At 40.2% G+C, this 72,089-nt stretch overlaps 1 protein-coding gene across 1 annotated transcript; it reads left to right on the top strand.

Moving 5' to 3' along the window:
- Positions 1–28,821: 28,821 nt before the first annotated feature.
- Positions 28,822–60,919, top strand: LRRN1 (leucine rich repeat neuronal 1). Its single transcript, XM_032784183.2, has 2 exons — positions 28,822–28,964; positions 57,920–60,919. The coding sequence occupies exon 2, from the start codon at positions 58,153–58,155 to the stop codon at positions 60,301–60,303; it is 2,151 nt and encodes a 716-aa protein (XP_032640074.1). The 5' UTR covers positions 28,822–28,964; positions 57,920–58,152; the 3' UTR covers positions 60,304–60,919.
- The last annotated feature ends 11,170 nt before the right edge of the window (positions 60,920–72,089 follow it).

Here is a 72,089-nt window from a genome sequence, read left to right as displayed (position 1 = left end):
CTATAGACAAGTTGTCTTCTGCTGCTTGACTGTGTGACTGCTTTGTATTATTGACACACTTACTACAGCCACACAACAAAGATCAGTTACTCCAGCTCTAAAATGAAGTTTCAGCCTTGGGCCTGATTTGACACTGCCTATACCTTGTGTGCAGCCATTTACACCCATGCAAAAATCAATATAAAGAGGGTTTAAAATGTATCAAATCCAAATTCTCCATCTTTCACTTTCCATTTTAAACATGTGTTGCATAGGTGTTAATGGCTACCTCAGGCAAAAGGCTGGGGAGAACCAAGCCCACAGAATCAGGACTAGTCTCCACATCTCTTTAGCTCCAGAGGCCAGTAAATCTTTCAGTGGTCAGAGGCAATCAAAAGCTAATTTCAGCCACTTAGGTCTCTAGGCTTTCTCTATACCCCAGTGAGTAAATTCATCAGGAAAAAAAAACACTCTAAAGGCATCATACATTTCCATCCTAAGGAGTGAAAAATGTTTAATGTTCTCCGCAGTGAAATACTGCTGGAGAAAGGAGGGACTGAGGGAAAAACACTGCCAATCCAACACCTTTGGGACAGGCTAGACTCTTAGGAAGGGTTTTGCTTATTGTACCTGAATTAGGCCTGCCAGAGCTGATTTTTGTTTGTTTTGTTAGTTTGGTTTGATTTTTTTGAAGTTTTAATTATTTTTCTAAAAATAATATATAGCATGTAAGAGACCATGAATAGTTAAGCTCCCTTTAAAAATATATATAAACAGATATATGACCAAGTCACCACAATGTTGTGTTTTCAATTGAAACAACACGAACGGCACAATGAAAAATACTGTCCTGACTTCAACCCTTAACTCCGCTGGCTGGATTTCAACCAGTGACCTACATCTGGAAGGCACTATGCTATTATGAATCCCCTGAGCCATCCACTCACTCTCTCTAGCCTCAGCTTTATTGTTTTAAGCAAGTTAAGCTCTAAGCAGGTGATTTTTCTCAAGCACTCCCTTCTTAAAGAGCAGTCCAGTTGAGGAGAGAGTAAGGATTCTTTTCTCTCTCATGTAATTTACATGGAAAAAGTAATTAAGCCATTTCACTATGGAATATATCCGAATAGCACCCCTATTTATGAATATGAACAGATTTTTAAAAGCAAAATATTCCCTCTTTTGTCATTGAACTAAAATGTAAACATATCTCTACTGCACATATGGCCAAGCTTCATATCCCAAGAGGTCTATGCATAATCTATTTAGTTTCCCCTATCAAGGCTTCAATGTGTCCTTTGTTCCCTGTTATCTTCTACATTATTTCAGCATACACTGTTAAAAAAGCAAACAAGGTAAAATGAGCTTCTGAAGGCAAAGAATTTGGGCCAATTCTGGCCTCATACACCTTGGAGGACTGTTTATGTTTTCATTCATTCCTTAAGACGACATTTCAAGCTTTGTTACAAATTAATTTATTACAAACTAAAGTCATCATTTAAAGAAGCAGGAAACAATAGTGGATTAAAATTGCACAATCTGTACAATTCTTGGTACTTAACTAATTTTGATGGGAATGATTTCAAATTTGGAAGCTTCAGAACAGATAACAGGTTTCTGGCACAATGTTTAAATACCATAATAAATTATATTGATATTAGTGAAATGTATTTAACTGTAGATTTGATTGGACATTCAGAAGGATAGAGCTTGTGGCAAGATATGTCTGGATGTGTAAAGTTATCATCTGATTGATGTATTAAATCCCTGTACTAAATAGAAACTAAGTATGTCTATACAATACAACATATTGTCTCTCTACCAACTGTGTGTGCTAGGGAAAGAGACAAGGTTATTTTCCAATTAATTTCAAATCCAGATGAACGTGATGGGATAAGTATTACTATTCTTGGTGTTCTGTAGCTTTGGAAAGGTTCACGGTACTTTGAACATGGTTCTGTTACATATTCTGAGGTACTAGTTCTCCTAGGCAATGAAGTTAGCCCTGAGAGAGGGACAGAGTGGAGATAAATGAGAAAGAGAGGTCATGAAAACTGGAGACAGGCCTAGAAATAGAGAGGAGGGCCTTAGAGTCTATGAATCCACAGAAGCAAAGCAAACCCAAAGAAAGCAGGCCCGAGGAAGCAGAGAATGAATCAATATACTGACAATTTATACTGCGTTGAGGATTGTATTAGAACATGGTTCAGAGTAGCCTGTGTAAATGGGTGTCAGGAGTAAGAGCGTGGAGCTGCACCTGCTCAATACTCCCAACAGCCAGTCAGCCGGGCTACTTGATGGATCACCCAGCCTGCCTGGCTGAGGAAGCCAGCGGGCCGGTTCTGAAAGCCCAGGAGCAGCTTGCTGGTTGTTCAGTATGCACATCCACAGATTCTCTGCCTCCATGTGCTTGTCTCGCCCCAAGTCCTGCTCTTGCTCTACTGTTCCAACCTGGACCCTGCCCAGCTTTGTTCTGATCCTCTCCCAACCTTGCATCCACATTAGAACCAGCCCTGCTCCTGATAATCCAGTTCTGACCATTGGCCCTGGTTCTGACCCTGTCTCACTCCTTGGCTCTGGCATTTGGATGCCAACCACTAGGCCTAACTGTCTATGACCCAGTCCCCTGACAATAAATCATAGACTTATGTTATAGCAGACACTTGTTACAGGATTAGGCACTCCATCATGGCAATGGGTGGGGTATAGGAACATGAATAGAAGAGAATAATTGGGTAATGGTTAAAACACAGTTTTAAATCCTACAGGCCCTGTGGAAAGAAATGTAATTTTCACAGGATCTCGCTGTTAGTCAATGGCAAATACCTGCAGCAAGGGTGGCAGTTCATCCAATGCACACAGCTGAAGTAAGTAAGATTTGTGCCTTAGTGTGGTCCCTGGTGCAATAACAGTTATTGTGTGCAGATGGGCTCAGCTAATGGCAGACATAGACAAAGCAGTGGAAAGGAGGAGAAAGGTTAAGGGTGGTTCCAGAGACAAGGCATCTGTGTAAATCTACATGGCAATTCTCAGCTTGCAGCATGAAGCCTTAGTTGAAAAAAACCCTGTATCCACATGATAAAATCCATACTGAATAATTCAACCGTAATTGTTCAGTCATTGTAAACGGCTTCACTCAAGACCAGCAAAAGCAATTAGGGCCAGACTATGGCTGGGAGCCGAGGCTGCACTAGAGGGGAGAGGGCAAGGAATCCACACTCCATACAGGGACAGGCCTCATCTGCAGCTCTTGTTTGCCCTGGAGGCCACCTCCACAGGAGTGAGGAGATAGATAGAAGAGGTAGCCAGCTGTGAAAGGAAGGCCACATCGCTTCCTCTTGCATGGTGCACCAGCAGGTGCACTCCTGTACATATCAGGGAGCACGAGGAGGCAGACACAAACCATATCCATCTGTCAGATAGTGCAACTCCACACTTCCCCCAACACAGGGCTCTGCCTAAACAGCATTAATAAGCCCTAAGAACCTGATCCAGCAAAGTACAGGTATTTTAAGCATGGATTGGAGGTTTAATTTGCACCCTGGCCTGTTCCACTCTTATATTTTATCTTAACCAAGGAAATCTTTCCTGAGCTGTATATATGCAATTATGTGCCTCCACTATTCAAATACATTCACAGGAGGGGATTACGGAAACTTTTTTAAAAAAATAATCATGGGATTGAAAATATCATTCTTGGTTTTCCTTTAACTAAATTGCTGCCTGGTACATTTTTTTTATGACTAAGTGAGGAGCTCTTCAATAAAAGCAATTTAAGATGGAAATGCTGACTGACCCATTATCATTATGGCAAGACCAGCTCCACTGTAACACACCAAAATATTTTCATGTTTATCTTTTAAAGTGATCAGTGACACTGACAGGTGTACTCTGAAAGGCAATACAGGGTAGGCGTTGTCTGAATCGCATAGAGACATGTCCGCTATCTGAATCTGAATAATACATGACAGACATTGTGGTTACCTTGGTGGATACTGTGAATCTACACATTGCAAAAGCATTTTATCTGCAGGTGACTACTGGCTAGCTTTAAGTCATCCCTTCCAGTAATTCAGCCCTTATCTCAATTTTGCAGACCCCAGACTATCCCTTTCCTCCCCACGTCCCCATCACCACATTCTGAAATCACAGCAGAAGCAAATATTTCTGCAACCTGAACCAAGCCAGAGCTTAAGCCCTCAAGGGCACAAAGAGAACAGTTGCAGACAAATGTTTATCTTGATTTGCACACACCACACTGCCGAGGCTTTTTAATCAGAGACCATAATTGCTCTTCTTTGTTTGGGAAACTCACAGGGATCAAATATCAGTCAAACTAGGAGAGGAAATTATGAGTGGGAAATGACAAAAAGATAAAAAAGCCAACCCCTGCAAAGCTGCAGTCGCTGCTACATATTAACTAAATTCTCAGTGTCGGTGTGGTGGTTCAGAATATTAGCAAGATAGCACTCTGACCTCTCCGTATAGTTGAAGTCCCCACATCCTCCTTGCTGAGTAAAGAAAACTGAACAATCTTATGGAAGAGGATTACTGATACCTTTTGATTTGCAATACTTTATTGTACCCCAACCTCCACAACTCAAGTCAGTTTGCTCACCCGCTGTCCAGAGGTGCTGCAGGAGGAAGAATTCAATCTTGGACTATGGATAATTCCCAAATCCCAGTGTGCCATTTTTGGTTACCCTTATTCCAAAGAGGAAAATATTAGCCTGTAAGTAGCATTACTCTCAATCGAACGTTGAACACTGAGTCTGGGGAGTACCAAGATGGTTTTAGAAGAGAGCATTTCTACAAACGGCAGGCAACTCTGTTTAATTTGCTGTTTGCTGCCATTTTTCAGAGTACAGACTGCAGATAAACGATTTTTCCCCCCAACAATTGACAATGGAGTATAAAGTGACACAAAGGCATACACAGTGGTGCTGTAAGTTCAAAAGCAATAAAGGAATGTTCACCTTCCTTTTCACTGACATCCTAGCCCACTGGCAGTGCCCTCACTACTGCCACATGAATGGCTTGAAAATATAATTTCAGTTACCTGCCAAATTCCAGCTGAAAACATTGTTTCAGATGTAAATGAAGATGGATACTAATGTGCAAATCTAGAAAAATCCAGTTCTGGTGTAAATTTCTTTGAAACTGGTACATTTATGTGCCCAGCTTCCAAACTATCTTTGCTTCTGATTCAAACTTCAATCAGCAAGGAAATTCAGAATTCAATCAGACAGTCTTTCCTTAATTCTCCCGGTCATGTCAGTCTGCATGGAGCTGATATGATGTTAGTGTGGACTGGATTTCTGCATTTAAACCATTACTGCAAATAGGTCTTTCAGAGGAGAGTTAAAAAAAGATCCTTTTTATAGGTAGTCTTTAAAGAACACATAGATACTTTTCATAAGAGTACAGATGTTAAAGCCAGTATCCTACAGCCTAATCCCAACTAATTACATGCTGACTTTATGCATTCTCCTTGCAGCTTCAGATGCATGTGATTACATATTCTGTCCTAAAGATGTTGTTCAGTGTTGCGGGGTGCTGTTAATCACAGGCTGCGTTCTATCCCAGATATGGCTCTCTGTTAACGCGTAGCAATCCCTTATCTATCTTGGAAAGATGTTCATAAGTATAGTCAAGGAATTATACTTATAGTACTATCACTTTAAACATTTAAATTTCATTGAAGGTTCTCAATGCAGATTAAATTAATGATGCATTAGAAATACAAATTCTTAATTATCATCATTGCTAGTAGAAGCAGCTATCCAAGGGTTAAAAATTCAGCCATTTTACATTTAAATTCAGTGGCCTGCATCACAGAATTACTTAAATTAGCAATGGGAAAGCCCTAGCAGCAAAGAGTTCTGTGGCACCTTATAGACTAACAGATGTATTGGAGCATGAGCTTTTGTGAGTGAATACCCACTTCGTCGTCCACACCCTTGATATAATAAGTTAGAACAAACATTTTTGAGTACTTTGTGTAGTTTAGTTTTATATGTTGCAAGCAATGGGGTCTGCACAACTACCACTGGCAGATTACTCTGCAGTCTAACAGAAATTGCACCCACAGGAAGGGAGAATGGGCGTCCTCTGGCCTTCTGAAATTGCATCACATCACATTGAACGACAGCATTCTCCTGATGTAGGCCCCTGATTTTGTAAGGTACTTAAACATGTGTGAGTAGGCCCAATGGTATCAATGAGATGATTCCTGTGCCTAAAGTTAAGCACATGCTGGGTCCAGGCTATAGCAAGGAAACTCCACATAAGTTCCTGTGGCAAGCCCCTACTTTTGTCAGATCTATAACACTTTTTGGTTCTCACTGCTGTGTTGTCTGGGGTGTTTTTGTCCATCATATTATACTGCATGCAGCCATTTCTGTTCCAAAAAGCAATGTTCATCATTTAGATAGTGCAGCAAGTAATTTATTTGATGAATTTGACCATTCTTCCTTTTTATGAATTTACTGTGAAAAGTTTACAATTTTCTTGAGTTTATTTGCAATTACTTGACAAATCTAACGGCTGTGAACAACACTTGCTAGATAGCCCAGTCATAAACAGTTCATTAGAAGTGTTCATTTTGAAAAATTAGAAATTTGAGCTGCTTTTATTACTTTTCATCAAACACTTGGCACTGTGTCTATTCCCTGATTGGATGAGCATAACTCTTAGAATCTGGTTTTTGCTAGGAATCCTCATGTTTATACATGTTGAAACTTTCCTTTCGGCAATATTTCCATTTCTCAAAATTCATCACTTCCATGACCCTTCCTACCAATAAATCAGTTCCCTAGAATACCTATGGAAAGCAGACACAAAATGGGGGAGAACACGAATGAAGGGAATTAGGCTGGGATTTTCAAAGCTGGGGCCCTAACTCCCTTAGATTCCTTCCCTTTGAAAATTCCAGCCTTACATTTTAGTGCTCTTTTCTCGCTCCATAAGCAAATTAATAGTTGTGTATGAAGAGTGTCATATTTATTGTATGCTATATATTTGGATCCATGCATCTCTGCTGTACTGTATCAAAATCTAAAATACGTTTAATTACACTTTTCGGTGCAAAGACTAATTTCCTGCATGTTTGTACCATAGCTAGCATAAATGGGGCCCTAACTTGGTTGAGGCCTCTAGGTGCTACCCACGTAAGTGTTCAATAGTCATAATTAGCTCAACAAAAGCAACCTAGCAGAAATGTGGTATTCTTCCATATAATTTACTATTTTCTGTAGTATCTTGAGCTGTCTTTGGTGAGTTCACAAGGTGTGTCCTATCTTCAGAAAGAGTAAAACTCATGACTCGCATGTCTTTTTATATTTGGTCACACCTGTTGACATTTCTGTCCAAGAAAAGATTATCTAATAGCAAAGGAGAGAAACATGGAGTCCTTAGCATCTGAAGAAAAAAAGACAAGGCAAGATGTATTGCAGCAGATGTCTCACTACTCCATCAAGATGTGGACAATCAAAGTATATACAATACATCGGTACAGCCTACATATTCTATATGTACTGCAGCCAAGCTCACGGTAGACTTTATCCTCAAACTAGCTAGAGAGCAAAGTGGAGAGTCAAACAGAGCCCAAGAGAGAAGTGGCTGTCCTTCCAAAGGTGGAGAGTCCGCTGAAGGGATGTGACTCTGTGTGGTTAAGGTTCTTTTATTTGGGACAACAGAGAAAAATGAACATTTGCAAGAGTTACATCTGCCCAAAAAGCATCCCTGATATATGGGCATGACAACAGAGAATATAGATTGGACTCCTACCCACTCAGCCAGAAAAAGAAATACCAGAGATCCAGAAATAACATCAGAAAGCTCATGTGCCATGTTCACAGTTAGTAGCTGTAAGCATGTAGCATGTTCATCATCTGCCTTCATTTTTTGCAAGCTCCTTTTTTGCCAATACTAATGTGGCCCTATGAGTGGGCCAACAGCAGGGGATACATATTAGCAGCACATAACTTGGGTGGGAGATACAACTTTATTAGCAGTGCTAATCAAGATAGCATTAAAACAAGTCCAACCCATCATCCTTTTATAAATAAGTTCACTTTTGTCAGATTCTTACACTTGTTCTCAGGTGCAAATTTAATGAAATAGCCAAATGAATGTAGTTCTTAGGTACCAGATGCAGTATGATAATACATAACAGTATGTCCAGCTTCCCCACATCAGCCACTTTTTGTAGAAATATCTCCAAAAGTACCTTTGAACTGGTGATGATCCCCTTCCCCTGTCCAATGGCTGGAATGTGTTTCAAAGGAACATACAGGAAGTTCACTAAAGGTGGCTAGTGACACGCTTCTAGGAGATAGTAAAAGTAACATTGGTATGTAACTTCCTAGACAGGAGGGTGTTTGTGGGTGTTCAACGTGAGAGGGAGAAAGAACAGCTGTAAACTCCTCAGAACCACTGTCAACAGAAATCCAGATCATTATTCTGACCTCTTTGGTACCAAGGAAACAGGACAGGTATACAGTGAAACAGGACCTGTGGTTGCAATACACAGGTTTACTGCAGTTTTCAGTGCTTTCTTTATTGTTAGTTCTCCTCTTCTGAGATCATACACCTTGGTTCAGATCAGAAACTGCTACTGCACAAATAGCTAGACATATTATTCAGGTTTTTCTCCATCTTCAGAAACATCAAGTATTGGCCACTGCTGGAGGTAGGGCATCAGGCTTGAGATACCAATGGTCTGATCCTGTAAAATAAATCTTAATTTATAGAAAAAAAATGAACATGGGATTATTAAGCTACATTTAACTGATTCTAGTTTCCCTTATGGTTGTACAAAACTTGGATGCATAAATGAGAGCTTTCTTCTTGAGCAGGGACATAGGAGTAGATTGAATGAATTTGCTTATTAAGCAGAAGCTTTATTTTGTAAATGTGATCCTGCATTTACCTAAGCACACTACAGCAAAATTCAAACAAAGAGCAGGCAAATTTTCTATGAGTCATGCTTTACAATAAAAAACTGCTCAATGTTATTCCCAATAACTACTACCTCAATATTTCAAGCAGAGTGAATGGTAAATACTATGTATAGCTTACTAGCTTCTTAAGTGAACAGCATCAATATATATCCTATAGTAAAACCATGTAAAGATTTCTGAGGTTGTACATCCTCTTGCAAAGTTTACAATCATCCTCTTACATTAAAAAATAATGAGCTTATTCTCATTTGTAATTCTTAAGAGCACAGAATCCCATGGTCACTCAATAATATGAATGCACATCTCATAAATAGTAAATGAAAATGGAGCTCTCCTACCTTCATAGAAAGCTTCATGAAAGCTGTCTGGTACCCCAGGGAAGCGTATTTCTTTCAGGAAGCATTCATTTCAGGAGTTCTGGAAATCCTACCAGTCTAAAGGTATTTGAGGGAGAAGGGAGGGTTGATATGGACACTTACACTGTTTGTTTCACTTCTCCCTTCTAGATACATCAGTTGCACTGAAGCTATAATTGTTTTCGCAATGGAAGAATGCCAGTGCTCCTAGTAAGATTAAGATCAGTCATTTTTATGGGTAAGCAGCACAAATGGTCTATTTCACCAAGAGTAGCTTTGGGAAGCAATCACAGTTAAGCATAATATAGCAGTTATTGAGGTGTGTGCTTAAAGGCATCCATGATTACAGGAATGAGAATTAAAGTCCATAGCTTTGTCAAAAATGTGGACTTCCATATTTTCCCCATTTTTAATATCCTTGTTCATTTTTCTTTCATAATAAAAACTCCATAGTGCACACAGACCCTCATTATGGATGGGTGTGTTCTGCCAGTTTTAATCCTAGTATGAGGTTAGTGTGATAATGTGCCCAAGACATCAAGATTAGATTTATTTGATTAAATACATTTAAAAAACATTAAGTGAAAGTAATAGGTATGAAACCAATTAAAGTCTAAAGAAATGTAGGTCCGATAGAAGTTATTCATAAAAGCATCTTATGATTCCCTAGGAGGGATATAATTTTCTGTTAAGTGGCTAAAAAAACACTATAGAAAAGTTACAATCTTTGCTTATTCTACAAAACTCACTTTGTAACCATATCCAAAACCCATGTATGGGTCATAGCACAGATTCCAGTGAAGTCAATGGAACCCCCTGCATGCATTTTCAAAGCAATAATACGGCCTTATAATTGTGACTCAGCAACTGACTAGTTTTCTGACAATTTTTCTGACACCATCAATTTAAATACACACACACAGCTATAGTTCTGGATGCATAACAGATTTCTCAGTTTGCTGGCAATTCCAAAAAATTGGAAAAATACGGGTTTCCAGTGGAACCAAAAATGACATTTGTTAAAAAATTTGAAAATGTGAAAGGTGAAAAAAATCACTTGGGGTTGAATGAAATGGAATTTTTTTAAAACAAAATCTAAGTGTATATTTTGATTTTGACTATTTTTTAAACATTTTTTGAATGTTTAAATAAAATGAAAGGACATTTCAAACAAAAATTCATTTAGAACAAAAACATAAAACATTTCATTTTCAAAAAAGTCAAAACAAAATGTTTCAATTGGGGGGAATTTTTTTTAAAGATTATCCCCCCTCCCCCCTCCTGCTCCCTGAGAAGTCAGTGAATTCATCATGAACTAGCTAAACATTTCAACCATACAATCATAGAATATCAGGGTTGGAAGGGACCTCAGGCGGTCATCTAGTCCAACCCCCTGCTCAAAGCAGGACCAACCTCAACTAAATCATCTCAGCCAGGGCTTTGTCAAGCCTGGCTTTAAAAACCTCTAAGGATGGAGATTCCACCACCTCCCTAGGTAACCCATTCCAGTGCTTCGCCACCCTCCTAGTGGAATAGTTTTTCCTAATATCCAACCTAGACTCCCACACTGCAACTTGAGACCATTGCTTCTTGTTCTATCATCTGCCACCACTGAGAACAGCCTAGCTCCATCCTCTTTGGAACCCCCCTTCAGGTAGTTGAAGGCTGCTATCAAATCCCGCTCTCACTCTTCTCTTCTGCAGAGAACACTTTGTAGAGTGTTCTACAATATTTCTACAATATTTACCAAAAATATATCACATTTTGTTTGACTGATGTGATCTTAGGTAATCTTTTTTTTTTAAAGAATAGCAGCTTTTTACAGAATACTTCTATTTAGTAAGATAATGAGGAGAAAACCTCAGAGGTTAGACAAAAAGTCATTTCCTGAGGCAGATGTTTTTTAAGTCGGATGAGAACAGCTTGAAACCCTGTCACTCTCATGAAATTTATATTGAATGTACAGTCAAGAGGAGAAGAAAAATGAACTATTGTTTTAAATTATTATGGCTGAAGGAATACGTATTTTTGTTGTCAGATTCTTCAATTGATACTGCTTTGATGCTCTATATTTCTTTCAGCCCTAGCTTAAAAAACCACACATCCTCTGTTTTTATCTGCCTCGGTTTATATCCCTTTAGCAGGCATTCTGGAGCCATTGTGCTATTCTGTGCACCAGAAGGTTCCACCAGACTTAGTCCAATGGATTTACTGAGCAGCTAGTCCATTGTTCCCAAGATCTGTTATGAACCACACGGCAAGGCTGATCTTGTGAACCTCAGTCTGACATCACTTCCATGGAAATCAATGTGAGTTTACCATTTCTGGTAAGTTACGCAGAACTGAGCCCAGTAGTGGTAGTAATTCACTCCAAGTGCAAGCTGCATTGGGCCAATGTATAGGGCACTGGACAGGGACTTAGAAGTCCTGGGTTCTATTCATGGTTCTGCCATTTTGGCTGCTGGGCTACCACAGGTAAATTGTTTCAAGTGGGATTTTCAAAAGCTCTCAACATTGGGCTAGTTTTGCTGCTGCTGAAGTGAATGCTAAAACTCCAATGCATTTCATTAGAATCTGGATTACTCTCAATGCTTTTGAAAACCCCATCCTTTAATTGTCAGTGCCTTGGTTTCCCTTTATGTAAAATGGAGATAGCGATACTTACCTCCTTTGCAAAGCATTTTGAGATCTGTGGCTGAAATGTGCTATAAAAGAGCTAAATTTTTGGTTTTAAATTTTAATTTATTATGTAAACTATTTTCATATGTTTTATACAAATTATAGGAGGCAAAATTGAGACTGAGTGGTTAGCTGGAGTCCAAGTGAGTAACATTCAATGACAAAGGATCATTCATATGACAGTGGAGAATGGGCTAGATCCTTTAACTATTCATATATAGGTGTTTTAATATTTGTAGGTTTTTTGGAGGGCAGAGTTTTACATTTTTTTTTTAAAGAAGTTGCAGAATTTTTGCAAAGAAGGTGTAAACATATTGGGAGGTTAGCTGGACTCCACTGAAACACATGCTTTCAACCTTAACCTATTAAATCCAGTTTTTTATTTACGAATATACGTTAGTATTCTGAAAATTAACTATTTTATTTAACTCCTGAGTTTTGAAATCAACACAATTTTTTTAATGCTAGGTGACAAATCTTGCAGTCATTACTCAGCCAAATCTCCCATTGAAGTCAATATAACTTCATAACTTCACTTCAAAGTATTCCAATTAAAGAAGTGCATGATGTAAACATTTATAGTGCATTTAAAATAATTACTGTAAATGATCCCCCCTCATAATATCTTATGCACATTAAACCATTTGCCTTTTATTACAGCTCCTGTACAGTATTCATGCCTTACTTCTGTACTTTAAGTAAATACATTCTCACCCTTGTGTTACAAAACAGTCTCCCATAATGTGATGATTAGTCAACTTCCAGGACTCATGGACTCTTTAGTAGTAAGAGGATGTAGCTTAGCTGATTAAATTTGTATTACAGTCAAGAGGAATCCTTTAATGTGAAGATCAAGGAAGCAATCATGCACCTGAAAATTTCTGGATGCCTGCTAGGCACTCTGCTACAAGTCTATTGTCTAAGCCAGTTCTCTCTATTTATGCAGGGAGAAAACTAATACACAAACTAAAATGAAGGGTTTGAGATTAGGTCCCATAGAACACGTAATACTCATCTCATTGTTATACCTAAACATCTCTCTGTGGTACCTGTTTTCATAAACCATTTCAGTGCATTAGCATCCTGGCTAACCTATATTTGATTAGAAGTAAGATTAGCCCTAGTTATCAAATCAGCATGTATAAAAGGTTAGCATGATATGTGTAATTCTCTGTTGGGTATTTATAAGTTATTTTTACAGTATTTATGTAGGACTGACAGAGCTAACATTGGCATATAAAATGTATTTTGAGTATCACACAAACAGCAGGATTTTTGCTTACTTAGCATTACACATTACGCATCTGTCCTACACGATGGCAGCTTTCCCTGCCACTAGATTTTCACAGCAGTAGGAAAATAGCAGAGATAAAGGGATTAAAAAGCGATGATTTTCTGTAAAGCTTTATAGGACACATCTGCTATGATCTCAGCTTACTTGCTCGTCTACACAAGTGAAACACCAGCACAGATAGACTGAAGGATTAAATGCAGACAAGTGTGTAAAATAAGGATTTTTGCTTATTTTACTCTCTGCACCCTTTGGAAGGAGGCTTCAGAAGCTGTTATAATCCTAGACAATATTTCAGTGTGGTGAGTTTTAGATCATAATTTAAAAATCAAGGGACCTACTCAGTGCAATTCAAAGGTCATGCTCAAAGTATAATGCTCAGGAATTGCAAACACTAGTGTCCAGGATTCAAATAGGCAATAACTTGTAACAGATGCCACCGAGGGCTGAATTTGACTCAGTTGCCAAGACAAGCCACATGAATTATAGTTCATTGAATTATTATTTGTATTCAGTCCCTGCCCCAAAGAGATTAGAGTCTAAACAGGGAAGTTGGGAGGAGAAAGGAAGCATTATCCCCATTTTATAGATGGGGAACTGAGAACAGACAGCTTACACAACATGCCCAAAGTCACACAGGAAGTCTGTGGCAAAACTGGACTTGAATCCCAGTCTCCTGAATCACAATTCTATGCCTTAACCACAACATGAACTTTCTTATTAAACGGATGTATATATACACATCTGGAATATTGGGGGGTGAGGGATTGCCAACAGTTACCAAACAGTGATATCTGAGAAGCCGGTTATTGATAGCCTACATACAACATTTCCACTGCGTGATACCTCAGAAAGTGCCAACCACTGCACTTGGACAATCACAAGAAACTGTGACAGTTCTTCTTTGCAAGTGAAAAAAAGTCTCTCCAGTAGAGGTAGAAGCAGCACGTCAGCCGATCTCTTTATGATATAACTGTTAAAACAGATCTTTTATCAAGTACTGTCATTGGCTTTTCACAGAAGTGTATTAGCTAACCTGTATTAAGGTGCTGTTTGTAAATCAAATTTCTTCCAAATGTGGCCAGCACTTTACCGCCAACTTGTATCTCTCTGTTAGTTGTAAGGCACCTGACTCTGTGGTAAACTGAAAGAATGATGAACCCCAGGCAGCATCCCTGGAGGATGCCGTAGCCTTATTGTTAGAAATATTATCATAATCTTTCTCAGATTATTGGGTTAGATCTTGGTAACCCAAATATTTTGTTTGCTTGCTTTTTAAACTATTACTTTCTTTTTAAGAATCTAGAAGCAACTTCCTCCAGGGACACTGCATGGGTTTTCCTTGCACCTAGAGGGCAAGAATGTCTCAGGAGTACGCTTTTCTACCATATATCTCATTAGGACTCACTGATCACAAAGCCCTTCCATTGTCACAGACCAGCTATAGACCCAACCATTCCTTTCTGGTGTAAACTTCACAAGAGCAAGCTACTGAGGAGTCAAAATTTGCATGGATCTCTTCATGGAGTTTCATCCCAGGGTTTGTACTGGAAGAGTGGAGTTGCTTACTACCTGACCCATGGGATCCCGAGGTATCAGTGAGAGACCACAGCCATTTCTGTAGAGAACTTGTGCATCCACATTGGCTGTTTGCCTTCCCCATGTTACCAGGGTCTTCTAGTTACATCTGTCCCAGCCCTCCCCTTAAAGAGACATTTTGCAGAATAGATCAGACAGCCCAGGTGATATTATCTTACTCAGGTAAGCACAACAGGGCCAGAAATAGCGGACCCTCCTTCCCTTTTGACTGCAAAGGTTGAAACTTGAATGCATAGAACTTGAAGGCACAAACTGGCCCTGTGATTGCTATTGCAGCCTGAAACTCCAGGATTTAGATGGCTTAGGCAACATCCGCATAGCCAGGAAATACATTATGTTTGCTCCTATTTCTCTTTATCCTCTTCTTTGCTATTAATTTCAGAGAATGTATAGAACCCAATAATATCATATATAAGCAATCTCTGTTCTCTCGTACTCTCACCTACATGAAGAATATTTTAACATAAACTGACAAGATATGTGATATTTTGATTTATATTTAAATAAAGATTATTCATATTAAAAATAAAAATACATTTATTGCTCCACCTGTCACACATGGATAGAATTACATATATAGAGTATATCAGTGTAATCTATTTATTAGTTATGGGTCCAAAATCCTCCAGGGAATATATCAGATGTACACGAGTACTTCATTTTACTTTTAGATCACCGACACATTGAGAAAAATGCACATTTGCCCACTCATCAAAGGATGGTAAAGTGACCTGATTTATGTTGCCCTTTAAAAGTACATTTAGTGGTTTAACGTAAAAAAAAAAAAGATGCCAGATTGGCACGTGTCAAGTTCTCATCACTGAAGAGGTAGTGCAAAGGCAGCACCAATGCAATCTTCCCCACACAGCCTCCAGATGTGATTCATCCTCTTTGTCTAGGGGCCATCTGTATGATTAAGTGGGTAGTTGGTTCTCCATTTCTATTCAATCCAGTCTCTCTCTGCTGAGACTACTAATTAAAACTAATTGTAATTCTGGTGGGGGGGGTTTTGGGGGGAGGCGATTGTTTTGTTTTGTTTTTTAATTATATGGACACCTGTCTATGTGGAACTGAATGGAAACCACTAATGCTTTTCATATTTGCCACTGAACAGTCAACAGGGAATAAAGACTTTCTGTCATGACCGACTCAGAAAGACATTAAGGTCTTCATATACAATTGCAAAACTCCCAAGCTTTGCAGTCCTTCAAAGTATGTTATTTATTCCACAAGAGCTCTGGAATAAGTTATGCTAAATTAAATAACTTATGAGATACCTTATTCAGACATCAGCATAAGAAATGTTGCACAAGATCATCACAATTTTGGCCAGAACATGTCCCTTTTGGGACCACAGACACAGAAGTCATGTGGATCTACAGAGGCCAGTTCAACAGCTTAGCGTGGAAACGTTCCTGAGTTTGCAGGTTATTTTTATACAAAGATGGTTTTTGAACAAATGTGTTCCAGAAAAATATATTTAAAAATGAAAGAACAGATAATCTGAGCTGGCCAAGATAAGCTCAGTGCAAGACTGGGTGGCCAAAGGAACGACGAGAAAGAAAGTGGTTTGAAGCCAGGTATGCTTTAAATAGATAGATACAGAGCAGAGGATCTTCACTGACTTACTAACTGTGTCATTTTGCATCTTAAGCAGTTCTGAATCCAAACTAAAAGTTATTATTTGTATCATATTAATGCTACAGTTCCCAACTGACACTGGGGCTCTGTGCTTGGTGCAGCACAGATACATCATGAGAGCCCAGCTCTGAACTGCTTACAATCTAAATATACTAGACAGACAAAAGCATGGGCGAAATTATTATCCTTATTTGACAGATGGCAATGGAGCTATAGAAAAATTAAATGGTTTGCCCAAGTTTAAACAGGAAGTCTGAGAATTGAACCCAGCTTTCCGGATTACCAGGGTCACACCTTTACTACAAGGCAATGATTCTTCCTAATAGTGTTTGTTTTGAAAACTGTTGACTGTTTTTAGTAGCCCTGTGACGCAGTAGGAAGTGGGGTGGATAGACCAGGGAATGTCGTTTAGTTTTACTGGGACTGTCTGCATGGGGGGATGAGTGAGCAGGGGATGACTTTAGATGTTCCTGTCATCTAATAAACCTTCTATTTTACTGGCTGGCGCAGAGTCACAGTGAATCGCAGGAAGTGTGGGGTGCAGGGCCCTGACTCCCCCACACTCCGTGACAAGCCCCACTGAAAGAATCAATGTAAACATTTTTTTCTCTTTATCGGTCATTTTAGTGTTTTCTGTTTAGGGAGAAACTCTCCCTTTTACATCCTCTAAACTGCTTGCTCCCTGGCTCAAAATCTGCAATAATTTCTGGACCAAGGAATGTAATCGTCACAGGCTCCTCTATGCATTTAATCCTCCTCTCTATCAAATCACTGGCAAAGCAGTTGGTTTTAATGGCAGTAAGATTGGGCCCGAAGCTCTAAGCTTGATCTCTCACTCGTGTAACTCAGAAGTGACTCACACTCAATTGATTGCTTTGGTGTTATAGATAAAATTGGCGTAAATGAGACTGGAATTGGACCCTCAGTGATTTTATAATATAGATTGTCTGATCAGTTACTAAATATTAGGGCTGTCGATTTATCGCAATTAACTGAAAACAAAATTAACGTGTTAACTTTTTTAACACATTAATTGCATACTTCTGGGTGGGGTGGGTGTGTCCAGTCAGGTCCAGTAACCCAAGCTGCCACCAGAGGACAAGAATAAAAGATGAAGTGGCTCCCATTCCAGATCCGGCAGAAAGGTAGGGATCCTGACCCCACCATGCCCCATTGCCCCCTCTCTGGGGACCGACCATCCCTGCGCCCCCCTGTACCATGCCCCATTGCCTTTGGCTAGCCTCTCACTCTGGGGACCAACCCCTCCTTCTCCGCACCATGTCCCAGTGCCCCTGGCCAGCCCTTTGCTCCAGGGGGTATCCCATAGAACAGTGGTTCTCAAAGCCGGTCCACTGCTTGTTCAGGAAAAGCCCCTGACAGGCTGGGCCGGTTTGTCTACCTGCCGCATCTACAGGTTTGGCTGATCGTGGCTCCCACTGGCTGCAGTTCACTGCTCCAGGCCAAGAGGGGCTGCGGGAAGTGGCCCAGGCCAAGGGATGTGCTGGCCGCTGCTTCCCGCAGGCCCCATTGGCCTGGAGCGGCAAACCGCGACCAGTGGGAGCCGTGAGCGGCCGGACCAGCAGACGCAGCAGGTAAACAAACCAGCCTGGCCCGCCAGAGGCTTTCCCTATACAAGCAGTGGACCGGCTTTAAGAACCACTGCCATAGAGAACAAGGGCCTGGTGAGCTCAAGCCCCCTGCACCAGCCTCTCCTCTCCTGCCACATGCAGCGTCCCTAAGGTAAAATCCACCCTTCCTTGCAAACAAGGGTTCGCTGAGCTGAAGGGAACCCACCTAGGACAGTAAAAGGAGTTTAACAGGAGTTTAACTGCTCTGTTTAACAGTGCGATTAAAACTGTGATTAATTGCAATTAATTTTTTTAATTGCTTGACAGCCCTACTAAACACATTACCACATCCTACTGGATGCAGACCTGGCCACAGAGATCCAAGCTTGCTTGTTATGTATCTAAAAATGGAGTCACACATCCTGAAAAACCTACCATAGGCAACAGCCTGTCTTCTTAGCAACATAGGTCACCACAAGCACATCAGCCTGGTACTCAACTCTCCATATTGAATAGGGTCCAGTTCAAGATCTCTGATCTCATATGCATAACCCTTTGTAGATTGGCCCCAGCTACTGGAGAGATTATTACTTCTTCCGACCCTTCCGTGATTGTTACATCCCCTGGAACACTGGAACCATAGACCAGAAAGGGAGAAGCTAGAGAATCAGGAGCCAGAATTTTCAGATGACATGGATCTGGAGGCAAACTGCAGAACTCACTCCCATAAGAGAGAGAAATAACTTCCAATCTCATCTCTTTCATAGCTAAATGCAAATCTCATCTATTTGATTTAGCTTCCCTTGAATATGTTCTTCATACACATGATGTTGCATGCACACAAACCTATAAGCTAATCAAGGTATTCATCCTACAGGCTGTTAAGAAAAAGAGAGATTATTCCTGTAATTTCCAGTTTTTATTACCTGTGAGCAGGGCCAGTGCTACCATTTAGGCAGCCTAGGCAATCACCTAGGGAGCCAGGATTATTCAGGGGGCGGCATTTTGCCGGGGGGGCAGCAGGCGGCTCCGGTTGACCTGCCGCAGGCATGCCTGCAGAGGGTATGTTGCTACGCGGCTCCGGTGGAGCTGCCGCAGTCATGCCTGCGGCGGTCGGCTGCTCGCACAGCTCTGGTGGATCTCCCGCAGGCATGCCTGCGGCAGCTCCACCGGAGCCACGGACCACTGGACCCTCCGCAGGAATGACTGCGGCAGCTCCACCGGAGCCACGGGATCAGCGCAGGGGGCGACAAAAGGGCCGTGCGTCTAGGGAGCGAGAAACCCTAGCGCCGGTCCTGCCTATGAGCCATTCAGCTGTGACTGAAATAGGGGCCATATAATTACTTAAGTAGACAGACACACACATAGTTTACCTGAGTCTGCAATGCAGAAACCTTAGTATAGCCTGCCTCTCTAGGAAACGCAAAAAAAATAGTAAATCACTGAGCCTTATATATTCTGGCCCTATAATACCATGAAATTTGAGAAGTGGACTTTTATTGTCAGTGAAAAGTAATGATTCATCTCTTGTACCAGATATTGCAAAAATGCATGTTCTGCTAATAGCACACAATGGGAATCTGGTGAAACAGGTTTCATGCTTTATTTGTCATGACTTCTGTTCTTAGGGTAGATAAAAATGATAGAGCTGCAATTAACCTTAATTTTCTTCAAGGCAAACCAGGATTTCTGAGAAGCTTATGAGGTTTTATCGTAAAATGATGAAATAAGATTAGCACTCTTTATTCATGAAACATTCATACCATAAATCATTTGGGGAAGGATGCATCAATCAAAAAGAAAAGCTGCAAAATTAATAAAACATAAGAGATGTGGTATGGGATACTTGTCTGAAATGAATGACCTGCTTTAAAAAACACATCTCAATATTGTTTCAGGTCCTGGTTCTAGAACTCCCTACAGCAGGAGATCAAGATGTATTCATGTCTTGACTCCTTTAAAGAACAGACATGGCAACTGTTTGTACCAGCCTTTCCTCAATAGAGGCAGCAACATTTTGGCCAGCCAGTCCTCTTCTTCACAAAGAGAGCTCGTTGCAGAAATAATACAACCCCACTCAGCAGAGAAAATGGTCCTTTCAGGTCAAAACTGAGACTTTAAGTCTTGCATTTGGAACCTAAGCACCATGGTACTGGTGCACTCAACATATATACACTCAAAAATGATTTTGGAAACTCTATACACATGACAAGAGGTGCAAAATTCTGCAGACAACTGCATATGTCATTTGTGCATGCAATTATTATATCTACATGCATACCCAGGTAAACTGTATGCTAATGACCAGTTATACATATAATTGGTCATTGGCTTACAGTTACTTACAGATAATTTGCATAGGCTGTCATAGTAACTGCATGCACAAATCAGGCAATTTTGAACATAAATACATGCTAACAGTTTAGAAAATTGGGTCAAAAGAAAACCTAGTAGTGTTTCATTTCACTAATATAAAATGTCATTCAAGCTAAGGAACCTGTAAGCATAAAATGCAAATTTCAGTATTTATTTCTCTACTTAACTTGCAAATCAGTCTTCAGAAACATTCATATTTATCTTGCAAAAATCCCAACATACCATTGGGCATTTTAGAGACTTATTTCTCTTCAGTCCAGTTCACAGCAACTACTGTTGTGACATACAGCTCCGGGACCCTGCAGTGAGGATCTGTGTGAAATATGCTGCCCTCCTTTCTTGTATCGAATTCCTATTGATAACACTAGGGGCTCTCCTTATGGAAATAGGCAATAGAGAGTCACAACATAGTTCAGAGATGAGAATTATGCACGGACTCAGAAAGTTAAGCAGCTTAGTGGTATGGTGTCTTTTTAGAGAAAAATTTCAGTGGCATGCATGTAGGAAAGTCAGTGAGGGGGCTGCATAGAGTATTGTATTATTAGTCTGAAAATAAATCCTTTTCTGTGCCATCAGACATTGCTTAGGGGATGAACAAGGTCCCAGCAACAATTACTGTCAATGTCTACCATGCAAATATATTTATTTACAGTTTACAGTATGAAAGGTTTTCTTTGTTATTTAAATCAGCAGCTATTCACAAAAGCAGTGTTGAGAACCCTGATTTAAAAATCATGTCAGGCCCAAAATCACGAGATTGGCTTTAAAATTGTGAGATTTTAATAAATAATACATTTTAGGTTCTTTAATTTGCTTTGTGGGTTTTGAGCCTTTAGATTTCATGTTTTCAAGTTTTCCTGTGCAATCCTGAGGGCTAGAAATGCTTTCTCCCTCTCTTTTTAATGAAAGCAGAGATTCTCACGTAATAGCTTGATTGCAGGAGCTGGAGCTTTAAGAAAAACACCAACTATCACAATACTTGTGATAAAATCATAAGAACTGGCAACATTGCCAAAATACTCGCTCCAAAAGCTAAGCAAAGCGCATGTGAGTAATTCTTTGTCAATGCATAGCTTCTATATAGCCCATCATCCAAAACCTTGTTATGCGGCAGTGTGAACGAAACATCCATGAACTGAGGTTTGTGGAAAGTAGTGAGTACATGACCTTCATAAATTCTACCTTCCCACCACCTGTAAGGTACAGTTGAACTTCTGGCACTGCAAGATGACCTTGTGATGTCTTGGAAGAGGGAGTAAGATTGACCTGCTAATGAGCAATGAGCTACACGAGTGAGTAGACAAGCTTCATAGGCCCCGTCATGTTCCTGTATGAAGTATGGACTAGCCACAGATATTTTTCTGAGTGAGATACATACCAGATGTGTTCATCGCAAGAGCCTTTAATGCACTGCCAAGTATGGCTGAGGTTAGCTTAAATAAGGTTTTTACAGACAGTACCACCCAGTCTCTAAGTGGTATAATACAGTTTAGCATTCCAAACATCTCCCCCTTTTAAAAACTCCACATTCCTACCATTTACTATATTTATACTATCAGGAAATCTTTGAAGTTCAGTAGGTATCCGTCTGTTAAATATTGCTGAATCATACTGGTTTTCTAATTACGTGACCCAAACACGTAACCAGGGCCAGCTCTTCCATTTAGGCAACCTAGGCAATCGCCTAGGGCGCCAGGATTATTGGGGGGGCAGCATTTTGCCGGGGGGGGGGGCAGCAGGTGGTTCCGGTGGACCTGCCACAGCCGTTACTGGGGAGGGTCCACTGGTCCCGAGGTTCCGGTGGACCTCCCGCAGGGACGTCTGCAGCAGCTCCACCATAGCCGCGGGACCAGCGGACCCTCCGCAGGAACACCTGCGGCAGGTCCATCGGAGTCGCGGGAGCAGCGCGCGAGGCGGCGAAATGGCCGTGCGCCTAGGGTGCCAAAAACACTGGCGCCGGTCCTGCACGTAACAACTTGGTCTTCTGAATATCCATTAGTTGCAATGACTGGCTGTGGTCACTTTTGAGTCCTTGAGTCTTCTTCTGCATCTCCCATCTATAGAGTTTGTTCTGTTGATTGTTCTTCCTAAGGAATAAACTGTAGATGCTGATGGTTTCTGTTGAACTCTCTTCTGTTGGTGTTCATTGCATATAATCTGGGTGCTGAATTCTTTTTTTTCATGACAGCTGCAGCTGTCCATCTTTTTTCTCCATCCAATTTGACACAAACAAGCACCAGGTTCTAGACCCGGCAAGTCTCTGAATGACATCTGTTGTAAAAGTATTCATACGGTCTTTTAGGTTTTTTTAATCTGATTTGGCTACTCTTTTCATGTCTGGCCACTCTGGAGATTCTTTTCCAAAATTGGAACAAACTATAGTTCTTAGCTGTCTTCCTATCAGAAGCTGTACTGGTAACCACTGGTTACTGGTATCCAGTAACCACTACTGGTGCTGATCTGTAACTCAGAAGAGCAAGGAATGGATCCTCATGTTGTAGGCTTTTCTTGTCTGTCTGTACAGCTCTCTCAGCCTCTCCATTTGCTAGTGAGTAATGTGGACTGCTAGTAATACGATCGCAGTCATATTTTGCTTGGAATGACAAATTCTACTGCAGTGAATTGTGGTCTGTTGTCCATCACTAATTGTCTGAAATACCAAAATGAACAAATGTGCACTTCAGTTTCTCATTACTACTGCAGCATATTACATCTTCCAAGTACATTGGAAAAGTTGTTCACAGCAAAAAGGCAGTGATGTCCTCTGAATTCACATAAATCTGCAGCCAGTCTTTTCCAGGATCTCCCTGGTAGGAGGATTTGTGCATTGTATGGTTCAGGATTCTCTTAAGTTGATTTATACTGGATCTTCTTTCAAAAGTCCAATAACAAACCCTCCATCAAGTTCTTCCACCTTTCTCAGCAGACCCATCATGGCTGCCACATGGCAGGTGAGACAGTTGTTGGTCTTTGATCACATACGCTCTGAAAGCAAAGCTTTTGTCTTTGTAAACTGTTTCTGTGGTGAACTGGGCCACGCAGTTCAGAATATATTCAGAGCTAATCAGGGCTGTGTCAGCTGACTTCAGCTTTGCGAGGGGTTGAAGTTGATTGTAAGTCCCTTCTGAGATGATTGCGACATCAAGTCTAATTTTAAAGCCAATAGCCTTTCTATGAATATTCAATTTTACACTCCAGTCAGGCTCTGTGTCTTCACAGGTGAAAGATCCCTCCCCAAAATGGCTCTTGATTGTCTGTAATATGAGTCAACTCCCTGACTGCTTTGGTGTGGCAAACAGCTACAAAACATCCATATTTTGTGCATTTATTACACCACATGCCTTTGGCTGGACATGCATCATCTCTTTAGGATATTACTTTTTCCACATCCTTATGCACTTAGGTTGAAATTTGTCCTTCTTAGCCTGGGAGTTCTCCCTCCCTGTCTTAGAGGGTTTATGACAGTGACTTTTAACACTCAAGTGTTTGTTTATAGCTTCTAACCTAGTCTCATTTTTTTAAGTTGCTCCTGCCTTTTGTTCTGCTGTTCAACTAGTCCAGACTGCTTTGCTATCTGTATAACTGTAGCTGAGGTTAAATCTGTCTTCAGAGATGGCTGCCATGAAAGATCTTTATCTGTTAACCCACTCATAACCTGTCTCTGAAATGTGTGTGTTTTGCATTCCCAAAAGCAGAGTTTTCAGACAATGTATACAGAACTCTTATTAAACATTCAACGTGTTCCTTGGTTTTTTAATTCTCTGGTGAAAATACGGTCTTTCATAAACCACATTTTTCTGAGGTATAACATATGCATCAAACATATCCTTTCATAGTCATATTTTTTCAGTAAAGTCAAAGGATTTAATGATGCTCTCCCTGCTTCCACATAACAAATTAAAGGAGATACCTGTATATCTCCAGTTTCTTTTGTGGAGCTTGATTGCAATGCGAAATCTTGAAAAAAACTGCTTTCAGTCTGCCCACTGTGAAGGTTTGTCAAAGCTGAAGTTCTCTATGGCATTGATGAGTGACATGTTGATGAGATCCTGCAACCTTTGTTGCTTTGTTCCTTCTGTTTCTGTTCTTAGTTTTTCAAACTGAAGCATTTTACTGAATTTTTTGCTGGAATTGACACACAGTTTACACAAGCCCCACTGCTGGAAATGTTTTTTTCAGCTGCACCACACTCTGGTGCAAGAAACCACACCTTGCTCTCCATAACTGTGCCCTCCTAACTTCTTTAGCAAAGTTCCAACCTTTAAAGTGAGACTACTGGAAAATATAGCCCTGGTCTTCCACCCAGTTCTGTGCAAATAGACACTTCACACCAAAGAAAACAGGTTCCATTTACACTATCATACACATGATTACTTTTAGCAGTTCGTGCTCATTAGCAGCTGTGTAATTTAACTCTCAGTGAAACACGCCATGAGTCTTAAATGATAAATAAACACAAGTTTTATATTTGTACTAGCTGTACAAATAAAACGTATCAATGCATGGGACCATCTAGGAGTATTCAATCTGAAGATAAACACGCTGCAATCATCCTCATTCACTTTATAACCAGACATTGAAAACCCTGGTTTAGAAACTGACTTTTGAACACCTCACAGGTTCCTCATGCATGTCATGCATATAATTTAGAATAATGAAAGACTTGAGCTGATGCATATGGTCACATGGATGTGTAGATGAGTATTTTGTTGCTCAGGACAACCTTTTTCCGTATAGAAAGATTCCTAACGTACCCACAGCTGTTTTTCTACTTCTGTACATACACAGGGTTCTACTAATTAAAATACAGAAATATCTTAGAGCAAAAGGCATTGTTAGTTTGAGCGTGAAAATAAAATGTAAAATATTCCCCCAAAACTGGTAATGCATGCAATAAGTCTGCAAGGAATACCTCTCTCTTTCTGTTGGATCTGCCTATCTTTGCTTTATGTGCTTAAAAAAAGTCATTTTTGTGTAAATGGGGTATAATAATTGTATACATCTAACACTTGGAGAAATAAAGGCTAAAGTTATTCCATTTCAAAAGAGATAATAAATCCCCCCAAAAGAGCCAAGAACAGAAGCTATTGACAATATACAGGATTTTGCAAGGAAGCTTCAACTATTATATCATTTCTATACCAATAACATGTGATGGATGGTGGGTTTATAACATGTAGAGTGATGAGAATTTAGAATGCTGTGGAAAGGAAAGAAACATTTGGAGAGCGTTTATGGGATTCTTCTGAAAATTCAGTTTCTTTGCATACGAAAAACTTCACTGTACTTTTAATGTGATCTGAATGGTCTTTTTTGATTTTGAGAAAGCGCTTATTGCTTCAATGGGAGAGCTGAGGACTTCAGCATGATTAACCAAAGGCCATATTGACTATGTATTTAACTTATCTTATTTTGAAAGAGAGTTTTCCTTGTTATAAATGGTTAAACTGATTTTTTAGACCAGTTCCTGAGAAAGTGCCATATTAATATTTCCATTATTTCCCTAGGCAAAAGCAACTAACCTCATCTTACATGTTAGGACACTTTATCCTGCCTATGTTAAACTTATTGGGACAAATTCTACCTTCAGGTAGACCTACGCAAGACTATGTATTTAAATGGGGCTGACCAAGTGGAACCCAGCCTACCTGGGGTAGAAGGTACCTAATTATTTGCATGGTATAATAAAAGGGTTCGGGCAATCAGACTACACATGAAAAGTCATACAGTAGTAAAAGCTGGTTGGTTGAATGGCATGCAAAATGGGGAAACAAAGCAATGTAGCACCCTTCACGCATCCATTTTCGTTTAAGCCAGAGTGATAAACGAATATCAAAAGTTTTGGAGAAGGGCTAATTCACACTATGCTGCCAAACATGCAATTGACCTTGAGGGTCCAGGTCCACCAGGGAAATGCTAGTGTGACGTTGACTACTCAAGCTCTAGTGCTGTGTGGCAGGGAGCAGAATGCTTTGTGCTGCATGCAAGCTCTTTGGAGAGAAGACCTTGACCTCCTCTTTTAAACCTCCTTATATTTAAGGACATTCCAGCCTTTTTCTGGATCTATCTGGCTGGTGTGATCAAATCTCACACACTTTGAGTCAGGCCAGAGGTACCTTTGAAGCACTGTCTTGGAGACTTTGAACACAGCATTTAGCCCAGGCCCTAACCAAGTATCATTCACTTGCTGCCACTCTGCTAAGGAAATCACAGCCAGCTTGCATGGAGAAATCGGTTAGCAGTTCAGTGGATAAAGACAGGGGTCAGTGATAGAAAAGGAAAGATAAGGAACAATATAAGTCAAGGAGTCCAGAAAAGAGGAGAGGAAACGGGGAACAAATGGGAAGCTGACGTACTTATTTGAACAGTTTCTGGCCCTTCTCAGATTCAATTTGCTTGTAGAGCTGAAGTTTGAGCCAGCTTCTTTTTTAATCCCAGCTAATTCACCAAGCTCCTTTTTAAGCAGTCATTAACGATACATGAATATAACATCAGCGAGCGATGTTGTCTCACTTTTCTGTAAGAGAATTTCCCTAACCTGTAAATGTTCTTTGTGCCTCAATTAGGAATGCCCTCCATTTATGGCTTCCACATACAATGAGTTTTTGCAGTACAACAGTTGCTATTTAAAAAGCGGCATTGGCCAACAGTTACTGCACAGTGGCGTCTTGAGTGCTACAAGCGTTTGCCCCTATACTCAGAATGGGAAATAAATATAGTGGTGATTGTCAAAGACTGAATTTTCAGTGGCCACCATTGTACTTCAAAACACACATCTCAGCAGTAGCACTACTCTCCTCCATATATTGTTAATTAAATACATCATTTTGTATTCAGTCTAGATGAAAGGCAGGAGTCAAGTGGCACTAGTTCATGGGTACACTGTGCGCTAATTCCTCTGGTAGATGTAGCTTATGCTTTAGAATCTAGGCTCTCATTTTTAAAGAATTAGGAAGCCTCTAGACCTTAAGGGCACAAAGACAGCCTTCAGCATGTCAACCAGTTCTGTGATCTCTGCCTGAGAGACAAGCTCCCAACAGCTTAAAGAGAGATGTGAATTGGTTCAATGCATTTCCAGGGATGTTAGCACCACAGCATTGGTAACTATTTGACTGATCCAAACAAGAAAGCAGAAGCACCCCATATGAAAATCTGCTCACTCTAAACTAGGAGTGGCATCTGATTTAACTTCATGCATGGGCAGCACTTGGGTTGTGGGAAGAACTTGGTACTTATGTTTTCCAAAACTGATCTTTGATATAAGGGTGCTACACAGATCTAACATCATTAACAACCCCAGAGTGAGACAGACACTCGCCTTCTTTGTCTGAAACTTGACTGACCCCCTCCCCCCATTTGCATGTCCCCCCTTACCCTGGCCAAACCCCACCACTCAGCAAAGTACTCAGGCTTTCAGGGGACAAAGAAGAGAGAGCCTGAAGAGGCCGGGGGTACAGAAATATTCCCAGGAGCAAGAGCCAAAACTATCCCTAGGGACAAAGAGAGACAGGGGCTCGCTCCTGGCAAGAGTGTGACCGTGAGAGAGAGGGGGACAAACACATCCTTCTTCAGACACCAAAGCGCGGGGGAACCCTTAATCCGGGGCCCTGCGCCAGCTCACCAGCAGCAGCCCGCCTCCTTAGTGAGATGACTCTGCTTTGCAGCCATGCCGAGGCCCCCGAGCCAACACACAATGCACCGCACCCCGAGCTCCCCACAGGATTGCGCCTTTGCAAAATGTGACACCCCCCGCCTCCGGCTAAGCGTAGCGCTCCGCTGCACAGCCCAGCCATGGCCCCTCTGTGCCCATGCACCGGCTCGCGTTGTCCTCCTGCACCACGGAGCAGCGGGAGCTCCCCACCGACAAAACAAGACAAGGTGGGGGCGGGGAGATGCTGCTACAGCCCCCTGGTTCCCACAGCAGCAGGGAGAGCGCCCTGCCTGGCGGGCCCCACGGCACAGCCGCGCACGCTCCCCGTCTTTGTTACCAGCCCCTACAGATGGTGCCCGGCTTGGGTCTCCGGGGATGGGGGGGAAGTGTAAAAGGGGAGGGGGGGCAGCCAATCAGAAGCCGGCCCATCAGCTGACCTGCTTTGCTTACACCAGGTGCACGCTGGCTGCAGGCAGCACAAAGCCCAGCGGAGGAGGAGGTAAGGCGGCGGCAGGAGCGAGAGCAGCAGCAGCAGCAAACCGAGGTGTCTGGCTGAGTAGCAGGGTGTGGAGCGGACACCGCAATCAGCATCGCTTAGGGCTTGGCCGAGACTTTGAGGTTTTTTTCCTGCTACAAATTGTATCGCGCTCCCCCCTGGGGACGGGGAGGGCTGGACCCTGAACCAAAAAAAAACCAACCCTTGCCACGTCCCCATCCCTCCCCTCCCTTTCCGTGAACGGAGCCCCTCCTGCCCGGGGTAGCGGCTGGTGGATGGGCAGCCAGCCTGCTCCCGTCCTCCCGCGTCCCAGCGTGCGGCTAGGGGCAGGAGTCGGGGCTTAGCATCCGCCGCCCCGCACCCTCTGGGTAAGTGTTTTCTCCTTGGCGGGGGAGGGCAGGCTCACTTGGAGCTGCAGTGGGGAGGGGAGGGCTGGCATCCAGCAGTGGGGGCTACCAGTGCTGGACGTGTGTATGTGAGGTTTCGTCATAAATTGACCCCCCAATGTTAAGTGGCCACCCCGGGACAATCGCAGAGACCGCCTTTGTCTCTAAAGGTCGAGCAAAATCGCGCTGAAAACCTTGAGGCTACTTTAAAGCTGTCACCCGGCGGAGGGGAGCCACAGCCCAGGCTGACGCAGCTGGCAAAGGGTTAAGGTTCATAATGGGACTATAATAAAGGTCCCCTCCCCCCATCATTTTCCACCCCCAGACACAGGCTGTGATCTCCACACGTGCTAATAGGTGTGGTGGTTCCAAGCGATCTCCGCTTCTCTCCATCCTGCTAGAGGACCAGCAGGGAGCTGCTGCCAACTCTATGCCAGACAGACACAGTGAGGAAAGTTTGCCAGGCAGTGTCCTTTGTGCTGGGAAGGATGTGGGGTAGGGGTGAGGGAGGATGGTGACAGCAGGAGCAAGGGCTTCCCTCTCCTCCAAGGAAATCCCAGTCAGCCGGCTTTTCTGGTTCGAGATTCAGCCTCGAGGTTCTGGTCCTTTATAGAAAAGCAAGAGTCCTCCAGTGAAAAGCTGGCTACTTCCAGGTCTGCCCTGTACATGGCTAGGGTATTGTTTGTTGCCACCAAGAAAGTTACAAAGGGTAGTAAGATTACTGTATGAATAGTGATTTCATAGTGTATTAGGATAATCCGGGGAGGGGAGGAAAGGGGGCTGTTTGTAAGTTTCAAACCCACAAGGGTAAACAAGAAATTGCATAAGATGGTTTTTAAGGACTGTTGCCTGCCATTCAGATGGGCTTTTAGTGTCCCCTTACTCATTTTTAAGGCACTTTGCTTTCCTCTAGGCTACTTCAGTTTTGTTTTCTTCATTTTTACTAGTTTCCACCTCCTATGTTATGTACTTAGCTGGTGCATTTATCTCACTGGTAAACTACTGAAATAAAACTGACTGCAAGTCATGTGTGGAACAAGTAGAAGAATGAAGTTTGATCACTTTACCTATGGAGTGAAACTGGTGCTGATTGTCTAGCAGGGGCATGTGTGTTTCCAAATCTCTGATTTGCATGCAAATGTGAGTGTATCCTGGCAGATGTCTTGCCTCCTCCATTCACACGAAGGAATTTGAAACGACAAGGAGTCTTCGGTTTAACAATAGCCCTTCAGAAAATGGAATAAAGGCGCAGTGTACGTTTTTCTGTTTGGGAATTGTATGAATGGCTGTCACTTGTATCTGAAAGCCAAATTCTTTAAAAGTGATTTGCAATGAAATATTGAAGTCCTGACTGCTTCATACCTGTATCAACTTGTTTTGGTAATATTTTAAAGTCTGTGTGGATGAGATGGAGGGTAGAGGTAGGGAAGGAGAGCCACTTGCAGTAGCTGTTTACTTCTACAGAGAGTTTTCTGTGTCCTTATACTTTAAAAAACACAGCACAATTGTGCCCATTTGCACAGTCTTCTAATATTACACATCGTAAACTCAGTAGATGAAAATGCACTAAATCTCAGTGGCCTCAAATAATTTAGGGCCAGATCCTGAACTGGTGTAAATTGAAGCCAGTAGTGTATGCAGATTTTGCACCAGCTGAGAATCTGACCTTAATTTTTTTTTAATTGAAGCCTGATTTAAAATATAAAAGTATCTCTCACATTCCTATTCCACATCATTGACTTAATGTAACAGTTCGGGATGCTGAAAATCAATAACCTGATTCAAATGGCCACGAACCAAGGACTTTTCTTGTTTTCTCCAGTATTAGCTTGATAGACAGCACTCGGTGCACTGTTCACCTCCCAGCATTGTGAAGCCCAGTAGGACAAAGGGCTTGCAGCATGAGCTGCACGTGAGTCTGGGTGAATATACCTACTAACATGCCAAGAACCAGTTGCCTCTCCTTTTGTTGGAGTCTCATAGGCTTTTTTCAAGAGTAAAAAGGCACATTCACTGAAAGGGGTTAACCCCTGCATTCTAAAACTTCATGGACTGAGCCATCTAAAGAGAGAGAGAGCATGCATTGTATTCAAGCGTTGGATGTTTTGAGGAGGAATACAACAGATGTTAGTCTGCTATTTTAGATGTTTCCTTAAGTTATTCAGTGCTGGTTCAATGAATTTTTCCCACTAGGCAATAGGGAAAAATGTAACAATAAAACTTCTTATAGTTGAAAGACAATAGACAGATCACCCAACCAAGCAGTAATCATATTTTACCTTAAAGCTGCACAGTATTTATTTACCAAGTTACAAATCCTAGTATTAAAGCTCTTCTGTGAATGGTTGTCTTTCTTCCTTATGGACATTTCTAAATGAGACTATAAACCTTTTATTGGAAAGTAAGTAATTTAGGTGCACATAAAACAAGCCTGGAGATAGTTAAAATGACCAAAGCCTTACATCAGATGAGATCTCATTGTTATAGTAAGTGTTTTAATCAAATAAAATATTTTTCTTCAAGTCCTATCAATTGGAATTAAAAATGTAGATACATTTGGACAGAGAAAAACAAATGAATTCATGGGGGGTAGGGGGAGGAAGCATTCCAGATAAGGAAATAGCATTTGTTATACCTGATGAGACTATTGGCCTATGTAATCTGGTATATTGCCTTTGGTAAGGGCAAATACCTGATGCTTCTGAAGAAGTTGACACCCCCTTCGTTCCATAATGCTGAATGCATGTATAGTACCATACCCTGAAAAGAAGAGATTCCCTTCCTCATCTTCTTTCCCTCCCCCACCCCCCATGAGTGTTCACTTTACACTCTGAAGCTTGAGATTTTTTTTTCAGAAGCTGAAAATATCATAGAATTCCTTTCACAATTCAAAATTTATACTATCCTTCTAAAATGTACATATTCTAATAACTTTATTAAACTTTAAAAGGATCAATTACAGTGATGAAACTAAAAGACTGCTTGTACCAATCATTGAGATGAGTGACATCATATTAGTTAGGAAGGGAAATAGCTATATTGCAAATTTCATGGCATATACATAGATCTACTTTAATCAGTTAAAAAAAATTAGAAAACATTAATTGTGGAAGACTTTCTGCAATAAGGTAGCAAGTTCACATAGAAAGCAGACAGATTTTTATTTAGATTGCTTTTGAGATGTAGCAAAATCTGTTTGTTTTTTTTGTTGGTTGGTTGGTTTTTAAAGTTTTCAGTCTGGGCATCTTATTCCAACTCATGGATACAGTACAAGCATTTAACTCAAGAATAGAGCTTCGACTGATATTTAATTATCATAGGCTTATACATGAAATAATTCTGCTAGCAATTGCTTGCAAGCACACACATTTGCTTTTCCTGTACTCAAAGCAGCATTCACTAAAGTAATGGACTAACCTTGTTGTTTTAGTTTGATGCAATATCAGGGTTCTTTGGAGACCAAGGAAAACTTTTTTCTTTATCTATATTTCTTGTGTTATGCTTTCTCAGTACATCATTATAGCAGCAGACTGCAACTGTCAATGACAGCAACATTTGGAAGCTCTTGACTTTTAGGGAAAACTAGTAAAACACCTTGCATGAATCATAGCTCAGGTACAATATTTAAAATACAGCTTGCATAATTCATTAAAATATTTGTATTTCTATGACTCTGCTGTTAATTTTTGTGACTTAAGGATGATGTCACCTTCAAACTTATTTAAAGAGATTTTAATTTCATTTTTAAAATGCCCACTATTGCAAATGGTGACCTTCCTAACAAAGGTCATGGTAAGATTGTTTCTAATGTATCAAAGTTTACTTCTGGGCCTCTAGTTTATTTGCATGATATTAACAAGTAAAACAAGCTCTCTCCGCCGGCCCTCCCCTCCCCCCGTTTTTATTCATCAGTATCATTACAGATGTCAACCACAATATTTCAGCATTCCATCAGGTACTTACTCAGGCAAAACACCCGTTATGTCCCTGATACAAAGCTCATTAAGTCAGTGGGAAAATATTTCCTTTGACCTCAGTGGGATTGGATTGGGTGCCAACTAGGTAAGGACTACAGGATTGGGCTAGGGCATCAGAAAGAGATGAAACCAAAGGGGGGAGGTCTAGTGACATTCATAAGAAAATATTGCATTATATAGCATTATTCAAACAAATACAGTATCTAGCAAATTGCAAAGATAATGGAATGTTCACTGAACAATCAAATGTCCTTCAAGAATTAAACTGTTATTATTCTGACTGATTGTGATGTGTATATTATAACTTAAGAGCTGTCTGTTCTTTGAAGCCCTGATTAATATAAGTGAGTTATAATTTTCTGACCCAAGCTATCCCAGTTCACATATATTATTCTATTGGCAGACATGTGGTTGCCACAGCTGTCCCTTCATTTGTGTATGAAATAGAAACACTAGTGGCATTTGTAGGTTACCATAGTTACATGAACAATACATGTGTGATACTTCATTCTTCCAAGCTAAAGGTTGTTTTGTTGTTTTTGTTTTCTGGCAGACATTTTGTAGGCATAGAACTGAAGAAAATCTATATAAAGTTTCTGGAAGCATATAATTCATTTCCCATTTTTATGTTTCCATAACTTTAATTCACAGCAGTCCTGTATTTCAAATGCTAAGCATGCATCTTCACCTAATTAAAAGCCTCATTCTGCAAGGTGCTGAGCTCATAGAGTGGTGAGTGTCACAAAAGGTGCTAAGGAATTAGCAGAATGAAGCCATTAAATACCATGGCATCTGTAAAGTATATTGAGCTTGTTTCTCTACCATAATATATCTTGCAGACCTTGTCTGTCGCACTTTGGGTTTTTAATGTTTTTTCATAGATGTACAGATGCATGATTGTACAGCCTGTTAACAAAATATTTGTTTGCTTTGATTTTATAAAGAAAAATGAGGCAGAAACACTTACTGAAGGAAGTTCCACCATTAGATCTTTTGTGACTTTACACAGAATAAATCTGCTAAATAAATGCCTTTAGGAAAAAGTAAACACAGGAGTTGTAGCTAAGAAAAGTATTCCTACAAGTGGCTTAGGCCTGGTCTACACTAAAAAGTTAGGTTGACTCAGTTACATTGCTTAGGGCTGTGAAAAATCCACACCTATGAATGAAATAGTTAAGCTGACCTCAGTTTAGACAGTGCTAGGTTAACAGAAGTTGCTTCAACCAAGCTACTGCCTCTCAGAGAAGTGGATTGCTGTAACATTTCAAATGTAGACAATCCCATAGTCTCAACACCTAGCACATTACAACAAAATAAGGGGGAAATGAGTGACAGTAAAAAAACAAAACCCCTAATCTACACTAAACCAGTATTGTCATATTCCAGCACTAATAAGTTGTGCTTCCTAAAGGATTGGTCTCCTATTCAGAAAAGCTAATAAGAGACTCGAGAGTAATTTTTAATGCAAAATAGACCAATGAACATCTGATTTTGAAAGACATTAACTTTTGTCTTGTATTCTTTGTGGTTATAACTGACTGAGCTGTTGTAATCCTTTAACATATTGAAAGCAGTCAATCAATAATAGAGCATACCTTTTCTTAAGTTAAGAAACAAACAACGAAACAAAAAAATTGTAAACTACATTTTCTTATTGCTTCTTAAAAACAACCACTCCAATCTGTTTGGCCTTTTGTGAAGTTTGATGGCTTCTCTCAATTTTTAAAAGTATGACAATGAATGCAGTGGGTGAGATTTTCAGAACCACTCACTGTTGACCTAACTCTGCTCCTATTGGAGTCAATAGGCATTCATTGACGTTAGTGGGAGAAGAGTTATGCTAAATGCTCTTGAAAATCTTACCATGAAATACTCAATATACTTTGGGTAACTTTAACTTGTAATTTGCAAGTGCTCAGTGGAAAATTTCATTTGTTCAAATTCTGTGGTACAGTTTTCTTTTGATGATGCACACCAGACCTTTGGTCTAGATCTTGCTATTGACTTAAGTGGCAAGAGAACAGGGACCAAATTTTATTTAGAACTTCTCAAGATAGACAAAAATATACTTGATCTCGAAGATAGATACAAAGTTTAAGGAAAGACAAAGTCATTTTAAATACTGGTCTTAAATGTTTAGCAGGACATTGTTTTGAGATGTAACAGCTCCAAACTATATAGGAGTTATGAAAGTGCCCTAGAGATAGTCTTTCCTTTATTTCGTACAATAAACTTGATACATAATTCACTTTTCTAAACTGCCAACCATCATTTTTATGAGAGCATGGTTTTACTCTTTCTCTGCTGCCTCACAAAGTTTAATACCAAAGGGGAAAAGAGATTCATAGGTTTTATTTAAGAATTGTTAGCATCTCATTTTGATATTTAATTCAATAAACTCCTGTGAATGCATGACTTTATATGGCTGTCACCTTTGATTAGAGACCTGAAGATAAATTGCCGTTCCTACAAGGAAGCAGGAAATCCCAAGTCAGTTGCTGTACTGAAACTGCAAGTGGATGAAAGTGGCAAAATAGGGGCTTTTTCCAAACATAATTTTTGATTAGGTTATTCATTTTTAATACATATAAGCATTCACTTTCAGAAGTGCTGGTCCAAACTGTTCTTCGTTACATGGCTGCAACTCCCAAAAGGCTTCAAACGAAAGTTGTGCTCGTGTAACTTTACTACTCAGAGGGAACCCTATTCTTCTCTCTTCCACATTACTTGTTTCATGGATTGTTACATAGCCTATGGCACTTCTTAAGCAGTTAACATTTATATAGCAGGAAGTATAGAACTAAGTATATAGTCTTCAGAGATAGAAATATGACTTGGAGTCCAAAGCTTGACTCTCCCTACCTTTTATGCTGCAGTTTATTCAGGAGTATGAGCTAAGTAGGCCAAATTCGTCCCTGAGGAAACTCTCTATTCAGTTCCTACAGTGAACAGTTTCAGTGTGGGAGACAGGCCAGTCCTTGCTTACAGACAGCTCCCCTTCCCCTCTCCCCCACCCCCCAGCAAATACTCACCAGCAACTACACACCACACAACAAAAACGCTAACCCAGGAATCTATCCCTGCAAAACCCCTGTTGCCAACTCTGTCCCCATATCTATTAAAGGGACACCATCATAGGCCTAATCACATCAGCCACATCATCACCTGTTCACCTGCACATTTACCAATGTAATATATGCCATCATGTGCCAGCAATGCCTCTCTGCCATGTACATTGACCAAACTGGACAGTCTTTACACAAAAGAATAAATGGACACAAATCAGACATTAAGAATTATAACATTCAAAAACCAGTTGAACACTTAAATCTCCCTGGACACTCAATAACAGACTTCAAAGTGGCAATTCTTCAACAAAAAAACTTCAAAAACAGACTCCAGCGAGAAACTGCAGAACTGGAATTAATTTGCAAACTGGATGCTATCAAATTAGGCCTGAATAAAGACTGGAAGTGGATGGGTCACTACAAAAACTAAAAGCTAATTTTTCCCTTACTGTTACTCAGACCTTCTTGTCAACTGTTTGAAATAGGCCACCCTGATCACCGCTACAAAAGCGATGATTTTTTTTCCCCTCCTGTTGATAATTGCCCTCTTCCACTTTTAATTGAATTTTCTCTTTAGAACTAAACCCCCACTTGATAAGGCAACTACCATCTTTTCATATGCTACGTATTTATACCTGCCTACTGTATTTTCCACTCCATGCATCTGATGAAGTGGGTTTTAGCCCATGAAAGCTTATGCTCAAATAAATTTTAGTCATGGTTTCTCCATCATACTGAAGATCTGCTTAGTTTATGTTCATTGAATTCTTACAGTAAACAGAAGTTCAAAATCATTAGCCAAGTTTAGATGCAATCTTTGGAGTTTGTTTTACTTTCATGAAAAGTTGACATGTGGCCCAATTCTCCACTGACGTTCACTTCGAGAAGCCCCATTGAGGTCAGTGGAGTTTCATAGAGTATTCGTCAAAGCAGAATTTGCCCTATAAAGTCTTCTTACTTATAATCTTAAAGTCCTAATCCAGCACCCAGGAAAGACTGTGCAAAGACTCCCATTGATTTCAGGGGGGGACTGGATTAGATCGCAAAGCTCTGGTTCAGTTTAACTCCTGTGCTAGGTTTCTAAGCAAGTTCACAGATTCACTTGTCAGCAACACACTGCAGGATCAGGGCCTAAGAAAATAAACTAGCATAAAAACGCTTGGCTAAACAGATCAGGAAGCAGAAAGCTTATAAATTGGTATTTCTTGTACATTTTGTTTTGTATTTGCAGATAGAATAGTTGTGGTTGTGCAGAATGCAGGAGGTTTAGATTTTTTTGGTTATTATGGAAAGTCTAAATCAAAGCTGTTAAAAATGTGGTTAACAGTACATGTAGTCTATCACAGATGTAATAACTCCTATATTTTCTTTGGTTTTTTTATGGCTCACTTGATTAAGCAACACCAAAATATCTAGTAAATGCACACCTTGCTAATATCCACATTAATATGAAGATCATTTATTCTGATGGCGCCTTAATCAAATTTAAATTACAAATCTATTATAATTAGAAACTGAGTAAGTATTGACATTTAAAAAACCCACCATCCTACTAATCTTAGATAGTGCAGAAGGTAGTTGTAGATCCTGATTTCACCAGTGGGTAAACAAAGCTGCTAAGTGAACTATTTTCAAGTTTGCCAAGAAATAACGACTTAAGACTTTAGAACAACTTCATTACAGTACAAGATACCTTGTGCAAATAGTCTTTATAAATTAGTGGACAAATACACTTGTATACAAAACATTTCAGTGTCTGGATAAATAGTCTCAGTTAGGTAAAGTCTTCACATTCTGAGTTTAATAAATAAAGCATCAACAGTTTAAAATCTTTACTGCAAAGTATAAATTGCTGTTTCTGTCAATTCCACCAGTTATTGCTCATCCTATATATTTCTTGGAATTTTAAATAAGCAATTATATTTATGGGAAACTTGCTGACTTGAAAATGACAATGCTGAGGAGCAAAATTTGGGAATAGTTTTTATGTCCTTTAAGTGTGTGCATAATATATGATATACAAATTCCCCTACTGTCTATAGGCCTCTTTTTAGATTATGAACTACTCAGAACAAGGATCATGCTCTCTTTTCGATATGGAAAAGTCATTGCTTTGCAAATGTTGGGTGCTACTGAAGATGCAGTATGATACATATTTGCTTGATGTTTTCAGTTGAGATGCACTTTAATCTTTTAGATGACAACTGTATGTTACCAGCCATTCCCCCTTCCCACCACACTAGCAGTTAAATTATTGGTGAAAATCTCCCCCACAAAAAAACCCAGGCTTTAAGTAAGGTACTGGGTTTAGTTTAAAGTGTTATATTACCAACAGTGAAAGAAGAACCAGGAGGTTCTCCAGTGGGAAAAAGAGCCTATGCAGAAAACTTCATGTAGAAAACTATTCAGAAGAAAATTATCCTAAAACGCTAGTAAAATAGGAGGAGAAACTATGGTACCCATTAACTTGACGAGAAATTATCATCAGTAATATCAACTCAACTTTAATCCGGTCTAGCAACAAAAACAAATCAGAGGCTGCTTAATGGAATTGCTATGCTGTCTTGACTTGGTTAGGTTCCAAATCCTGTGGCTTGGTGTTAACAACTTATATATTGGATCTGTAAGCACCTACCATGATTCATCTGTTTGTTTTCTTATGGGTGTATTCACAGTATTGAATGAGCAGTCAAAAGCCTCCATACAAGCCAATTCAATACACTGTTTTGATTAACCTACATATATAACAAAAGACTGTGTAATATGGGACCTGATCCTGTATTCCTTGCACGCACACAATTGCCAATGAAGTCAGTAAGAATGCAGGATTCACCCCCTACCATATAATGTTTATACATACGTTGCACAGAGACACTGTAAAAGTAAAGCTTTTGATTTTATTTAATGTTTAATCACTATGGTAGTTACAAAGTGGTAATTTTTCTTTATAGGGCTGTACTAAAATTATTAAAGTGCAATTTAACAACAACAACAGGCTCTGCCCCTCCTTTTTTACTTGCTTGTTGGTACGGAATCTAGGCTGTAAAAGTAAATGAACTGTTTGCTTATTGTCATTGCAAAGCTTATGTGCTTCCTATAGCCATTGCCATTATGATGTCAGTCTTATAAACTCACACTTAGAAACTGGCTCGCTGATTTTTATTTTTTTGGCAACTTTGCTAAAAAAAAAAAAAAAAAGATTTCCTGGGTACCACTCACTATGGTACTAACCACCTACAGACTGGCTCTGCCCAAGCAGATGGGGAACCCAGATAAGTCACAAAATGGAAGCCTCTTCTAGAGCTGTGTTGAAGCAAAATAACCACACTGGCAGGGAACCAGAGGGGGAAGAAAGGGAAAAGTTATTGTCTCTGGCTTAGTGAAATGCATGTGCAGTTCAGGCACACGCTTTTTTCTGTGGTCTAAGGCATTTCTCACATACACCATATTTTTATTAGCAGAAATAGTATCACTCATCAGATAAACTAGGCAAGGTCATGACATTCGTTTCCAGCACTCCCTCCCAGCTCCTTCGTTCTCCTTTTTCTTTTGTGCATCCTTTCAAGTAATGAGCTGTTTAGGCCAGTGCTTCTCAAAGTCAGGCCGCCACTTGTTCAGGGAAGGCCCTGGCAGTCCAGGCCGGTTTGTTTACCTGCCACGTCCGCGGATTTGGCTGATCGTGACTCCCGTTGGCCGTGGTTCACCGCTCCAGGCCCATGGGGACTGCGGGAAGCGGCACAGGACAAGGGATGTGCTGGCCGCCCTTCCCACAGACCCTATGGGCCTGGAGCGGCAAACTGCGGCCAGTGGGAGCTGCAGTCGGCTGAAGCCGCGGACGCAGCAGGTAAACAAACTGGCCTGGACCGCCCGAGGCCTTCCCTGAACAAGTGGTGAACCAGCTTTGAGATGCACTGGTCTAGGCTACCATTCAAAACCCGGTAATCATAGATTCAAATCTCCATGACCAGCCTTGCATGAAATAGATAAACACGTAGTGGCATAATGCACCCCAAAGTCATTTTGGGATATTCTGTTTGGTAGAAGACAGTGCTTAGCTGCTTTCTGTGCTTGGACTGAGATAAATTTGTCACAAAAGTCCAAATGTAGGTGACTTTCTGCAAAAGATGGGCTTTTGTTTTCTTCTTTCCAGTGAAAATAAGTCAAGCAGTTTCACTCAGCTCCTGCCTGGATAGACTGTGAGGAGGGGATGAGAGCAAGTCAAACTCAGTGACTTTGGGAAGTCTCTTCTTCCCTTCCCATGGGATGTTCTCCCCCCCTCCCACCCCCAATCATTGCTGTCCTCCAGCAGGGGCCAGTGGTTTGGGAGTTTGCTGCAACATCAGCCCTTGCAGGTTCAGGTAACAGGAGTCACAGTTAAACAACTGACTGTAGCTCTTATCCTTATCATCCTCCCCACCAGAATCTATTCATCATCACATTTTTAAGATGGCAACCACTATAATATCTGGATACCATTCATACAAATAATTATATTTTTCTAGCCGTAGTACCTTGAAACCCCAACTGAAATTAGGCCCCACAGTGCTAGGAACTGTACAGACTCCTTAAGAGGCAGACCCTGTCTCTCTGAGATAAGTGTAAGCCTCTGATCTTTAGAGCCCTTCGCAGATACAGTATCTGCATGTGATTGCAATACGCAAACATAGTCTGTGGACATCTGCAGATTTGCAGGGTTTTACTTATCTTCACTGAACAACATGTAAGCAGGTGCACTGCACCTACGCGAAACCTCGTTGACTTGACTGAGACCTCTGCACGTAGCCACTTGCAGGAAAGAATACACAAGAAAGATAACAGATGAGGCAATATAATATCCACATTTATGGATGGAAAACTGAGGCATGGAAAAATGAAGTGATTTGCCCACTCCATGGGAAGTCTGTGGAAGAGCTGGAAATTGAAGTCCACTCTCCAGAGTCCCAATTCAGCACCTTAACCACCAGACCATCTTTCTTTTCAGTCTTCAATGAATCTTAACAAAGAAAATGGAAAACCTGGAGTGAGAGGAAAACAATTCAATTCGGAAGCTAGGTGGATGCAATCAGACAGTTTATCAACCAGAAGAGTTTTTCTGGTTGGGACTTTGCAGATGCTAGTGCAGAGTAAAAGAAAACTCATCTTCAGTTGTAACTACAGCATAGCAGGGACACAAGACCCCAGTGGTGCCGTCAATAAGACTCAGAGCGGTAGCTCTCTGCAACAGTGCTCCAGCCTCCTTTTTTACTCAATGAGCAAAGCAAGTGTTATTGAGTAAAGGGAACAAGTTGTCTAGTGTAAGTGGTTACACCTTGCACATAATATATGAATATGCAAAGCAGAAGAGGGAGGATTAATTTGTTCAGGGTTTTTCAACCATGCAGAAGAGTCTGAATGCATAGAAAGTATACCGAGTCCATAAACTGAGTCACTTCTGTACTTATGCAGCATATTGCTTTGCATCATCATATTTGCTTTGCTATATTCCTTAGTGCAGATCTACAGGTGTAGTAATGGCTAGAGAAAGGGGCAAGACCTGTTTAAACCTAGATACCAGCATTGTCTTGACATGAGCACACATGACCATTTCTTAATGAGCAGACTGTAGGTTCCAACATGTCAGACTTAGAAGAATTTACTCCCTAGAAGAGGGACCATGTCCTAAATAAGGAGTAATGAAATTGTAAAATACAAGCAAGATGAGTGAGTTACTGGCTTAGTGGATCTGGGGGAAGCAGGAGATGTAATATCTTGATTTTAGTAAGGCTTTTCACACAGTCCCACATAACATTCTCATAAGCAAACTAGGGAATAGTGGCCTAGATTAAACTAATCTAAAGTGGGTAAAAGACTGTATTCAGAGTAGTTATCAATCGTTTGACAAACTGGGAGGGCATAAATAGTGGCGTGTCACAGGGGTCAGTCCTGAGTCGGGTACTAGTCAATATTTTCATTAATGACTTGTGTAATGGAGTGCACAATATGTTTATAAAATTTACAGTTGACACCCAGCTGGGAGGGGTTGCAAGCACTTTGGAAGGCAGGATTAGAATTCAAAGTGACCTTGACAAATGGGTCTGAACTCAACAAGATGAAATACATTAAGACACATGCAAAGTACTTCACCGAGGAAGGAAAAATCAAATGCACAGCTACAAAATAGGGAATAACTGGCTAGGTGGTAGTATTGCTGAAAAGGACCTGACAGTTATACTGGATAACAAATTACTGAGAATCAAGAATGTGATACAGTTGCAAAAAAGGTTATCATCACTCTGGAGCACATTAACAGCATGGTTGTATGTAAGACAGGGGAGATAAGTGTCCTGCTCTACTCAGCACTGGTGAGACTGCAGCTAGAGTACTCAGGGCCGGCTTTAGGAACTGCGGGGCCGGATTTGAATACCCAGCAGCGGTCCGGGTCTTCAGCGGCAGGGGGGTCCTTTCCTTGCTCCGGGTCTTCCACAGACCCCCTGCTGCCAAAGTGCTGCTGAACACCCAGACTGCCGCTGGGTGAGTTTAAAAAAAAAAATTAAGACTCCTAAGGCAGAGCCCGATTCTGGGGAATCGGGGGAATCTGCCTAAAGCTGGCCCTGAGAGTACTATGTACAATTCTGGAAGCCACACTTTAAGAAAGAGGAGGGCAAATTGGAAAGAGTCCAGAGGAGAACTATTTTATTGGCTTTTTGAAAACCTCATTTATGCAGAGAATTTTAGTCCATTCATCTTCTAATCACCTGGAATAAGGGTATTAACCATAGCTTTGATCCTTTGCCAATGAGTTCAGTGGGAGGACTGATTTCAGTGAGGACAGGATCAGGCTCCCATAAGCAGAACACTAATAGGACTGTGGGCAACAAAAGCACAATGCACATTTTCCCTGCTTATCTTTTTCCTTATTGATCAAAATGAATGTAACAGGCACATAGCTACTCAGGACACTGGGCTTCAAACTTAAGAATATCACTACTATACAAATGTATTTTGCCTTGCAGGTTTTCATGGCTTTTGAGTATTTGAGGGTTTTTTCTTTCCTTTTTTTAACAAAAAGAAAAAAACCAAAGAGATTACTAGTGCATAATTTGATGACCCACTGTTTGAAAGCACTTATTATTCTTGATGTTTCTAATATGACTTGTTAATGCTAATTTGCGAGATATTTTCAAATGGAAGACGACAGAGAGGCACTGTTGCAATTCCATGCTTGAGTTGGTGGCCCATTTATATATGGTAGCTATATTCTGCACAGCACCCACCACTGTGCTGCTACTGAGCGTATGAATGAGAAGAATCTTTCTCCTGTGAATGTACTTCAAGATTTTAATGGAAAGTACTGTACCTGATGTGAAGGCTAAAAATCAGCCACAATAAATACTTAAGTGGTGTTGGATTTAATATTAACATGCATATTTGGAACAGGGCAATCTTTGCATTTTTTTCTGTTGAGATAAAGAATCTAGTATTTTTGGAATAATAGATGGAATTTGCTAAAGGTGTTTTTTTAAAAAAAATACAGAAAATCAGCTTCTTTGGAGTATGAAAGATATGAACACTTAAGCTTTTCCTGCAAACATACTAAAATGAAACATTAATTTTATTCTTATGGGCTGTGTCTATGGAGAAAAAACAATAAAATGCTGTAATTTAAAAAGCAGGTATTATTTGGAAAGATTTTTATACCTTAAACATCTTTTGGGATTAAGCTTCCTACAGTTTTCATCCTGTTAATTTATGCTTTTTACGCTCTTGTTTACTCCTTTGCTTCTATTAGCAAGCTCAGATTTTCAGATTTAAGAGCTACAGTATGCTCTTAACAAGTTATGACTGTCACTTGTCTTATTTAAGCTTGACATGATCTTAAACTTATGCATAAATCTTATGAACAGTTCTTTTCCCAGGCCTGTTTGAAATATTTAATAATCCTTCATATAAAGTTTTTTAAACAGGAATACTTTTGTAGCATTTTTGGACAATCTTTTGAGTAGTCAGGACTGCATTTGATGTGATGCTTAGAAAAAGTGCCCTTTTAATAGACTAGCCATAAACATCCTGGTTGCATATATAGTTTTAAGACCTCGATCCTGGTTGCCTATTCAGAGTCCCTTTGAATTTGGTGAGATGTAAAGGTCATACTTTTGGAAATCTCTTCCAGACTGGGGCCTAATTATGGCAGTATACAATTTAGGCTCAGATGTCTTTTTTTAAAACTGTGCACCCAGGTTCTGTGATTCTGCATGTATGTATGGTAACTGCACAAATAAGTCACTGCTTGGATGTCTATGCCGCTTTTGCATATTCAGAACAAGCCTGTCTTAATTATCAACATGTCATTGCTTTTTCTCCAAAAATGGCAACAGTTGTTTTAAAAGACAGGGATTGATTCCAGTCTCACTCCAATGGAAATCGAAAAACAGTCAGTTGAAGCCAATGGAGTTAAAGTAATGAATAGGGAATCAGGCCTACAATTTGCAGATAAGATAAGATAACCAAAAAGATACATGGCAACAATCTTGCAATATTTCTAGGGAGTGACTACTTAGGACCTATTAACACTGTGCCATGGTGCTGTGATCCCTCCTCCTGACCAAAAAACACCTTGTGAATTCCAAAAGTTTTTACTCCTTGAGGAAATCTGCACCACTGCGCATGCAGAATTGTGCAGAAATTAACATCGTGCATGCAGAATTTCTTTTTCTCCCACAGAAATGGGCTACAGTGCTGCTAGCCACCACTAGGGGCTACTGGACCCCACAGAGCCGAGCTCACACATAGAAGGCACTGCTGGGGGCGGGGAGGAGAGGGACATAGAGGGTTCCTGGCAATTGCAGTTCCCAGCATGTCCTGAGGGAAGGAGAGAGTGGTGCACAGGAAGCTGTGCAAGCCTGGGACAGCATCAGGTTGTTTCTCCCTCTGGGCTCCTGAGGAGAAAGGAGGCAGATGTCTGGACTGGGTGGCAGGCTGCACTAGGAGAGGGGTGGGGTTCTGAAGTGGGCAGAGAAACAGGGACTGGGTTGTCATAGGGGTTTCTCTAACACTCTGCTCCTGGGGGAATTTGTGTGCATGTCTGTATTGTTAGAGACATACTTGCTGACAGGTAATTTATTTCAAAATACTAAAATAATTGAAATTCGTATAATTATGTAGTGTTATTTTGACAAATAAAATTTGCAGAATTTTAAAATATTGTGCAGAGAATTTTTAATTTTTTGGTGCAGAATGCTCCAAGAGTATTATCTTGTGTGTTTTTAAGTAGAAGCAGACAAAGATGTTGCTGCTAGAGTTGGTAAACTTTCTTGATTGCAATTTCACATTAGTCAGATTCAGTTTGCCTTAGCCCATATGGCAGCTGGCTCCCTTGCTTTTGTATCAGAGCCTTAAAGATTTTTTCCTTGTTACACACCCCACTTTTGATTCCCCCTGTTTTACCCGCCATCTCAGTGCCACTACATAGTAGCCATGATGAGTTGCTCTTGAATAATACAAGACCTAGCTAGGTTTAGTGAACTGTTTCTGCAAAATTCCTTTCCATGCTAACCTGCATCTCCCAGATTCCAGTGTACACCGTGAGTAGTTCTGTTGGTTTTTATAGCATGTAAACTGATGTTTAAGTTCACTGGTCACATGTGGCTGTGTCATGTAACATCTCTTCCAGATGAACTTAATGAGTGTAGTACTCATCAGTCCAGGACAAGTTTTCCAGCACTGATTGCTATACTGAGAACGCACCAGACAAGGGCTATATAAACCCTGAAGGAAAGAGACAAATAAGTTACCACAATTCATTAATGCAACATTTAGACAATTTTCTGAAAGAGTGACTGCGTGAGTTAGGCTAAACCCTAAGCAAGTTTAATTTATGCAGTTGCTAACCCAATCATACACTGACTTAGCTGCAATACAAAGAGATTTTTTGTAAGGACAATCTACTGTTGCAGAAATTCTTCAAGCTCTTAGCAATAATTGTCTATCCTTTAACAGCAAACACTCAAATCTATTAGGGCTGGGTGACTTTTTTTATGTGAAGGTGCTTTGGTTTTTAGCTTTCAATTTATATTTGCTGCGACAAATGAAAGAGAAATGGCACCCTTCGTTAAAAGGATTTTTTCCCTTCCTAGTAGGGAAATTTTTAATACCTATGGCTTGGTAGCTGGCAGTAGCAGTTAATTGTTAACACTGTCACTATTGGTACACATTCTGTATATACTGCTGTTTTGTTGATTTAAGTGTACACACACAACATCACTTGCACAGCTAAATAGATTCCAATGCCAGTCAGTTATTCTGTGTGCTAGCACCTCATACATCTTTGCAGATGGTAACAGAACTAAAATTCAGGAGCTTTGGTTCCTCCCACTAAATAACCAACACCCACATAGGCCCTACCATTGCAGTCTCTGTTACCTTCTTAGTATTAGGGCTTTTATAATCTGCAGGATACCACTATCGGGCAATATATTCAACACACACGTTAGTACATTGAACCCAAATTAAGTCTCTCCAAGCTACCTTGTATAGTATAATGGAAATGCGGCCCCTGTACTACAGTTTGCTAGCCTGCTCAGAGGCCAGTTTTGGAATTGCTTATTGATACACAACATGGGCCTTTAGGCTGCCATGCAGAGCAGCTCTGCTTCCCATAATAACATCATTGCTCCCTAAACCTATCCTGCAGCAGATCAGTTCCTCCCTTCCCTTGAAAAGCCTGCAACATGCCCTTTGTGATTTATGGAGTGGCAGGAGCATTGGATGGCTGTACGTTTTTATCTATTTATTAAAAACATTGAGACGTGGAGGTAGAAGTATGGTGAAAGAGACTAAAAACTCTTGGAGTATCCACAAAGTCACATAATCTTGGCCCAACCTGGCAAAGTGGTCAGCCCATCCTAGTTAGCACTGACAACCAGTGGTTAATCTGGTAGGTAGTACAGAAGAACTCAGCTCCTCTTTCTGACAGCTGTCAGGAATGGCTCCCCATCCAGGTTTCATCTAATTTAACAACTGCCCTCTGCCTCTTGAAGTTCAGTCAGAGTTGAGGATACTCTCCATCGCTGAAAAGACTCACTGTCTTTCGTATTCAGCCCTAATTGAAGACAATTACTGACCTCGCTTATGTTCAAAAGAATATTTCAAGTGGTGTCTTCACTATAATTGTTTTCCTAACTTGGGTTCTCTTCCATTTTCAAATGAGTTTTTTGTCTAGACATGTTGTCTCCATGGTTTTCATGGGGGAGACTTAAGTGATGAATCTGCCAGTTCCAAGTTTGACAATGCACTTTTGAAAATTGAGAGGACTAACATTAAGCAGGCTTTGCCTTCAGCTGAATACTTAGGATTGTGCACATAATAGATTTTCTTATGAGAAATTTAAATGTAATATTCCTGAAAATCACCCCCTGGAATCTCATTCCATTTGGGCATTTATAACGCACTTCCTTCCTGCAGCTTTTGAGAGCCGTGCAGAATTATGCCACTACCAACAGGTAGTCTAAACATTGGCATTAGTTGCCTTCATCACTTGCACTAGAGAAGGGATCTCTGTTTCATTTTATTTTCTTCATTTTTTTCCAAAAATTTTTATTATGGTTAGAAACGCCATAGTGAGCAAAAAAAAAAAAAAAGGGGGGGGGGGACAGTTTACACTTTATTTTGAAGGGATGTAATTCCCCAGTCTCAAAGGTGACTCCAGCTCCTGCTCCCATTCATCTGACTTTGAGTGGGACTTTCAAAAGCACCTAATTAATATGGACAAGTCCCACTGAAAATCAGTCACACACATACATAATTCTATAGTGTATAGCACCCTAGAGTCCCATCAGAATGAACAGCAAACACGAGAGTTACTGGCCAGCAATCTTCCTCCAGGTTCTGTGATCTTCACATAGCCTTGAAGCATGCCACACTGCATTCCCATCCTGTTAGCTCCACCACTGAACCACGTTCACCAAGGGAAGCCTCTGCCCCGGCACCAATCCTTGCAAAACTTGCTTCAGCAATCTTCTTCCATTCATCCAACCCACATGTCCCACTAAATCAAGTTTTCCTTCGTTCATCATCTTGATGATATCTAGTATTGCTCCAGTTAGGCTGTAAATTCAGGCAATAACCTCCTCGTTAGTTGTGTGCAACATATAACTAACACCCAGTAATTGCATTTCAGTTCAAGGCTCCTTAATGTCTTCTTCCTTTAGTGTTCATGTCTTGCATGCATATAGCAAGACACTGAAGACAAGAGACTGCAACAATTTCATTTTATACTTCCTGGCAACACCTTTTGCTTCACAAAATGTGTCACTAGAGCAGCAGTCACAAGTCCAATTCTATGTCAGATCTTTAAGTGATGTTTAGCATCCCTTGTAGTTATACAACCCAGGTATTTGAAATGCTTAATGCCTCCTGAGATTTAGGTAGAAAATATCTTTGCCTTTTCATCAGACTTGGATGTCACTACTGTCTTTAAAAAGACAAGGTGGATGAGATTTTTAATTGGATCAATTTCTGTTGGTGAAAGACAAGCTTTTGAGCTACACAGAGCTCTTCTTCAGGTCTGGGGAAGGTACTCAGAGCATCACGCTTAATACAAGGCGGAACAGATTGTTTACCATAAATAGTTAACTTGTGCCCTACAGGATCATTCAAGGTTAACTACTTATGCTAAACAATCTGCGTAGCTCAAAAGCTTGTTTTTCACTAACAGAAGTTGGTCCAATAAAAATATTACCTCAACTACCGTGTCTCTCTCATATGCTGGGACCAACATGGCTAAAACAACACTGCAAACACACTTATCTTTGTCTTTTTGTGGGATAGCCTTAGACCAAAAGTCTCTGCATCTACCACTAATTTTTTCAAACAATTTTTGCACTTTTTCTTGCCATAATCCAGTCAGATCAATATCATCAGGGAAGCCCTGATGACTAATTTTTCAGCCGCCAAGAATACACTGTCTTATAGGTTTCCATCCATGACTTTTTAAAGATTTCTTCCAACATCACAGTTGAAGAGGGTTAGTAATACTATACAGCCATGCCTGACACCTATCCTCAAGTCAAATCAACTACTTTGCTCATGTCCCATAAAGACCAAAGCAGTTCTGCTTCCACAGAAATTTTATCAACCTTATTATAGTTTCACCAACTCCAGCCGACCACAGGATTGCTCAAAGGTTTATACCATATGCTGTCCAAACCTCTTAGCAGAAGTCACACAGACATGGACCACTTTCTCCTTATTCTCCAGCACTTTCTCCCATAATAAATACAGATTGAATATTTGCTCTATACGTTGTGGGGGAGTCTAAATCCAGCTTGTTTTTGCCCAGAGAGTTCTCTATCTTGGGAACAATTCTCTTCAGAATAATGCACAGCAGTATTTTCCAGAGTGTATCAATAGGATTGTATGGGAACTTCCTTTTTATGAATAGGAACCATCAGGGACTATGTCCAAGTCTTGAGCCATCTTACAGATTCCCTAATCCCATTAACAGTGTTATGATATACCAGGATGAACGTGTCTCCACCACTTTTAATTAGTTCTGCTTATATGTATCCAGAGGCTTTATTGCTTTTCAGTATCCATGCAACTTCCTCAGTGTCTTCAATCACAGGGGGAGCTTCTCATATAGATCTCTTCTGCCATATTCGCTTCCAATATCTAGTTAATTTTGCTCATATTCTATAGTTATCAGCAATATTTACCCCAAGTGTTTGGTGAAATGGTATTTCTCCTACAAGGAAAACTTTTCAAAGGAGTTTTGATGGTTTGATAGGTCTTCCTAGCAGCATTTACTGAAAAGGAATTTTGTGTATCAATGCACGGTTATTCAAGCCAATCTTCTTTTGCCACTTTAACGAGTCCATCTCTTTCTCATGTCATACAGAAGTATTGCTTTTTGCAGATTCATCTCTCATCCTTTCTGCTCTTAACTGTCTTTGTTGATCACACAACTCTATAATCTTCTCTGTGATCCAAGACTGCTGCTTTGGGGAAATGAATCCTAAGGGTTCATCTGCGGTAGCTATAATGCTGCAAAAGATGGATCAGATATTGTGCTCTGTTACCTATGCAGAGGCCAGCAGCTTTTAGCCTTTGTTCAATCATCTTCTTAAATTCCACTTGTTTGTTGCTGGTCCCAATATAGGCACATGATAGAATGGCTACCCCTCTGATACTTGACAGAATGACTAAGTTTGCCTTAAACTGCTTACAGTGGGAGCAGATACAGGCCGATACTGAGTCCTTTTGAAAATCCCTTCCAAAGCTTCTAGCTTTCTTATCTATATTTTCCCCAACTATTTGTTTCATGAAGTTAATAACAAGGATACATAAACATTTGACAAACAAGGATTTGTGTGCATATAGAGCCACTCCAAAAACCACTGTGAGGCAAATAAGAGCACAATCTTGCTGAGTAACTGCAGCTTCCACTGTAGTCACTGGGAGCTGAAAGCTAGCACATCACGGGATTGGACCTATTTTGAAAAGATCAATAAAGATGTTTGTTTGGCTAGAGCAGTTTTTAAAAACAACCCCTACAATAGTTTTCCTGCATTAGGCAGGGGAAGTCATTATGCAGAAATGCCCTGCAGGGCGCCTCCATGCTGGTGTGTGTCAGAGTTCTACTCTGCAGTCGCTCTCCCTGGGCAGTAGAGTGAGGGGACGTGGAATCAAGCTGCAGGAGTGAACAGTACATCTGCCTTTATGTATCTCAAGAAACTTAAAACATTCTGTGCAGAGTCAGCATAAGGACCCCAACTGCAAACAATAATAATCAGGCAGATGCAAAGCCATGCTGTGCCAAGCCTACAGCTAACACCATCACCATGGTATCTAGGCATGATTGGTTGTCCGAAACACTATGGGAAATCAAACATGGATATAAAGCAGTAGAACAGAGTTTCCATTCATATTCATATTTACCTGTATTCCAGTATGCTTTGCTTTTTCCATAATTACTGGTTCCTTGTTAAGCTCGGCAAAGTGGCAGCTTTGGTTTTAGTTTTCAAACTCCTATGACTTGCTGCCTTTTTGCCCATCTGCTGATTTACACACCAGTCTCAGGACTGTCATTCACGCAAGCATTAAAATGGGGTAACGCATCTGAAGCCAATCAGAATTTGCTTTTTGATTACACTGGATTTTCATTTATAGCTTCATCCAAGCTGCCCTAGGGCTGGATGAGACTGAAGCCAATAATGTGCAAGTCATTTATAAAGAACATTTTTCAGTGGGGGGAAAAAAAGAGAATTAAATCTATCTGCGAAATAGAAAATAACTTACCTAGAGAAGAGAGAAAGTGTCACAGTTAGCTTCTACAGCCATATGTCTACAACGTTTAGAAACTAGACTCTGTTCAATAAAATCAGAAATGTACCCTTATGCAATATGGCAGGGGTAGGCAACCTCTGGCACGCGTGCTGAAGGCAGCATACGAGCTGATTTTCAGTGGCACTCACACTGCCCGGGTCCTGGCCACCGGTCTGAGGGGCTCAGCATTTTAATTTAATTTTAAATGAAGCTTCTTACACATTTTAAAAACCTTATTTACTTTACATACAACAATAGTTTTCATATATATATTAGACTTAAACGAAGAGACCTTCTAAAAACACTAAAATGTATTACTGACATGTGAAACCTTAAATTAGAGTGAATAAATGAAGATTCAGCACACCACTTCTGAAAGGTTGCTGACCTCTGCAATATGAGCTAGAAATGTAATGTACAAATGATGGGATATAAGCATTAAACAAACAAGTTTGTTTTTACAGTTTATTCAAAATCCTAATGAAAAAGCTAATGAAGTCTTTATAGGTAAAATTTTAGATGTAAATACATGTAGGCAAAGTGGGGATAAACCAGTCATTTGGAATGAATAATTATGCTCTTTTTCTGCATGTGGATATTTTGTGAGAAGATTTAAATTTCCTTAAATACATTTAAATAATCAATTCAACAAATATCCTTTAGATTTTTTTTTTTAAACTCTTTGAATCAGACGTGTATATTTGAGCTGTATTGCTTACTTGTGAGTGGTGATGCTCCTGTTTCCTGACTGGATAAGCAAACTAGCAGTACTGGTTCAAATATTGATGCCTGTGACCTTGACATTCACTTTCTCTGAGCATTTTTGCTTGTAAGTACCTTTGCTTGAATATTCACAGGAAATCCCACAGAAGCGGTGCAAGGACATGGCAGAAACAAACTCATTTAAACATTCAAATTTAATATTAGCAACCATTTTTGGTATTTAAATTGTAATTTAATCCATTAATTCAATTATTTCAGATAGAAAATTTTTATTAGAAGCAGCAAAGAATCCTGTGGCACCTTATAGACTAACAGACATTTTGGAGCATGAGCTTTCGTGGGTGAATATCCGATGAAGTGGGTATTCACCCACGAAAGCTCATGCTCCAAAATGTCTGTTAGTCTATAAGGTACCACAGGACTCTTTGCTGCTTTTACAGATCCAGACTAACACGGCTACCCCTCTGATATAAATTTTTATTATTTCAGTGTAAAATTAATCTGAGACCTCTGTTCTGATAGACTTTCCCTCAGGTCATTTCTGAAAGACTGAGAAAACAGTCCTTTAAGTTAGAATTCTGGAGATCTCCTGTGCCTTCTGCTACTAGGCTGTCACTGCCTGCCAGCATCTAATCACCAACATCCCCTCTCCCTAAAAGAATGTAAGACAAAAACTGGCACTAGTGTTTTAAGTTAGAATGACTCTAAAGTGAATACTCTATCAAACATTAAATAAAAACATTTGAAGCTTATCTGAATCAAACTTGATACCATTCACCACAAAAATATTCTACTTCCAGATGACTTTTTGACCTTTATTTCCTCATGCAACTGCTATCTTCCTAATCAAGTGATACAGTTTGGAGCTTCTCCTTCATTCCCTCCTCCTATGATTAAGAAAGTAATCTCTCTTCTTGGGTTGGAAACTTGAGCTTTGTAACCCATTGTCTGCCTCTCACTTCAATTGTACAGTATATGCTATAGAAGAGAATCCACAGGAAGGAACACTTGGAGCAGAATTGCCTTGTCTGGGGATCTGGTGTGGCGTACACTGCCAACTGCAGTTGTCTCTAAAATCCACCCGCGCCTGAGGGAAACGATCCCATAGTTGTTCCAGATGATGCTGTGGTATCCTCCCTCACTGAGGATACCTCTCGAGTTGGGAGGGGGGACTCCAGTTATTAAGAGGAGACAGGTATTAGTAATGGGTGATTTGATCATTAGAAACATAGATAACTGTGTTTGCGATGACCGGGAGAACGGCATGGTGACTTGCCTGCTTGGTGCGAAGGTTGCATATCTCTTGAGGTATCTAGATAGCCTTACTTATAGTGCTGGGGAGGAGCCAGTGGTCATGGTACATCTAGGTACTAATGACACAGGGAAGGATAAGAGAGCGAGCGAGCCCGGAGGCCAAATTTAGGCTGCTAGGTAAGAGATTGAAGTCCAGGATCTCCATGGTAGCATTCATGGATTGGTAACTGGTTAAAAGATAGGAAACAAAGGGTAGGAATAAATGTTGAGTTTTCAGAATGGAGAGAGGTAAATGGTGGTGTCCCCCAGTGGTCTGTACTAGGATCAGTCCTACTCAAAATATTCATAAATGATTTGGAAAAGAGGGTAAACAATGAGGTGGCAAAATTTCCAGATGATACAAAACTACTCAAGATAGTTAAGTCCCAAGCAGACTGCAAAGAGCTACAAAAGGATCTCTCAAAACTGGGTAACTGGGCAACAAAATGGCAGATGAAATTCAATGTTGATAAATGCCAAGTGATGCACACTTGGATCATAGTCCCAAGTATACATAAAATATGTTGGGGTCTAAATTAGCTGTTACCACTCAAGAAAGAGATTTTGGAGTCATTGTGGATAGTTCTCTGAAAACATCCACTTAATGTGCAGCAGCAGTCAAAAAAACTAACAATGTTGGAATCATTAAGAAAAGGATAGATAAGACCAAAAATATCATATTACCTCTATATAAATCATTGGTATGCCTACATCTTGAATACCGTGTGCAGCTGTGGTTGCCCCATCTCAAAAAAAGACATATTAGAACTGGAAAAGGTTCAGAAAAGGGCAACAAAAATTATTAGGGGTATGGAATGGCTGCCGTATGAGGAGAGATTAATAAGACTGGGACTTTTCAGCTTGGAAAAGAGACGACTAAGGGGGGATATGAGAAAGGTCTATAAAATCATGACTGGTGTGGGGAAAGTAAATAAGGAAGTATTATTTACTCCTTCTCATAACACAAGAACTAGAGGCCACCAATGAAATTAGTAGGCCGCAAGTTTAAAACAAATAAAAGGAAGTATTTTTTCCACCCATGCACAGTCAACCTGTGGAACTCCTTGCCAAAGGATGTTGTGAAGGCCAAGACTATAACAAGATTCAAAAAAGAACTAGATAAATTCATGGAGGATAAGTCCATCAATGGCTATTAGCCATGATGGGCAGCAAAGGTGTTCCTAGCCTCTGTTTGCCAGAAGCTGGGAATGGGCGATGGGGGATGGATCACTTGATGATTACCTGTTCATTCTCTCTGGGGCACCTGGCATTGGCCACTGTTGGAAGACAGGACACTGGGCTAGATGGACCCAGTATGGCCATTCTTATGTTCTAAGGGATATTTCTGAAAACCATTACCTGGTTTGTTTATATTGTGGCAGCTTCTAGGGGCTTTTATTAGGTTGAGGCCCCAATGTAATGTGCATAGCACAAACATAGAAAATGGCATTCCTTGATCCAAAGAGCTTACAGTCTAAGAAATCTTACTAAAGATTACAATGTAATAGTTTTACTAAAGAATGGCATACTACTTCTCCATTTCCATTTGTTTCAGATATAGTAGGTCTATATCTGCTTTATAAGTAAAGGTAATTAAGATACGTATATCTAATTGGGAGTTCTCTCATCCACAAGTACCCTGGAGTATGATTTCCCCAAGCACCCTTGGTTTAGGTGAATGTTGTCATAATCCTTATAGTATGAACCTAAGCATCTCCTAGTAAACTTCCAGAGGATGAATCTTGACATCCTTACTCAGTTTTGCCCCTTACTGGGGTTTCATTGAGTTCAATAACTGTATCTGCCTTAAGTGGTAGACAGTGTCAATACCTTTACAATGAGTTTAAGAAACTTGATCTGACAATAGCAGCATTCTCAAAATGCCAATGAGTAACAAGCCTAGGTATATCTGAAATTCCCACCATAAGTACCACTAGAGAAAAGAAGTCTATGTGGTAGCATCATTGCCTCTGTAACACTGTAGGTCTCTGAACTGGAGAAACAGAATAGGTTAGTGTTGGAATGAGACTTGTGAAGAGCTGAAGATAAACTGTATCCTGAAACTTTACTAGGGAACCTCAACACATTGGTTGGTTTGGTGCTACATGTGTCTACAGGAGAATCTAGCAATTAAAATCCTCCTCCTACCACCAAAGTTGGGGTTGTATAGTAGTTGTACATAATACTGAACTTTGATTGCACAAACACAAAACTACATTCACAATATACAGAGGAAATTATCTATCACTAAGTTTGCATATGCAAAACATTCCATTATAGTGTTTTGGTTTGGGTTTTTTTAGAAAGCAAACATCAAGAAGTTTTCTGTCAAGAGCCTGGCATATGCCTTGAAGATACATTTAATGACTCAAGAAATTTTAATAGAATAGGTCTCCCAAATAATGTCAAAATTTAACTTTAATTCAAAGGCTCTCTTTTATGAATAACTTCAGCCTAATGTGACACCTACAGTTGGCAAGCTTTGCATAGTAATAAGTAAATGCTGTGAATACTGTACCCACAGATGCTCAATGCAGTGCAAACAGCTACATTTAGGAGATGTTTTATCAAATACCGGGCTCAGACAAAGCCCTCACAGAAGTTGAGTGGGAATGGTTTCTGGGTAAGGACTGCAGTGTTAGGTTCCACAGTTCGTAGGCAGTAGTGATGATGACAATCTAGAGTGGAGATCATTTCCAGCAATAGGGAGAAACCTCTCACAATAAGAGAATGAAGATATCAAGCAGGAGGTCTTTTGTAGAGTTCTATATGAAGATACTGACAAAGTGTATGTCAGGGGTTGGCAACCTTTCAGAAGTGGTGTGCCGAGTCTTCATTTATTCACTCTGATTTAAGGTTTCGTTTGCCAGTAATACATTTTAACGTTTTTAGAAGGTCTCTTTCTATAAGTCTATAATATATAACTAAACTATTGTTGTATGTAAAGTAAATAAGGTTTTTAAAATGTTTAAGAAGCTTCATTTAAAATTAAATTAAAATGCAGAGCCCCTCTGACCTGTGGCCAGGACCCGGGCAGTGAGAGTCCCAATGAAAATCAGCTTGTGTGCCACAGGTTGCCTATCCCTGGTGTATGTCATGACCTGATTCATTAGAGTACAACAGCCTACTTACTGCTACTAGCTAATGGAGTTCCTTCTTTAGCTCATGTGATCTGCAGTGGGATTGTACAGTTTCTGGATTCAAATTCTGAAAGCCCATATGGGAGGTTGTTCCATATATATTTAAGAGTCTTTTAATTAACAGAAACACATTAAATGGATACTGAGGGTAGTATATTATATAGATCTATCTTACACTGTCCAACCTATTGGAATTATGGATCCTAGCATCATATGGGAGATCCAGCCATCATATTTTGGGTCAGTGGAAGCTAAAATTGGAGGCAACTTCCAACCATGTGGGGAGTCTGAGGAGGAGGAAGAGAAGTAGCTCAGTCATTATGAAGTTTTGTTTGCTTGTGCTCACTATATGACACACAAAGATCAACGTTTTGAAAACGAAAATAAAATGTCATTAGTCCAATAAACATTCATAATCCATTCACTGTTTAAATATCATATTGGAAATTTGTATATTAAAAAACTTATTTTCCAGGCTAACTTGTGTTTTATCAGTTTTGTTTAATCTCTTCTTTGTACACCACATCTATTTGTATTTCTTATTCAGACTTGGTGTTTCTGATATACAAGGGTCTGACCTGCAAAATTTTCATTTGGATATGACTCCCTAAATAAAATCCAATCACTATTGTTCTGAGTACAGTTAGATCCCAAACCAGTAGACCCCATTCTCTGGAACTGGGTGAGATCAACCCAGGATGGTGGAAGTCCTAGAAGATTTTTCCAATGGTCAGTTGAAATTTTGAAGAGAACATCTTGATAGATTTCAGTGCCATTGAACCTAAAATATTACATTGGCTTGGTCTTGAGCCCAAAAGTGAACCAAGTCTTAAATCTAATCAATACTGAGTTCAGAACACTGATTTCCCTGGCCTACCTCCAGTTCGAAACACATTTTAGTGGGTTTCAATATTTTTAGTGTTTTGCAAGAAAAACAAGACAACACATATCAGAGGGATAGCCGTGTTAGTCTGGATCTGTAAAAGCAGCAAAGACTGCTGTGGCACCTTATAGACTAACAGAAGTTTTGGAGCATGAGCTTTCGTGGGTGAATGCATGCATTCGACGAAGCGGGTATTCACCCACGAAAGCTCATGCTCCAAGACAACACGCTTCAACAATATTAAATTTTCAGTTAGTCTTTTTGTGATATATTTGTAAATTAAGTATTTTGTTTTCTAGTAGCTTTAATGTTCAGTCAGCTAGGAATATCAAAAATCATTCTAATTTGAATTAACTGTAGAAAAGAGTTTCTACTATACCTAAGTGGAATTTTTATTTAAGGAATTTGGAAATTAAAAGGGTTCTTATTTAAAATAACTTTATCTAGAGAAGGAAGAAATAAAAGGAACATACATCTATATGAAAATGAACATATGAAATGTATAAAAATGTTTATGAAATGAACATAACATCTGTCCTAATCTGCTTTTCAGGCACCTTGCCAGATACTGATTTTGGTTAACCAACGCATGCAGCAGAGCTTTATACAAGCACTCGGAACAAAGGAGAAGAGTGAAGAGACTCTGAAAACCATCTTCCATATTCTGAATGTCCAAGAGTTTCAATCTAAACTTTAATTTGTACTTTTTTTTTCTTGATACTGATTTATATATTCAGTCTTTTGCTATTTTAAGGGCTAGGCAGTTTCACTTATTAGCAAACCAACATGGCTAGGATTAGATTGGTTTCAATAGCTTGCCTGTTGGTGCTAGAATTGCTAATGAATTCAGTAACTGAGCCTTCTATACAGAATAATGAATGTCCACAGCTTTGTGTATGTGAAATCAGGCCATGGTTTACACCACAGTCAACCTACAGAGAAGCTACAACAGTTGACTGCAATGACCTTCGTTTAACAAAAATCCCCAGCAATCTTTCCAGTGACACTCAAGTTCTTCTCTTACAAAGCAACAACATTGCAAAGACCACAGATGAACTCCAACAGCTTTTCAATTTAACAGAGTTAGATTTTTCACAGAATAATTTTACTAGTATCAAAGATGTGGGACTCTCAAATCTGACTCAGCTCACTACTTTACATTTGGAGGAAAACCAGATAACGGAGATGACCGACTACTGTTTGCAGGACCTTTGCAATCTCCAGGAACTATACATAAACCATAACCAGATTAGTAGCATCTCTGCAAATGCATTCTCTGGCCTGAGGAACCTTTTAAGACTTCATCTTAACTCTAACAAATTAAAGGTTATTGACAGTCGTTGGTTTGATTCTACTTCTAACCTGGAGATCCTTATGATTGGAGAAAATCCAGTGATTGGAATACTAGATATGAACTTCAAGCCACTCTCAAATTTAAGAAGTCTGGTTTTGGCAGGTATGTACCTCACTGATATTCCTGGAAATGCATTAGTAGGCTTGGATAGTCTTGAAAGTCTTTCCTTTTATGATAACAAGTTGGTCAAGGTTCCTCAGCTTGCTCTTGAGAAAGTTCCAAATTTAAAATTCCTTGACCTCAACAAAAACCCAATTCACAAAATCCAAGAAGGTGACTTTAAAAATATGCTGCGGTTGAAAGAACTTGGGATCAATAATATGGGAGAACTAGTTTCTGTTGATAGGTATGCGCTAGACAACCTACCTGAACTTACAAAGCTTGAAGCTACCAACAATCCAAAGTTGTCTTATATACATCGTTTAGCATTTCGTAATGTTCCTGCTCTAGAAAGCCTGATGCTGAACAACAATGCTTTGAACGCAGTCTACCAAAAGACAGTGGAATCCCTTCCAAATCTGCGTGAAATCAGTATTCACAGTAATCCACTCAGGTGTGACTGTGTCATTCACTGGATCAACTCAAACAAAACCAATATCCGTTTTATGGAGCCTCTATCAATGTTTTGTGCTATGCCACCTGAATACAGAGGACAACAGGTGAAAGAAGTGTTAATACAGGATTCAAGTGAACAATGTCTTCCAATGATTTCTCATGACACTTTTCCAAATCATTTGAATTTGGACATTGGCATGACAGTGTTTCTAGATTGTCGAGCCATGGCAGAACCCGAACCAGAAATTTATTGGGTAACTCCACTTGGAAATAAAATAACAGTTGAAAGTCTCTCAGACAAGTACAAACTGAGTAGTGAAGGTACCCTGGAAATCTCGAATATTCAGATTGAAGACTCTGGAAGATATACATGTGTTGCTCAAAATATAGAAGGGGCTGATACAAGAGTAGCTACTATAAGAGTGAATGGAACTCTCTTGGATGGTACACAAGTGCTGAAAATATATGTCAAGCAAGCTGAGTCTCATTCAATATTAGTTTCTTGGAAGGTTAATTCCAATGTCATGACCTCCAATTTAAAATGGTCCTCAGCCACTATGAAAATTGATAACCCTCATATTACATACACCGCGAGGGTCCCAGTTGATGTACATGAATATAACCTCACTCATTTGCAGCCATCCACAGATTATGAGGTCTGTCTAACTGTATCAAATATCCATCAGCAAACTCAAAAGTCTTGTGTTAATGTTACAACAAAAAATGCAGCTTTTGCCCTTGACATTTCTGACCAAGAAACCAGTACCGCCCTTGCAGCTGTAATGGGTTCAATGTTTGCTGTGATCAGCCTTGCCTCCATCTCTGTTTATATTGCTAAAAGGTTTAAGAGAAAAAACTACCACCATTCACTGAAAAAGTATATGCAAAAGACCTCTTCAATCCCACTGAATGAGCTCTATCCGCCACTTATTAATCTCTGGGAAGGTGACAGTGAAAAAGACAAGGATGGTTCTGCAGAGACCAAGCCAGCCCAAGTTGACACAACCAGAAGCTATTATATGTGGTAACTCAGAGGATATTCTGCTTCTGGTAGTAAGGAGCACAAAGGCTTTTTTGCTTTATTCTGCAAAAATGAAAATTTGAAGACTTTTGTATTCTTTTGACTTTGCTAGTTTGTGGCAGAGTGGTGAGGACAGGTGGATATTTCAGAATTTTTTAGTATAGCGTATCGCAATTGTTTGACACAGATGGCAGCTTCACCTAGCTTCCAATTACCTTTTTTTTTTTTTTTTTTTTTTACTTGTGCTAAACTTAATGCTGTTCTAACTACAGTACTGAATAAAATTAATGACAGGCTGGGGTTACCTTGTGATTCACAGCTAGCACAGCCCCTTTCTTCTGAAGCCATCAGTAGAGAGTACAGTATCCTGCAACAGCTAACATACAATTTTGAAATGGCATTGAACCAGTTTTATAACAGTCTGGTCTAAAGACTCAAACTGAGAAAAGAAGACTAGATCTTCAATGATGTTAGTTGACTGTACTGTAATGTTGTATCAACTGATTTGAATGTTTTTGACTTTAAACAATGACTTTTTTTTTCTTTTTTGTAATAGTTGAAAAGTGTTTCTCAAACTGGTGTCACCGCTTGTGTAGGGAAAGCCCCTGGTGGGCCGGGCCGGTTTGTTTACCTGCCGTGTCCACAGGTCCAGCCGATCGCCGCTCCCCCTGGCCGTGGTTTGCCGCTGCAGGCCAATGGGTGCTGCTGGAAGCAGCGGCCAGTAAGTCCCTCGGCCCGCGCCGCTTCCAGCAGCTCCCATTGGCCTGGAGCAGCAAACTGTAGCCAGTGGGAGCCGCAATCGGCTGGACCTGTGGACGCAGCAGGTAAACGAACCGGCTCGGCCCACCAGGGGCTTTCCCTACACAAGCAGTGACGCCAGTTTGAGAAACACTGACTTAGGTAAACCTAACAGGCAATAGAAATATGTACATCTGATTTTTTTTTTAAATGTAACAAACTAAATGTTAATTATCTTATTCTTTTTATTATATTTAGTAGACACTTTTAAAGAATATTAGCGTTTTGTTGTGCTTAATCCACCAATACATGGTGTATTTTGTTCTGATTTTTTTTTAAAACAGTCACAATAATGTATTGTTTTTAGTTGCCACTAGTTTGACTGGTGATCATGTTTTAACATAAATATATCCAAATTATTATGTAACATGGGGGGGTAGTCAAATTTCAACAGATTTTCAGTTTTTGCTCTAAAGAAGAAATATCTATTTTAACTGGGATGTTTTTTCTGCACTGTTTTTCAATATTAATAACAAGTACTGCAGAGTACCTAATCAGAAAGATAACAAGTAAAGTAAGGGCTGTAACTGTATCACATGGAAAATCAAAACTGCCTCAGCGCAAGGGACTGGACTAAAGGACCTCTTGTGGTCTCTTCCAGCCCTATAGTTCTATGATACAACTTAGGTACACATCAAGAAAATACACTGGATGTGACACATTTTCCTTTCTGTACACATTTTTCTTCATATTATAAGCTAAGTTATACATGAAACAAGTGTTTGGTTATCGCTGACAATTAAAGATGCAAGGCAACTCAACATCACTAAGTCATTTATAATAGTTGAATCCACAAATGTTTACCTATTTAAAAAAAATTCATGTTGTTTGGATTACTGTCTTTTAAAGGATCAGTTAGGGTATTTACAACTCTGATAGAGTAGCTCAAGTGGAATGAGGGCTTAACACCCAATATCTATTTTATAGACTTTCATATCTGTAGTTCAAAATATTTTACCAAATTACAGAATAGGTTAAGATGGTACAAAATTACAGAAAACGGTGTGAATACATGAATAATTTAGAGCTGGGTTTTCAGAAGCACTCAACCTTGGCCTTTCTACTCTCATTAAGATCTTTGACAGGGACTGTTCATTGTGAGGTCACAAAGGGGACAGGGTTTCTAATGAAGCGTCAATTGTAGTCATGTCAGATGCCAAGTGAGGAAGCTGAAAATTTTGTGTGGCATGTTAATTTTCGATTACCCCTCTTCTCCTTACCCAAAATGTGGCTAAGTGCTGACTCTGCAATGATCATTAACTATATGCAGTGTGTGGGATGTTTTTGCATACTGATAAGCTATTTTTGAGTTAATGATGAGCACAAATAAATTGTCTGAATGCTGGAATCGTAGTTTTAATATTTTTTAAAAAAAATCTTCAATAACTCAAAAATAACATTTCCCCAAAACTTTCTGGTATGTAACTATCCACCCTTGTATCAAGCTCAAAGAATTCTTCTTCAGACAGTTATGTCTGAATATGAAAAATAAAGTCTCAACATCAGCCTAAGCACTGGAATAAGTTGCCTGAGGAGGCTGTGGAATCTCCATCTTTGTCTAACCTCCTCTTAATCTCCAAACACCAGTCGGGTTGGTCTACTTTAGTCCTGCCATGCGTGCAGGGGACTGAACTAGATGACCTCTCAAGGTCCCTTCCAGGCCTACAATTCTATGATAATCTTTCATACAAGTTTCATTGCTGCAAAGGTTCAATATAATAATTTTATATCACTAATGTATAGCTTCCTCAATCTCATGTTTTAATTAAAGAGTTTGGTAAAACTATGGGTTTTTCATGTAAAAAATCAAGAACTCCTTTATATGGTTGTGAAATCTCAAATCTTTACGTACATGCCTGCTGTATATGGGTTTTTTTAAGTGTTTCTTTTACTTGTGGAGAGGAAACAAGGTGAGGAACATGTTAATTTTGTCATACTCTACTATATCTGCTTCTTAATGTCAATTTCTGCCTCTTTTCTGAAGTGCAGCTTCAGAGCAATAAGTACCACCTTGTATATATGCAGTTGTAATCTAGAGTTGCCACTGCTCTGATAGCAGACTATATTAATTAAAATTGGGAGCTGCTTTGCAGTGGAGATGCACTCTTGGTTTCTTCAATGTAAAGGACACAGTAAGGACAAGGTTGACAGAAAATTATGGCTTCCCACTTGCATGGCATCATCCGATAGTCTTTACAAAATAATTCACTGAGCAGGTGTCAGATGCTGCAGCATAGGCCTCCTCACCCTCTCTTCACACTTCTTCAGCACTGCATAGCTGTATAATGATACTCAAAGTATAAGACGACCACAGCGTCAATGGTATTGTACCTGAACCTCCTATCTGAACTGGTGCAGGAACAAGCTATTTGTGTCTACAGCTTTTGCAGTGTAATAGGCTATGAAATAATGTTCAGTGTGCTTTCAGCTGAGAAATTATGGGCCAGTGGTAGCACACACATACCTCATCCTGGATGGCATTTGTTACCTTACTAAGAAAGCAAGACATCAAGGAAGAAAAGGCAGGAGAAAAGTCATGCAGTAATTTTGTCATGCAGCTTCTTCAACATATTTCAATTTGTAATTTTTCCAGGTTGCCCATGTTAATGGGCACAAGTCTCTGGGTGAAAGATCTGGGTTACTACACTGATGAATTGAAAAGTGAGAGACACCAAGTGCATGGGGTATATTATCCACAAATAGCCACTGCCTATATGTAATTCAGTCTAGTAACTCAGCTTGAGAAGTTAAGATATATCTACACTGGAGTGTAAGCCTGTGCTTGAGCCCTGACTCAAAGCTAACCCCCCCTTGCACTTACATTGCAATTACAGGGCTGGAGGGTCCAAGCTCAGGCAAGCTGGAACTGAGGGTCTGAGACCTATTACTTTGCAGCGTAGCCACAGTCCTGCTTGCCTCAGGCCCTGGGTGTCATCCCGAAGTAGCCAGAATGCCATGAGAAAACTTTCTCAGTCTTCTCTATCCCAACAATCCGCAGTCCACTCTATTGAAAATGGAAGCACCCGTCCCACACCCGCCTCCTTGGCAAATGGTAGCAGGTCAGGTTAGTCTTAACCCATTCAGTTCTCATCACTGATCTGCAAGCATGCCAGAGAGCTTCCTAGGTTTGCAATGGAGAGCGAACTGATCAAGCCTTTTGCAAAGCGACATGCAGGGTGGACAGTAAAGTTTTCCCACAATGCACCATATTCCTAGGGCTACAGCGGCCACATTTTGGTGCTAGGGATTCTGGTTACTTGACTCAGATCTGCACACTGCAGTGTGGACACCAGAGCCCTAAGTTCAAGCAAGAGTCAGAAAATCCTTAACATAAGTTTAAAATACAATGTAGATGTTCAAGGTCAGGGTTCATTAACATGGGTCAGCTGACTCGAGCCGCACTAACTCTGGGCCTAAATTGCAGTGTAGACATACCCTTAGTCACTGCTACTTGGAGAATTTTATAGAGTTCTGCTTATAACAGAATTAACTGGTAAGAGATTAGTCAGACATGTTGCACCTGATTTTAATAAATGACCTTCAACTTTGCATATACAATTTTGGGTTCACAATTTACTGTGGGCATAAATATAAGTATCTGTATGTTTACCTGATTGCATTCAAAATGCATTTGTGTCAGTCATTCTTTGTAGACCCAACATACTCCCTTCCCACACACACAACTGGAGGTTGAGTTAAGCCACTTTAAAAATGTAACTAATAATGTGTTTCCCCCCATGCTGTTAGCTTTCATTTGGCTAATGATTTATAAAATGTCTGTGGGACAAGGATGACTATTTCACACACAACTGTAATCTTTTGCAAATTTTTGCTAGAGGACTGTGCTATGATTGAAATAATTCTGTTCTTAAGAGTAACTAGATCCTACAGCTTGTGTTCCTAGGTACGTTCGTAAAAATACATTTTTAATATCACCTCAATCATAATCCTGCTAGAATCAGAGGGCATTTTTGTCCATGGACCAAAAAGTACACATGCAAATATACTGATAGGTACATAGTTTAAAACATAATTGCATAAAGACTTCAGGTCTCCTGGTTTCTAAATCTGTCCTGAAATGAGGTTTGGTTAATACACATTCATGTAGTTATTAAAAACCTCAGTTTATGGGAAAGAATGACAAGGTTGCAACTGTATGGTCACTAATTTGGACAGTTTGGGCACTTAATATGTATGATATCCGCTGTAGTTTATGCTTCTTAATGTTTGATACCCATTTTGATTGACTAGTGATTTGTAAGTGAACTGTTCAGCAAAGTAGAGATGGGCCTATATCTCATACCGTGACTAACCAGGTTTCTAATCAGGGTTGATAAGTGATAAAAGGAGTTTCCCAGTTGTAGGGGGTGGTACAAACGCTTTCAGGCTTATGCAGACCTCTTGTTAACGGAGCTGGCCACTGAACCCCACAAAGGAGAACTCAGCTTTTTAAAATCGCTAGCCTTCTTTGCGAAGATAGTCTTGAGGACATGAATCCCTACAACCCAATGCAATTAGAGTGCCAAGCGTAAGCAGTTAAGCACCACTCCTGCAGTAGCAGGGGGACTAAAAGCACATCCCTCTGTGCACAGAGAACTGACCATACTGGACAGAAAGTGGGTGTGGGGGAGGAATGAATTCAGTAAAAACTGTTTCCCAACCCGCTCAACAAGTGGGGATCCGCTTGTTAAAATCGTAAATTCTCCCTGAATTCACCCAGTACTGATGTCACCACACAGCTGCTGCAATGGGAACTCCCCTCTGTGTTCCCCAGCACTGCCTCTACATGTGTCTAGGGAATGCACCAGGCAAAGTCAGTAACCACCCATTGGCTGCTCTGCCACCAAGAAATGGGGGAGTGGGGAAAGCATACAACTGGTGGGCTTGTTGTTTTGGACAAGCAAAGAGTATTTTACGCAGGAATGTCCTACGTTTTTGAGCATGGGGCTTTGTTAAAAACCTTGACAGCATATCCCCGTAAAGGGGGGCAAGCTGCAGCTCCCAAAACCTGCCTTGATTAGCCCTCCTGCTGTTACACAAAAGAAACTGACATTTTGTCTCTCCCCTGGTTTTTTCCTTCACTTTAATCTATTTTTCCTTTCCTGTTTCACCCACTCATGTCATTTTTCACACTTGAAATTCACTGTGGGCCCTCCCTATAATCCTTCATGTTTCTTCCATAGTCTCCCCTTTCCCAGTGCCAACATCCCCCTCGACATACATTGAAGAAAGAACACTTTCCCCCTACCCATGAAACCCTTTATATCCATTTGTAGCACTGAGATGTAACAAGATTACCACTAAGGACTGTGTGTTTATATTTTGCTTTGGACTTGGTTTCACCCATTCTGATCCTTATGCTACTTTCTTCCTCTTTCCAAGGTCTCCCCTTTGGAGACCATGATTGCTGCTGACTGTGTCAGTAAGAATCAGATCAAGAGCAAGCCAGTCAGCATGCAGAATTTTAATTTTAACCTTCAGCCTCCCCCCTGTATCGTAATCCACAAAAAACATTCACTTCCACTTAGCAAAAAAAGCAGTTCTTTCCCTCTTCCTCCCGCGCCAGCTTTTCCATCCTGAAAATACTTGAACAAGATGAGACACTTGGTAATTTTCCCCCTTTATTGTAAGGACAATGGAAAGGCTAATTTTTTTCCCCCCAGTAAGGTAGAGGAAAATTGCCACAAAGTCTTAATTTTGAGTTTCCATACTGAAATACCATATACACAAAGCCGACACCCATGCAACAGTGACATTTTAAATACTAAAACATGCATTGGCAAAACCCAGTAGACACATCAGTTACTCCAGGTAAAAATTTCAAAAGCACTTAATTGATTTAGGCACTGAAGTCCCATTGACTTTATTCAGGCTGCTAAATACATTATAAAGACAAGGTGGGTGAGGTAATAGTTTTCGTTGGAGCAGCTTGTGTTGGTGGGAGAGACAAGCTTTCAAGCAACACAGAGCTCTTCTTCAGGTCATTGTAAGTTCAAAAGCTTGTCTGTCTCACCAACAGAAGCTGGTCCAATAAAATATTACCTCACCCAGCTTGCCTCTAATATCCTGGGACATACATGGCTACAACAATGCAAATACACTAGAAGGTCTTTTTAGGATTTTGTTTGGGTGCTTTTGAAAGTGTTACCTTTTGTAAAATCATAATGTTTGAACATTTCTGTGCTATTCTATATTATTCCATATTCAAAGCCATTGAGGACCTGATCTTAATCTCAGCTACATGGGGGGAAAAAATACACAATTCCTTTTCAGTCACTTGATTTTCACTTACCTAGATAAGATCTACATCTGGCTCTGAAAACTTCAGCTGCAGATTTCTGCTGCTCACAAGCATAACACTGGAATAAAAATTCTTGTCTATTTTTATGATATTCTTTTTCTACTAAAGCCTATTTTATTGGCTTAAAGCCTGAGTGTGGTTTGCTGTAAGAGAGGATAGTTGGGGTTAACACTGAAAATTGCCGTTCTTTTTAATATATGTTATGGCTATGGCTGAGCATTATTATTTTCAATTTTGGACAAGCATCTTAAATGTGCATTTATATGAAGACCTGAATGGACAGTAATCAAAGTGTGCAATATATTTTAAGGTTATATGGAATCCAGCATTTGCAATCCTGGCTTTTCAAATTAAGCCATAGTAAGACCATGTCCACATGAAGACTGAGATGTAAATCTGGAATGCACACTTCCCTGCCACACACCATGGGTGTGGGCTCTGCTGCCACACACTGAAAGTACTGTAGAGTGTTTAAGCTATGCTGTTTCAAGCAGCAATAGGGCAAATTGCACTCCAGAACTGGTAGTATATGACAGGCTACATTGCTGTACATTCACGCCCTGACTTCCCGTGTATTAAATCTCGCTGTGGATAATCCCTAAGTATGCAGATTTAAAATTGCCTTTGTTTTCAGGCACAGGTCTATCATTTTACATTGTATTTCTAATTTTAAGAAGTGCACTCCCCAATGCATACACAAAATCTGTACTATATACTTTATTCAGTGGATTTTATTGCTTTCACTGCAATTTAAGGCACTCCCCGTGGAAAACAACAGGGTTACAGAATGTTTTTCGTTGTCTGGTTTTATTAATGTAAGTCAATAGTTTAGTATTATTAAGATTGTGGACAGAGCTAACAAGATAATTATAATTGAGATTGTTAACGTTCATTACTTTTCTTTAGGATTAAGCTAAAACTTAGTGATTGGAAGTCACTTGTACTATTATACTAGAAAAGTATGAGCCTCATCAGTAAATTGACACATATAGGAATAGTCATACAAGGTACTGCCTTATATCAATGTTTCCATTAAAACTAGGGAAAGAAAGCCAACCCCATCAATTTGATTTGGAGTTTAAATAGTTCTTACACGGTTAAATGTGTAGGGTGATGTGCCCTGCACATCAAGAGTCAAACTATGTAAAATGTGGCAATGAGCAATAGTAACATAGGCACCATGCACGTTATCATTTTTGCTTAAAACCATGTTATTAGCCGCAGGCTTTCAGCCATTTCTCTCTGCTGTGCTTTTGGTTTAATGGTGAAGCTGTGCCATTTAACAAGGTTGGGATTATTAGCTGTGCCTACCAACTGAACACTATGGTTTGTACAGGGGTAAATCATATACAGCAGTATCATTCGTCACGTTAAGCGGTATCTTGCTCTTTGAGTACTCCCATAGGACTATATGATAGGATCTAACATGGGTAATGGGACTGCAATCTGGACCAGAGAGAGCAAGGCTAGATCTTCAGCTGGTGTCAAATGGCAGAGCAGCATTGAAATCAGTGCAATTATGGCAGCGTTCATCAATTGTGGATCTGTGTCCAAATGCCTATCAGAACATGTCAATGTTACACATAAAACGTTGCACTAAAAGAAGATTTAAGTTGAAGAGCCAAGCACTCAGAAGTTAAGAAATGCCTGAATTAAGGTAGTTTGTGCTAATTTAATTTGGGCCCCTTATGTGTGTACATTCTGAGTCAGCCTTTATGATTGCATACTATTTTTTTCCATGGGCCCCTCTGCCTCATTCAGTGCATGAAATGCCCAAGGTTCACTTAATGACCAGCTGTTCAGTATCCTGGTTTCTCCCCACTGTCTGTGGGTGGCCCTGCGCCCTGTTTACTGCAGACTATTCAAACCCTGCTCCAAAGGCAGAATTATTAATTTCCTCATGAGCTTTTCTCTGGTGTTCATCATATAGTATCTGAACGCTTCACAAAATAGAAATGACTGTACTTTCATAACACCTGGTGAAATGAGGGGTTATCAACCCAGCTTTACAGATGGGGAGCTAAGGCACAGAAAGAGAAAGGTGCCCACTACCTTTGGGTGCCCCGTTTGAGGTCTGATTTTTTTCAGAGTAGTTATCAGATTGCACTTAACATTCTAAGCACAGTTCCTACCGACTTCAGTTGCAGTTAAGGGCTCAGCACATCTATAAATCAGACCTCAGGGTCTCAAATCAGGCCCCAAGAAAATGAGGAAAACCCAATTAGTGACCATCTCTGAAAAGGTTGGATTAAGTATCTTTAGTGGCATCACACAGGAACTCTGTGGCAGAAGCAGAGATTGAATCTGGTTCTCCAGGGCAGCATTCAACTGCCTTAACTAGCACATCTTCCCTTCTCCCCCTGTAATCGCCTACCTCATTCACTACACACCTTTCAGCTTTAGCAACAAATGAAGCAGCGATCCTACAGACAACAGCCTTCTTCACTATACAGTCCTGATTCATCCCCAGAATAGGTCTATTCTGTGCATTGAATGAGGCAGGAGTTGTGTGGAAAAAATATGTGATCCTGTAATTAAAGATGGTCTCAGAGTGCATATGCACAGGGGCTGAATTAATTTGCACAGGAAATCTTTTGGCATTCCTTAACTTTTGAATGCTTAAATTGCAACCATAAAAAATGTTATTTTAATTTTTTTTGTGTGTAACTTCCTAGGGGTTTTAAAAAACAAACTGAGAAAACAAATTCCATCATACTGACGCACACGGGTCATCAGCAGGGGTAACCTGGAACTTTTAGGTCCATCACACAGACCCGTAATGCTTAAGCTAATGAGCAGCAATAACTGATCGAAACAGTAGCGTCTCTTCCTATTTCAATCAGGACTAGAGGGGAATGACACACACACATGCACACTTTGCCAGAGTGTTTCACAGGTATTTGCTTTCTCCCTGCGCCCCTCAGCCCTCAGTCTCTATATGCCTCTCACCCCTATAGCTTCCAGTCTCAATTGCCTTCCCCAGTCTCCTTCAAGCTCTTTGTTCCAAACTTTTTGCCCCATCAGTCCCAGTTCTCTCCCCACACCCCAACTCCTAATCCAATCTGTCTTCCCTCTCCCTCGTTTCTTTTCCCTGCTCACTTGTTCTCATTCCCTGTCTCCTTGCCCAACAAATCACAGTCTTCCACCACCACAACTCGCTGTCCTAATCACTCCGCAGGCTTCTTGTCCCAATCTGTTTGGCCTAATGCACCCCATAGGTCTGGCTCTTCTCCCCTCTGCCTCAGAATCAGGCACCTTCCTCCCCCAGGGTCCCAGCTGGTGGTTACTGAAAGCAAAGGAATGAGAGATCCCCTGCTCCTAGTTCAGGTGCCTGGACCCAGCATAGCCCACAGCAACCCAGAGTTGCAATTGTAGGCAAAGGCCTGGTCAGCCCTGGGGTGGAGCTTGCCCAGCACAGATGGGATGTTCAGGGCAGTTAGCTTCTAAAATCCAATAAACCTCTACAGAGCACATGCAAATTATAATTTTTCAAAGGATTATAACTAGGCCAAACGTAGGCAGATTCGTACAGGGAAAGTATAAGGAACATCCTGGACACAGAGGTCACCCCTCCTGCCAAAGTTCAAGTCCCTTTACCAAAGCATGGGGGTGCTATAGCTATTCAAAGAAAAGGTCATCAGAATTTGTAACCTGGGTGAGATTAGGTGCATTTCCACAGCCTCATTCTCTGTCATGGAAAATTTCCAATCCAAATGGTTAAAGTTATAAGCAACTGAAAACTGGGTCTGATAGTGAGAAGTGAAGGGCAAATTTAACAACTGCCTTGCTATCAGCCCCAACTAGAATACCACCAATAGCTTAAAGACATGCTTCCCTGCTGCGTTCCCATTTAAGGGCCTAATTCTGCTCCAGCACTGAAATGAAGGAGGAATAATTCCATGGAAATCAATGGTGTTTTTTATGGCGGTGTAAAATCAATGCAAGAACAGAATCAGGCTTAATGATTATCCACAACAGGGCCTATGAATCAGTAGTGAAATATATTAGGATATACACTACTGTCGCCTCTATAAAACATGCTGCTAATTTTATATGCAACCAATGAAATATACTTAAAGAAGCATGAATCAGTGACCATCATTTCATGAATTTAATTTCTGAAATCAATGCAATAAATCTCAGGTAACTATCAATGCTTGGATGGGTAGGTTAGATTAAATGCCCTGCCTGGTCTGCTACTGAGTGACTCCCTCTTATATTCCAGCTCTCCAAAAAGGCATTGTGAATGTGGTAGAGACAGTAGTGGCTGTGTTCCTCAGAGGCAGAGGCTCAGATACTCCAAACTGGCCAAGATGTGTTAGGCATAGGTTGATGGAAGAAGAGCAAAGGTAACATTAAGCCTATTGTGCAAGTCTTTGATCTTGGAGAGTTCCTCCTTCACTCCTGGGAAAATATATAGAGCAGGCCTGAGGCCACTCTATCTTATGCTTAGCTACCAACAGCCTCAAGGGGTTGTTCCTCCAGTCAAATATCAGCTGAGCACAGAGGCAACCTTTTTTCTGGCCATGTCCCCTCTGCTAGGGACCAAAGGGAGATGATGTAGGAGCCACTATTCCTTCCTGACACCACTTGTGGATTTCCTTATGGGGGAGCATCTCCATATGGCTCCTCTCTGGCTGCTTTCCTGACAGATTTCTGTTACCAATCTGCCTGAGGTGTCAAGTGATCAGGCT

Source organism: Chelonoidis abingdonii, chromosome 17 (genome assembly GCF_003597395.2).
Source record: "Chelonoidis abingdonii isolate Lonesome George chromosome 17, CheloAbing_2.0, whole genome shotgun sequence".
NCBI classification, from domain to species: Eukaryota; Metazoa; Chordata; order Testudines; family Testudinidae; genus Chelonoidis; species Chelonoidis abingdonii.
This window is presented reverse-complemented; position numbering and strand designations above follow the sequence as displayed.

Bases quoted from the DNA above. Each gene is read 5' to 3' on its own strand.
- LRRN1 (XM_032784183.2), top strand. From the start codon at position 58,153: ATGGCTAGGATTAGATTGGTTTCAATAGCTTGCCTGTTGGTGCTAGAA.